This window comes from Candoia aspera, chromosome 2 (genome assembly GCF_035149785.1).
Source record: "Candoia aspera isolate rCanAsp1 chromosome 2, rCanAsp1.hap2, whole genome shotgun sequence".
NCBI lineage: Eukaryota > Metazoa > Chordata > Lepidosauria > Squamata > Boidae > Candoia > Candoia aspera.
Genome location: NC_086154.1, coordinates 195,629,527 through 195,701,615, shown reverse-complemented (window position 1 = coordinate 195,701,615; position 72,089 = coordinate 195,629,527). Strand labels below are relative to the sequence as shown.

The 72,089-nt window shown below is 40.5% G+C and overlaps 1 protein-coding gene across 1 annotated transcript; it reads left to right on the top strand.

Annotated features, from left to right (window-relative positions):
* The first annotated feature begins 41,764 nt into the window (after positions 1–41,764).
* KLF9 (KLF transcription factor 9) lies at positions 41,765–71,146 on the top strand. The gene is made up of 2 exons (XM_063295145.1): positions 41,765–43,535; positions 66,381–71,146. Exons 1-2 carry the CDS (start codon positions 43,022–43,024, stop codon positions 66,608–66,610), a joined length of 744 nt encoding a protein of 247 aa, XP_063151215.1. The 5' UTR covers positions 41,765–43,021; the 3' UTR covers positions 66,611–71,146.
* Positions 71,147–72,089: the final 943 nt, after the last annotated feature.

The window sequence follows — 72,089 nt, the reverse complement described above, 5'->3', positions numbered from 1 at the left end:
GCTTCTTTAAGGAGATGCTGACAGGTACAATGTACTCACCTAGTCTTACTCAGAAGCACCTTTTTGGCTCTGTATCTGAAGTACAGCACATGACTATTGGAAAGGTTGTTAAAGTCTGGTGAACAGATTTCCAGGAAAAAATTGTGTAACTAGAAAAATAAATAGCAGATTATGGATCAGTGTTCAATCATTTTGGAATGGGACAATACCGAGTACGGCAGTAGTAAGTTAGGCCAGATATACACATATACGTTGTCTCTCTTTCACGCATGCACACACAAGTTAGTATTTATTCTTATCATTGCAAAGTGGTTTTATTGTTTACCTCATGGGTGTCCAAACTTTTGGTGTCCCTGGGCCACACTGAGTGAAGAAGAATTGTCTTGGGCAACACATAAAATATATATAATACAGTTAATGTATATAACTAATAAAACTTGATTTATTTTTTTATTTTTTTATTATAAAATTTTAAAAAAGAGGGCAATATAAAACTAGTGGGATATTTGACCTTGTTTTTGTGAAACTAATGCATCAGTGTCTGGTTCGATGAAAGTGGTTGCAATTCTCAGTGAGTTCTCAAGGTGGTCGTCAGAAATTTTAATTCTAATTTTATTCTTCATGTGCTTCATCCTTGAAAAATCGTTGCTCACAAATGTATATGCTGCCAAAAACCGATGTCATGAATAAGGCATGATTGTGAAGCAAGGGCTATTTTTCTCTGGGAAGATAGGTCTTATAAAAGTCCAGTAGAGAAACATGGGAAGATGAGACCCCCAGGTCGGAAGATGGTCAAAATGCTACTGGGGAGGAACAGAGGATGAGTTCAACGAGCCCCAGACGTGATGACGCAGCTAGCTCAAAGCCGAAAGGACGGCTAGCGGCCAACGGTGCTGGTGGTGAACGGCGAATCCGATGTTCTAAGGATCAACATGCCATTGGAACCTGGAATGTAAGATCTATGAGCCAGGGCAAATTGGATGTGGTTATTGGTGAGATGTCAAGATTAAAGATAGACATTTTGGGCATCAGTGAACTGAAATGGACTGGAATGGGCCACTTCACATCAAAGGACCACCAGATCTACTACTGTGGACAAGAGGACCACAGAAGAAATGGAGTAGCCTTCATAATTACTATTAATTATGAAGGCTGCTTGGATACAATCCAAAAAACTATAGAATGATCTCAATTCAAATTCAGGGCAAGCCATCTAGCATCACAGTGATCCAAATATATGCCCCAACCACAGATGCTGAAGAAGCTGAAGTAGAGCAGTTCTATGAGGATCTGCAGCACCTACTGGACAACATACCTAAAAGAGATGTTATTTTCATCACGGGAGACTGGAATGCTAAGGTGGGCAGTCAAATGACACCTGGAATTACAGGTAAACATGGCCTGGGAGAACAAAACGAAGCAGGACATAGGTTGATAGAATTTTGCCAAGACAACTCACTCTGCATAACAAACACTCTCTTCCAACAACCTAAGAGACGGCTTTATACATGGACTTCACCAGATGGACAACACAGAAATCAGATTGACTACATCCTTTGCAGCCAAAGGTGGCGGACATCTATACAGTCGGTAAAAACAAGACCTGGAGCTGACTGTAGTTCAGATCACCAACTTCTTATTGCACAATTTAGGATCAGACTAAAGAGATTAGGGAAGACCCACAGATCCTCTAGATATGAGCTCACTAATATTCCTAAGGAATTTGCAGTGGAGGTGAAGAATAGATTTAAGGGACTGGACTTAGTAGATAGGGTCCCGGAAGAACTATGGACAGAAGTTCGCAACATTGTTCAGGAGGCGGCAACAAAATACATCCCAAAGGAAGAGAAAACCAAGAAGGCAAAATGGCTGTCTGCTGAGACACTAGAAGTAGCCCAAGAAAGAAGGAAAGCAAAAGGCAACAGTGATAGGGGGAGATATGCCCAATTAAATGCAAAATTCCAGAGGTTAGCCAGAAGAGATAAGGAATTATTTTTGAACAAGCAATGAGCGGAAGTGGAAGAAGACAATAGAATAGGAAGGACAAGAGACCTCTTCCAGAAAATTAGAACCATTGGAGGTAAATTCCAGGCAAAAATGGGTATGATAAAGAACAAAGATGGCAAGGACCTAACAGAAGAAGAAGAGATCAAGAAAAGGTGGCAAGTCTGCATAGTTAAAGCAATGGTATTCCCAGTTGTAACATGGCTTTGAGAGCTGGACCATAAGGAAGGCTGAGCATTAGGAAGATAGATGCTTTGGAACTGTGGTGTTGGAGGAAAATTCTGAGTGCCTTGGACTGCAAGAAGATCAAACCAGTCCATACTCCAGGAAATAAAGCCAGACTGCTCACTTGAGGGAATGATATTAAAGGCAGAACTGAAATACTTTGGCCACATAATGAGAAGACAGGACACCCTGGAGAAGATGTTGATGCTAGGGAAAGTGGAAGGCAAAAGGAAAAGGGGCCAACCAAGGGCAAGGTGGATGGATGATATTCTAGAGGTGACGGACTCGTCCCTGGGGGAGCTCAGGTTGTTGACGACCGACAGGAAGCTCTGGCGTGGGCTGGTCCATGAAGTCACGAAGAGTCGGAAGCAACTGAACAAATAAACAACAACAAAAAGAGAAACATAATCAAATTTTTCTTTGAGTTGAATGTCTGATTACAACTCTATGCATTCCATTTTAAAAAAATTGGGGGCCACATTACTAGCTGGTCCGGGCAGCATTGGGCCCATGGGCCATAGGTTAGACATGCCTGGTTTACCTGCTTGCAGTAATGCTTTGCTACGGGATACCCAGGAACAACTGAGTAGAGCAATGATAATCCAAGACTTCAGTTGGAGTCTTGAATCTTCCAAGCAGTCGGTGTCAACACTACTGATCAAAATCGTTGTGCAATTATTCCATTTTTTTCTCCTTAATAGATTTTTTTCTGGTTAAATTTTTTTAAAAAACAATTGTGGGGATAGTAAAGCGCACAAGAGAGATCAAAATGAAAGATCATAATGACCTCTGGACTCCCTCTCGCTTGATTAAATTCTGTCAAGTCTGTGTCAACCCTTAGTGACCACATAGACTTCTCCAATATGATTTGTTGTCAATCTGGCCTTTTAGGTTTCCAATGGTGCATTCATTGCTGTTGTAATTGAGTCTGTACACCTTGCTACTGGTTGTCATTTCTCTCTCTTTCTTTCCACTTTCCTCAGCATTATGGATTTCTCAAGGGATCTGGATCTTCATGTAATGTGTTCAAATTAAGATAGTTTGAGCTTGTTCATTTCTGCTTGGGGTAAGGACTCTGGATTGATTTGTTCCATGATGCATTTGTTGTTTCCCAGTCTATCCTTGGTATTCTGAAAAGTCTTTTTCCAACACCATTGTTCAAATGTGCCAATCCTCTTTCTATCCTGCTTCTTCGAAGTCCATTTTTTGCATTCATAGAATATCACAGGGAAAATAATTGTCTGCATGATTCTATACTCTTTATAGGTAAAGACACATCACAGCATCTGAATATCTTTTTCAAGGCCCTCATTGCTACCCTATTAAGTGCTAGTTTATGGTGTATTTCTGGATTGCTGGCCCCTTTACTGTTGATAATTGAACCCAATAGCAGAAGCTGTCCATCCCTTCAGTATCTTCAGTGTCAATTCTAAGACTCATTGCTGTACTATAGTCATTAGTTTGATCTTTATTTTTAATCACAGTCCTGTTTTTTTCACTATGCTCCTTGACTTTCCTTTCTAGAACTTGCAGATTATCTGCATTCTCAGCCATCAGAGTAGTATCATCAGCATAGCACAAATTATTGTTATTTATTCCTCTAGTTTAAAACCACACTCATCTTTTTTCAATCCAGCTTCCCTCAATACATATTCCACATAAATAAGGGGAAAGTTTATAGTCTTGTCTCACTTCTTTGCCAACCTTGACGCGACCTTTTTCATTTGAACTGTGGCTACCTGCCCTCTTTATAGTTTTTGCATGAGATATTCTGGGATTCCCATTTTCCTAAGGTCATTCTAAGTTTGATATGCTTGACACAATCAAAGGCCTTTTTATAGTCAATGAAATACATATTGACCTATTTTTGGTATTCTTTGGCTTTCTAAGTTATCCAACATGCATCAGCAAAAATGTTTTGTATTCCTTGGCCTTTTATAAAAGCAATTTCAACATCTGGCATTCCCCTTTCCATGTAGGGAAATACAATAATCTGTACTGGATTATTCTGAGCATTAGTTTGCTAGCTTGTGAAATTAAGGATATTGTATAATAGTCTGCACAATCTGTTAAGTCTTCTTTCTTTGATATTGGTATATAAACAGACCTCTTCCAAACTGTTAGTTACTGATTCTTATTCTGTTGCTTGCCATATTTCTGTAGATTCTGTAGATATTCCACCAGTTCCTGTAACCTTCCAACTTGATGATGAAGTTCTGACCTAACTGTATGCTAGTATTAGAGGTTCATATAAATAAGGAACATTCCTCCTGAACAGAATTTCATTATATTCATTTCATCTTTGTTAGATTTTCTTTGGATCTGCTACTATGTAACTGGCAACCTTTAGCATACTAATTTGAGTTTGGAGCCTCCTTTTGTTTGCAGACTTTTTGGAAGACTTTTCTTCTTTCTCTGTGTCTGCGTCCACCTTAAGAGTCTTTACAGAAGTTTCTTAATACTGCTCCTTGTCTCTTCTATCAAATCCCTGAAATTCTTTGTTAAATTCCTTCTTTCAATCTTTGTCTTTCTTAGCTTTGGCTTCTCTTCTCTTCCTGGCAATTACATCTTACATCCAGCTTGGTTTCTTAGTCTTTGGCAGTTTGTTTTCACATTCATCTTAACAACTTTTTTTATTTAATTCCACAATTCCTCTAATTCCCTGTGAATGAGATTCAGGACTTCATAGCAATTCCTGATGTTCTTGAAAATTGTTGGTATATGTTCAAGCTCATGTTGTGGAAAATGTTTGGCTTTGTTCTTCCACTTTAGCTTGACTTGGAATTTGTACATGAGCTGTTCATGATATATCCCACAACCAGCCTTTGGCTATGTCTTTGCCATTATAACTGAGCAGACCCACCTTCTCATATCAATATATAGTCAATTTGATTTCTTTGTGCTTCATCTTGTAATATCCATATACTGTATATAGGTATTGTTTCAGTTGTTTGAATGATGTCTCAGTAGTGAAGAAATAATTGTATTGGCAAAAACTGGTAATTTACTCTTCTGCTTCATTACTGTGTTGAGCTTTCCTATATTCATGCTTCTTACATTCCATGGTCGCACTATAATTTTGTCTTTGCAGCTCTGGATTCTCTTTTCCTGCATGGTAACATCAGCAACTAGATGTCCTGAAGGCTTTAAACTAGCTGTACCATAAACACCATATCTAAGTCATTGTAAAAAAAATGCAATATTGAGAGGTCTAGATGTACTCCCTAACATATGAACTGGCTGAACTGGTCAAACATCTCATCCTAGAGGACTCTCAAGATGCAATCATGTTAATTTGGGGGGATTATCTTTGTTGGTATCTTAGGTAATAAATTTTATTTACAGCTTATATTATATCACTTCCTAAGATGTATGATTGGTTGTTCTCTGATAGATATACACATATAAAGGTCAGTGAGAAATGAAATGCAAAAAATGTATGGGGAAAAATGCAGAAACAATAAAATGGTACTGATAATAGAAATATTTCTGGTAAGTTAACGATGATCCCAAGGCATGGCAAATGCTTCTCATGCAGTTTATATGTCTTAAGAACATCTTCCCTAGACATTGTAGAATTCTAGGTCAGCCTTCCCAGTCAATGGTTGTGCTAGCTGTGGGCAATGGAGATTGTAGTCCATACATCTTTATGCACCTTGGGGATAGATCATGTCCTAAAATAATCATGTCCTTTGTACCTGCTCAAATAATCTGCAAAGACATATTTTGCATGTGTCAGTAGATGCCAATATATGAGACAACACAGAAGTCAACAAACAGCAAAAGGAACAGACATATGGCAAAAAAGGGATGACAAAAAATGTGGGTGTCACATAAAAGTAAGTCGTTCTCAAAATCATAAGACTTTGATGGCTAATCGTCCATCATCTGTTTTTTTTTTTAAGCATAAAACATGCTTTGCTATTCCTTTCAGATTGTTGTGACCTAGTCTCAACCTAGCCCTTTCAGATGTGTTATAGCTGTTTGTTTGTCCATCTGGGATTTTATATTTTATATTTTATGTTTGTATTTATATTTTTATGAGGCACTTGTTTTTAAGATTTTAATCTCTTGTTATTTTAATTGAATTGTAAACCGCCCAGAGTCACTTGGTGAGATGGGCAGTGAAGAAATGTGAGAAATAAATAAATAAAACTTCCAGGAAGCTGAAAGCCAAAGAGAACACCAGGTTGGCAAAAACCTAGACAGATCCAAAGATGGATAGTTAGATAGATCTTTACAGAGACCAGGATTTTCCATGCAACTCTAACTTCAGTATAACAGTAAGGAAAATCAATAATGAAAAAACATGGTATCAACACATTACAGAGAAGTACAATCAGAAATATTAGACTAGGAAGCCAAGTCATTTACATTAGTGCTCTCATTAAACCACATTCATATACATTTTCACACACTTGAAGGTCACCAAGTTGGGAAAAGTGACTCTAATGCACAAATTTGGTAACCATGGAAATAAATGGCTGAAAGGCTTAATATCCAAGTGTGTTGCAGAACTGATTATTTGAGAATCACAGCCTATGTGTTAAATTAAAAAGGATAAATCACTGCTAAAAGGATATACTAAAGATGTAGACGCTATATACCTTATATACCTACAAGGTATATACCTATCTATATTCATGCGGTGAATATGGCACCTTAACTTTGATGCGGTTGCTGAACCTTGAAATAGCGAAAAGGTGGCCCAATGGACAGGTAATCCATAGAATAACATTGCCTATGATTCTTTTAAAAAAAACATGAAATGGCATCCAAGGGGGAGGGGCAATTCAGAGCAGGAATATGGGCTTCATTCTTCCCATTCAAATTTCATCAGTCAGATGGCATAGTGCTGATACTTGTTCCATGAGCAAAATCATATACTCAGTTTTAATGAAGGAGAAGAGCACGGGAGGGAAAGGGTTATGATGCCTTGCCATAGGCCTGATCTCACTCTGGCCTCTCTAGCATTCAACTATTTTTGAAAGATGGGAGCTGCTGCATCACCACCAAAGCTGGTCCTACCTTCAGGCAAGTACCACACCCATAAATGACTCTAGGTGGCTTACAAATATTTTAGAATTCTTTTTGCTGTTTTTGCAGATCAAGATGCCTCAAGAGGTTAATGTCCCCTCTCTCCCCATGTATGACTCATGAATGAGAGTTCATGTTGCAATCCCAGTTTTGACAAGAAGGTAAACAATGTGGGAGGAGAATGTGGCAGAGTAAAAGAAGTAACTATGTGATACCAGGAAAGGAGTAAGGAGAGCCACTTCTGGGCAGCCAGTAGGCTATATTCACCATTTGCCCCTTAAAGCATGATTGCTTAGATTTCAAATGTGTGTTTTTGTTGTAATGTAAATTAGAAAGGGATGGAATACTAAAAGGTTTGAATGAAACCAATCCCTTTAAAAAAAAATCCATCTCTTTCTCTTTTCCCTGTAACTGTGATTTCTGAGACCAAGTGGGCTGGAGAAATTCAACCTCAGTTCACTGAAGAGAACATTCTGTTCCCTGAACAACAAGCAAAGCTGCTGTAAAACAAGATCAACAACGTGAGCTCAGTGGCAGCAGCCACAACAGCTCCACAATAGAGAAACTCTCAGTCTGAATGAGTCAAAAGTTTGCTCCATCTACATCAGAAAAATACACACATGGGTGTGCATAGATGTAAGATCAAGGTTGGTGAATGAGCTGGCTTTCCACCCTGGGAGCTCGTTTGTTGTTCTCCGTTTGAAAGGGTTTCCCCGTCCACTTCTCCATTAAAGTAATTATAGTTAAGGCAACCCAGGGCAACAACGCCCCTCCAGTCACAACACAGGTCCATTCTGCAGAGGTACTTTGTTATGTTTGTCACTGATCTCTGGTTTTCAAAAATCCATAAGCTATCCTTTCCCATTGATTTGCACCAGGCTGCAGTTCAACCCCATGCTTTACTCAGCTCCTGTTTTGGATTAAAAATTGCAAGGTCCTGCCATCTTTCATAACGGAGATGATCTTATAGACTTAAACCTATGAGCTTCAACATTTAAACTTTCATCATATGGCACGATCAGTGATGAACAGCTCATGCATATTTGACTTTGCCAAAGGTGAGCAGCAGCCTTAACCACCTTAACATGCATCTTTAAATTGGTGGCCTTGGGCATATCACTGCAAGGATTGGGGAAAGGCTTGAAGATGCTACAGATCTCAGGGCACCACAAACCAGTTACCTCTAAGTCAGGTCTATGCAAGGGGCACCTTCAGGGGCAGTGAATGATGTCAAAATGGTGGGCCCCGTCTCATCACATGGATTAAAATCTGGATGACAAAAAGGAGTGGGGTTTGATTGCTCAGTAGCACCAGTCATTTTGACATCATTGACACACATGCATACACACACACACCCGCAGATGCCCCTGGATCCAAGATAGGAAGTTTTTGCTATGCTTCTATAATGCTTTGCTGCAACTGGGCATGCTTTTAACAATGGGTATATCATGCATTCAGACAGCAAAAAGCACGAGTATGTGATCACTTTTCTATATATAGCAGTGTTTCTCAACTTTGGCAACTTGAAGAGGTATGGACTTCAACTCCCAGAATTCACCAGCCAGCAAAGCTGGCTGGAGAATTCTGGGAGTTGAAGTCCACACCTCTTTAAGTTGTCAAAGTTAAGAAACACTGATGTATAGAGATGAAGCTCCCTTTAATTATGTCTGGTAGTTGCTGGGGGCAGCAGGAGATTGGATTGGACTGGAGCTTCCATGACTGGATGGGACCTTTCTTGGAGGGGGCACCAAAAAGGAAAAAGATGTGGCAATGGAGGTATATGTTTACAAAAAGGAGCAGAAAAAAGAACTGTCAGCTTGGATTGAAACCTGCCAGTGTAAGAACTAATGTATGTAAAATGCCCTATGTTCTGAGGAAGAATGGGTTCATGAAAAATGGAGCCCTGTGTTCAGTGACCTGTTATTACAAGAAAAAAGGATTTCTTTAAATCAATTAAAAAAAAACATATCCGGGCTTTAATTTACAACTTGGCATCCCAAACAGGATAAAATGGAAGAACTGTAAAAGAAGGTTGAGGAGCCTAGAAGAACATTGTTAGAACAAGAAGACAAATATGGAGAACCTAATGCAATCTTGGACAATCTAGAGACAAATACAAGAATCAACACAAATGGCTTAGGAAGCCACTGAGGCCCAAACTTCCCCACCAGCTGCAATGACATACATAATGAGAGAAGAAACATTCAGCCAGTTTTCAGGGCACCCATTTAAGGAAGGGGAACCAGCAGTGGAAGGCTGATAGTATCAGCCAAGACAATGCTGTAAATATTGAAATTCCCTCAGGGTCAGGTGGGCAAACCAAAAGGAAGTATCACTGGGAAAGTCAAAACAAAATTCACTTACCTGAGCAGACAAAGACACCCACAGGCATCTACAACATTTTATTGAAATCCCGTGGCACAGAGGGCCAAGAGGGATCCAGTTACAGGAATTGTAGATGTGAAGGAAAGAGACTGGGGAATCCTTGTAAAGTTTTGCCTGTGATCTTAACAAGAAGATTCACCACAAAGAATTCTGTACATGGAAGAACCACTTAAAGGACACCTACTAGTGTGGAAAACTTGGCCACTCACTGCAGGAAGGCCCAAAGATAAGAGAGGGTTGCTGGGAAACTGCACGCAATTGGAACCCTCAGTGACTGATGGCCCCAGATGGGTCTCAGAGGAGCTGGCAGCTGTGCCTGCTGCTCTGCTGCATGGTCCATCTGAGGCCTTGGTTGCTGCCTGGAATAGGAGGGCTGCTAAAGCCTTGGATCAGATTGCACCTATGCAACCTCTATCCTCTTGTGGATCCCATCATTCTCCATGGTTCACAGAAGAACTGAGGGAGACTGAGCATTGCTGGTGCTCAGTGAGGACAAACTTGACCGAACATGGGTTACAGCTGCTATTAAGGCCTACCTCATGGCAGTAAGGGTGGTAAAACAACAATACTTCTCCACCTTTATTCTGTCTGCAGATAGCTATCCTATGGTCCTGTTTTGGGTGGCACATGTCCTCTTGGGTAGAGGGGGTGCGAAGACCCCCCTGCAGGGCAATATGGAAGAATTTGCTCAACACCTTGCAGATAAAGTCACTTGAATTTGTTCTCAGCTGGACACCAGCCTTCTTGTAGGCCCTGGAGAGGTGCCCGGGGCAGAGTCTTCCCTTGTTATCTGGAACAGTTCGAACTGTTAGGCCTGAGGAAGTGGACAGGGTCCTTATGGCTATGAGCAAGGCCACCTGCTCCTTCGATCCATGCCCCTCCTGGCTAATTAAAGATGCCTGGGGGGTATCGTGCGAGTGGGTTCTGCTGGTGATGAATTCCTCCTTGGATGAGGGGGTTGTTCCTCCACCTTTAAGGAGGTGCTAGTTTGCCCCCTCCTCAAGAAACCATTGCTGGACCCCACTGTACTGGACAATTTTCATCCAGTATCTAACCTCCCCTTTTGGGGGAAGGTGATGGAGAAGGTGGTCACACAGCAGCTTCAGAGAACCCTGGATGAAGTGGATTATCTGGATTCCTTTCAGTCAGGATTCAGATCTGGGTATGGGACAGAAATGGCATTGGTCACATTTTTGGATGATCTCTGGCGAGAGCAAGATGAAGGTTGTACATCCATCCTTGCTCTGCTTGACCTCTCAGTGGCCTTCGATACCATTGGCCATGATATCCTTGTGGACCGGTCTGGGGAGTGAGGTGGGTGGCACTGTAATGTGCTGGTTCTCCTCCTTTCTCCAGGGTCAATACCATTTGATGGTTATTCGGAAGGAGAGATCCCACCCTTGACCCCTACTGTGTGAGGTGCCGCAGTGTTTAGTGCTCTCTCTATGCCCATTTAACATCTACATGAAGACTCTGGGTGAGCTCATTCATTGCCATGGGGTGAGGTATCATCAGTATGCTTATGATACCCAATTACACATTTCTGCTCCTGGCGAATTAAGCAATGCTGTTGATGTCCTATCCAGGTGCCTGGAGGCTGTGGAGATCTGGATAGAGAACAACAGGCTTCAACTGAACCCTTGTAAGACTGAGTGGCTCTGGGTTCTGGGGCCTTCCTGTTCTGGGACTATACCATCTCTGGTACTAAATGGAGTTGCACTGCTCCAGACAGACCCAGTGTGCAACCTGGGGGTTCTCCTGAACTCACAACTCCTGCTTGAAGAGGTGGCATTTGTGGCTAGGAGGGCCTTTGCACATTCTTTGGAAGAATAGTAAAACTATAGTGTATTTTTTTCTACCAGTTCTCTGGTATAAGTATTGGGGGACAGGAGTCTGGGGGAGGGGGGAAGGCTCATACAAATGGTCCATCAATGTAGCTATATGTCCTCAAAGACCCACTCTTGGAAAGAAAGTGACTGGCACATGCTGTCCCAGAATAGATGGGGGGAATAAAAAAACAAGGGAATCCATCAATCAGGGCCCATGGTAACCACTGTCCAGACAGAACAGCTGTCCAGCATTGTTGCCAAAGCTGAAGAATGGATTGAAATATGGACAGCAATTTCTTAAACTGGCTTCATTTCCAGCCAATTTCACCTAAAAGCACCTAAAAGCTACCATGTGGATGAACCCAATATCACCAGGAAAGACTGAAAGGTTTAGCAAATTCTCTTCTGCTTATGCCCACCTATCCATGACAGGCACAGAACACATGTCATCACTGCATGACGTGACAGGACATTTTCTTGAACACCTTCATTAACTTCTCAGGGATTTCTCAGCAATATTTAATACTTCCCCACCCCATATCCCCCCTCCCTTTCAGGCTCTTTCCTTAAATCATACAGGCATTCTTCTTTCCTTCACTGACTTTATGGCACTTCCTAGTAACTCATCTCCTGCCCCATTATTTTCTTTTTTAGACATACCTCTCTACTTCAAGAGACATTGCAATGACTAGACCTCAGGAAGTAAGAAGCAGGCTAGATTAATAAAAGTATTCTTGCCATCTCACTTAGCTTTAAGCAGGATCCCTTTAGCTTTCTGCTTATTCTTGATTCTTATATGTTAAATGTGATGAAAACTTGACCAAACATAAAATAAGAACTACTCTGGTGGATCAGATGAAGATCCACCTTAGTCCACTATTTTGTTTCTCACAGTGCCCAACCAGATGCCTCTGGAGTGCTCCAAGCAGGAGATTTAATTGATTAATTGATTAATAAATTCAATTTAGACTTCACCCAAGCCAACTCCTAACAGATTGCTGCTTCAATCCTACAGAAGGAAGTCTTCTATCACCACCACCCCTCATTTCCTCCTCTTTGGGGTGGAGGCAGGAATCCTTGCCTTTGCCAAGCCTATACAGTCTTTTCCCTCCAACACTAAGGCTTCATCCAGTGGTCTAGAACCAACAGCAGTAGGGAAGCTCTGGAATCTCTTCTGAAACTCCAGAATATAAGAGCTCTTCTTGGCAAGCATAGGCCTTTCTGTGACGTTCCTCCATGTAGCTGTACCCTTGGCTTTTCTTCTATCTTCTCTTTTTTCCAATGAGAGAGGTATGGGGGACATAGCCATGAGGAAGCTCTGCTTCAAGGTCTTCCAGCATTTGAAAGAAGCAACTCCAACAGGCATAGAAAAAGGAAAAAGAAGACATTGGTTGGCAGTGCCCTGAGAGGGACTGCTGGTCAGAAGATCCATTGTCCACAAAGGGAAAGTTGAGAAGTGGGCAATCCCCTCACACATCATTTTGCCTGAGGAAAAGGGCAATGGGAAAATTACAGGGTGAAGCTGCAGTGAGGCAGGGCTTCGAGGAAGGGCTGGGCCACCCCTTAAACTTCTACAGACAGGAAGGGGAGGCTTGAGGATGACATTTGGCCATGAAGCACAAATCCTTCCTTCCCAAAATAAAGAAGATTTTAAGGACACATGTCAAAGGCAAGGGGACATGTGGCTTTCATTACTTTAGCTGTGTGTGGTCATTTACATGGGGGCTATGTGGATCTTCTACCTAATAAAGGACCAAGGGAAGTACCTCGTTGAAGATGCTTTCTGAAGAAATGGGGTGTCTTAGCTCCTAATAGCACAGTGAAGTGCTTTGCATCTCCATAAAGGCCTCCATATTTCCAATATTCAGAAGTTCCAATATTGCACGTATGGGCGGGTGGGTTTAGCAATTGTAGCTGTTCTCAAGACTTGGAGGCAATGTGAACTGCCTAGTGAAAGAGAATCATGTTGTTGCTTTGCCTCAACAATAATAACTGTGTTGCTGCCGCAGCATGAAACCTCATCACAGTAAAGGCAAATCAGCTTGTACATCTTAAATGGGTATTTTTGCCAAATTTGTCAGCTACTGCTGTTGCTGCTACTGTCACTTAGGAGAAAGACATTTTGTAATTTAAAAAGAGGGATAATACACACCGAAGTAACAAATACTTAAACCTTCCCCACCTCTCCTCCCTCAACAAGAATTAGAATTACTGAAGAAGGAGAACAGACATACCAAAAATAGACCAACAGTGCTGTAGAAAAAAAAGACAAGCCATTTCCCCCAAAATTGGACTTTTTTGAGGCTGTTTAAGAATGGGATAAAATGGGTACATGTTGCTGTGAAAGCTGTTATGACTACATAGAGAAACTGAATCGCACCAAAATAAAAAAAAACAGGAGGTTTCCAATTGCTGGGGATGATTGTTTAAAAATATATGCATTGGATTGCCTTAAATTTGACCTCATAAAGCTGTGACAATTCAAAAGAAAAAGGCTCTGGAGTGGGAAGACAGTAATAAGTATCTATGGCTAAAAAAACCTGAGAAATCACAGAAGGCAGAAAATCAGGATGTGTTAAGTTAAACATAAAAGCTAAATTTCTTTAAATTAGTTTAAAATACATTTCTTATAGCAGTGTTTCTCACCCTCAACAACTTTAAGCTGTGGGGACTTCAACTCCCAGAATTCCCCAACCAGCATGGAGAATTACAGTTTTACAAACACACCTCTTTTCATAGTTAAATCTGCCCTTTTAAACTCAGCCCCTGCCCAATGAACCTTCTTTTAAAAAGCACCAGAACATGAAATTAGGCTAACCAGTGGCCTCCAACTCCAGTTTTCCACATGGGTACACATAATGACATTTATACCTGCTGGAGAATTTGTGACTTCCAACATCAGCCAAAGTTTGAGAAAATAGTGAACAAGAACTTTAGGAAATCCTATTGTTGAAATAACAGCACCTGATGTAATTAAGGAGGCTGAAACATATAGCAATTTATTTGTTCTGTCACTGGCTCATCCATACAATCCCCATAGCAGTGGCTTACACAAGCAGCCAGTTTTATATATGACATGGCCTCATGACATAGCTTTCACATCATCTCTAGCCCATAGCTAAAGCATTTTGACATTTTTATCTATTACTCTTCTGGTTTTAGAATATTGTTTTCCCTCTTCTCCCAGCAATGTTGCCATGCACATGTTCTAGCACCCCTAATCAATGATATAATTGATTATGCATTTGGGCTGGGATGCCCAGCTCCCAAGGCCACCTTGGGGTCTGTGGGCATGCCTTTTCCCTCCAGTCACTAGGCACTGACCTTCATGGCACCGTTTCCTTGGCTGCAGGAGAAACTGGGCGTGCGGCTTCACCAAAGGCATCTGCTTTGCAAAGCACTGGCAAAGTCTTAGGCAGTCTTCTTATATACGTGGGTTTAGCACTCTTTTGAAAGAACACTAGCTTGTTTTTCTGCTGTACAGAAAGTTTGTTTAAATTGGGTTCCGCCAGCTCTGTTGTTGGTTCTGTCACAGATGAATACATTGCATTATTTTCTTCTATCGATAAGGGGTTTCATGTAGCCATACCTTTCACTGCTTTTATTACTTTGGTGAGTCGGGGCAGTACCATCTGCCTATTCCAGCCAGGCTACTTCTGGCTGCTGCTGGCCATGGCTACTCACTGCTAGCGCTGCTGTTCCCTCCCAGCCCTAGTCAAGAATCAAGCTTGCTCATTACCAAGTGCTCCCTCCTGTTTCACCCTGTCTCCACACTGGCCAGCCTGGTACCTATCCCTGTTAATAGTCGGGCTATTTTCTTTCAAAAGAACATTCACTCCTGGCTCCAGAATAGTCCGACAGACAGATCGCAGGTCCAGAACACCTCCGTACCTTCTCCCTGTTAGTGAGGCAACTAGCCAGATGGCTAAACCAGCCATTCACATTACCCAGGTACCCTGACCACTAGGAGGACAGCTGCTGGCTATTTTTCCCATTGGCAGGTAGTGCTTAGTGGGAGGGAAAATGATTTAACTTCTCCCCACATTCAAACCATAAGCACAGCATGTCCCACTGAGGCAGGATAGGGCTCAGCCATCCAGGCAGCAAAGTTGTATGCCACCATGCTCTTCTCTGGCCCAAGAGTGGTGGAGTGTACTCCAAGGCAGCCTTCTAGCTCTCCTCTCTGTGCTATAGCCAGGAGGATACCATGGACAAAAGCAAGACTTGCTTAAATCATAGGAATAGAGCTGCATCTAAAGTTGCTAACACAGAGCTTTCTCAGACTAAAATTATTGTCTGAGAAGTGGATAATAACTGCTTGGTGAATTACACAATTGCAACCATCCCTACCCTTTTCCAGAACATAGCAGTTCCCAACTGTTTCCCCCATATAGCCCAACCACCACGATGCCATCATATTGGCATTTGCTTCCCACTAATCTTTCCACATACCCAAATGCTACTGTTCCCAAGAAACGTTAAAAATGGCTAAAAATGCCAGCAAGAGGAGTTGCTATTCCCAACAGAAACCAGCCAGCGCCTCACAATCTCCTAATCAAAACTTTCAGAAATAAGAAGCTGCTCCTGAGTCACTTATGATGAAGCAGGAGACAGAGCTCAACTCCATTTGTTAGTTTAAGAGAAGCACCCAGCAGAGGCAGACTTTTCTATATAACTGTTTGGCCTCACCATAACCAGTCCTCTTGCATTTTAGTGCTTTGATGTATTTTGTTGCTAGCACAGCTAAATACAACAAAACATTAGCTCTTAATGTTGGAATCCTAGCAAATCCACCATGCCTCATTAGCATATGGATGGTTGCTCTAGGATGCAAACTCTCCGTGCTATTGAGGAAGCTGTTTGTTGCCACTCCCACTTCCTCCGTCTCTCTCTTCCTCCTTCTTCCATAGGGAGCTAAGCACATGGCTGTGTGCTGCTCCATTTTTCTGGGAGCCATGCGGTGGGCCTGGAATTCTCACTTTCTTCCATGCAGCTCTTGGCAGCAATTAGGGCTGAGAGTTTAGGGTGAATTAAGTTTAGAAAGAACAAATGAAGAAAAAAACTTCATCTTTCCACCAAAGATGGATGTAACTGAACCAAGAATAAGAAGTCAGTAAGATTTTTCACTTTACTTTAAACCTACTATGTCTAAGCGTGTAATTCTTTATGCTTGGGATGGCTACGTGTGTAAGATCAATAACCTGTGTTTCTCTGATGCTATCTAAGATGATATTCTTTTTCTGTGCACAGCTCCTCCACTGTGTTAAGCTCTACTCCAATTTAGTTGGTCCTAGCTGTCCACTAATTGGCTTCATCCAACAGAGGCAGACTTTTCTATACACCTTTTTGCCCTCACCATGACCAGTCCTCTTGCATTTTAGTGCTCTGATGTATTTTGTTGCTAGCACAGCTAAATACAACAAAACATTAGCTCTTAACACCCTGGTTTCTTATTGGAAAATAGAGGTTTAACAACTGACTTTTCAAGGAACCATTTCCATAATATTTCATTTTCTGGTGGGCAACACATCCAGGGGGAATTGTCAAGAAGGCTTGCTGTTTTCCCTCCTTCCTTCCTTCCTCCTTATATATCACTCCAATCTAAAAGGACCCTGACCAGGTTACATTCTCCTTTCAATTACAAGATTAAAAGAAAAAGAAAAAATAGTGTAACAATATGATTTGGTGTTTGAATAACATTCCAACATCAAAACATAATCCATAAAGGGTGGGGGGGTGGAGCTTGCTGCTCAAATCACTCCCACTCCCATGATTTTCTTCAAAAGACATGTCTGAATAGCTTTCCTGAAACTCAAGAGGATGAAGCTAGTCCAATAACAAGAAGTAAGCTATTCCAAAATGGGTGTGGGGGTTGCTGTTGAGAAGCTTAACTCCATGACTCTTGAAAATGACACTCCTTATGAAAAAAGAGTGAGCCTATCCTTCCTGATTTTACTGGGCAGGCGGAAGCACCAGGAAAAGATGGTCCCATAGATAACCAGGACCTGAGCCATGTAGGACTTTAAAAGTGGCAGTCTCTCTTGAAATGCACCCAAAAGCAAACTGGTAGCCTCTCAAAGTGGAGTTGTTATATGGGAGAACGTCTTCACGGCCACTCATCAGGTACCTTTTCTATTAAGTACTGGGAGATCACAGATCCCACTGGAAGGGTGTCTAAATAAAAAAGGACTCCTCACGTTTTTAAGACATGTCTAGCACAGATGAGTCACAGGAACCAGCAATGGTACATTCCACCCGTTGTGAATACTTCTAACCACAAACTTAACCCCCAAAATGTCATTAAAATAATTTAGTTATCTACCCATAAAGCTACTTCAAATCTTTGTAGCTTATTTTGTATAAATTCTTCTTATTTTTATTTATTCATTATAATTTTCATTTCTACTCACTACATTTTATAAAAAATGTCATCCTGAAGGTCATCTGTCTTCATCAGTTTCTTGTACCTTGATCACTGGAAGATTGGAGGAGGAATTCTTCTCAGTCACATTCTATGCTCCCTTCTTCAGGTGAATTCTTCAGGTGAATTCAGTTCTGTAAGCATTCATAGCCAACTATCCATAATTAATCTCTTTAAACACCCATACTTAAATACTTCAAAGAAAATTACTCAGAAGGATATGCCTCTCCAATTTTTATTATATACTCATAATATATAGCCCTTCTCCCAGTTTTAAAAATGCTTTTCGGAAGCACAGGTTTTTCTCCTATTGTTGGTATGCTAGCAACAAACACAACGTGATCCAGCCAACCTTAAGCCTTAAATCCCACTTGTTTTGATAGGAGATGCTTAATCAATGGTAGTTATAACTGCTTAACTTGACTGGGCTATTTCCCACAATGAATACACAAAGATAATATTCTTTCTAAGACCACCCTGGATTGTCTAATTTTTTTCCACACATACACTTAAACAGGCCAATATTTACCCAGGCTTAGTATAGATTTCTTTGTACCCTTTGTGAGTGTGAAGCAAAAGGAATTTGTCAGGAGCTTGACAAGGTTTCAGAATTAACAGACACAGCCGAGACTGCAAGTTTCCAAAGACTGGCAAGTTATGTGGTAGGGGAAAATCAATTTGTATTTCCTCTGTTTTCCACGCTCTTAATTCCAGCAATACTGCAACAATTTTTTCTGGTTACAAAAGGTAACATATTCTAAATATTATTATGCCATTACTTAAAACTTAGACAGCAATATTGTTCCATTAGAAACTGAAAGCTTTGAGGTGAGTCACAAAAGGGAAAACATACAGTGTTGGGGGGGGGAGGGAAAAAAAGAAGTTTCAAAACAGTCTTCAGTAACTAGGAAAAGGTTAAAGATGCAACTGTATACCGTGAAAGACCTGAATATGCACAAATATGCAAGTGCTTGGAGCTGGTTTATACAACAAACTAGATAAATAGATGATGATGATGATGATGATGATGATGATGATGATGATGATGATGATGATGATGATAGAGAGATGGAGAGAGAAAGAGAGAGATGATAGAGGTGATAGATGTGTTTTTTTTAATCCGTTCAATCATGTCCAATTCTTGGAGACTGCCTGGACAAGTCCCTGCAGTTTTCTTGGCCAGGGTTTTTAGAAGTGGTTTGCCATTGCCTCCTTCCTAGGGCTGAGAGAGAGTGACAGGCCCAAGGTCACCCAGCTGGCTTTTTGCCCAAGGCAGGATTAGAACTCACTGTCTCCCGGTTTCTAGACTGATGCCTTAACCACTACACCAAACTGGCTCTTTAGATAGATGATAGAGGATAAAATATCACATACATCACTTAAATTCTGGTGATAAAGCATGCCCTCTTAATGGCTTACCTGCAATGTAACATTCACAATATCACATTCCAGCAGGTGTCTGCACACACAGTATAAATATCTTTAGTGAAGAGGCCTTCATGGCATCTACACACAGAGATATCTTGCACTGTCAGGGTTCTCCCATTGTGCAATTCAATGTGTTTATGCACAAAGGCCTCCTCAAGAAAGACATTGCACTGCAGTTGCTGTAGCAGCATCAGCAGCGTCAGAAATGCCTAATTCTGCCCAACTACATTCTGAGTTATTTGATATATGGAAGTGATTTTTGATTAAAAGGGGGAAAATCCATGAGCTAATATTAAAAGTTTGCTTGCTTTGGCACAGGAGCACTTGCCTTCTTTCTTGATCCTGTACATAGATGTACCCCATGAAGAAACATAGTCAGGAATATCGAATCACAGATGCAGAGAAAAAGATTACCCAAGCCCTGAACCTTCCAACTTCCTGAGCATTGTTCCTAGCTGTTGACATACAGTAGGAACAGTCTTTGTGGGTGATGGATTATTCCAGATAATCTAAAGAACAAGGACAATAATTTTAGCATATTTGCTGCAGGGACTAGATGGAGTTTTTCACATATAAGTTGAATTTGAGCAAGTAATATTTTTGCTATTTTTCCCATGCAGGAAATTTTATTGTTTATGGAGCCCAAAAATAGAATGATGTCACATGACCACTGCACAGTGTTGGAAAATGGATTAATAATGGAAAATGGAATTCCTGGTATGTAAAACTATCTCTGCTGTACCTCCCTCCCTTAAAGCTACAAATCCCAACAGACAGCACTAAAAGGATCAAATCACAGTCCAAACTTACCATAGGCTGCACAATTCATAGTTAAAATGCTCTTGAAAGAATTGTTTTGAGTTTATTTTTATCCTGAGGGCTTTAGCAGAGTTATTGTTTTGAATGTTCTGCAAAGACAAAAGGAGTTTGGAGGGGATTTTTTGCAGTAATAACACAGTCAAATGTTTCTAAAATTATTATTGCCTTAACCTATTTTCCCACCCCCACCCTGACCTAGAAACCGTTTTTCAAACATGACAGAATTTTAAAAGTATTCCCATATTCCTACTTCATGCCAGTTGCTCATTTGACTTAGAGGTTATTGGGTAAAACGCGTTGTGGCTCTTATTCATCTCTCGCTATTAAGAACCAGCAGGACTTGAACTGTGTTGGTAAAAGGGTCAGAACAAGAGACATGCTAGGTAAAACCTCTGTGATGAATTAAGAAATTCCAATACTCTGACATGGCAGGAGTAGAAAAGAAATATTAGGGCCAAGCTAGATTTAAGATCATGATGTCATAAATAACTATTTCCAAACCACAAGCATGTTATCTGGCAATTTTTTTATTAGAGGGTTTAAGTTAATTGTTCTTACTTGTTCCATGGATACTGGAGACCAATCTGTTGGTTTGGAAATTGGATTGTTATTTTGTTATGGTTATTTTAATATACTAGTTGCAAGCTGCTTAGTCTTAGACTGAAGTAACACATAAATTTTATAAATAGATATATATAAAAAATAGGGGATCCAACTTTTTTTTTTTTGCAACTCAAATGAAGAAGTATTTGGATTATGGCCATGGTGCACAACTGAGCTTAACTCCTTCCCAAAGGAACACATGACCATCAGTCCTAAATCCTCCAAACTTGTTTCACTAGCCAGAAATCTCTTGGGGCATATGCACAGAGGTGTTTGTGCTACTCCTGGGTCAATTCCACACCCTTACGAATTCACTTCCAATGTGTCATGCGCTGCCTGCCTCTGAATAATACTCAGACACTGGTTCGATGGATCAGGCTCTGGTTTATTCACAGCGCAGTTACAGCGTCGGAAGAAAAAAGCTGAGAGTGACAGGAGCGCGCCGGTGCGGGGTTTAAATACCCCGCGCCGGTCAGCGCCCCCTCACTCGCGGTCACGTCACCCCCCTTTGTCCAATACGTTGCCCTGCCGGTGGGTGAGGGGTTGTGAGGCCCCGCTGGCATTCCGGGATCGCCCATCATCGGGTTTTCTATTCATCCGGTGATTGCTGTCAGCTGGGCGATCCCCGTTGTATTGGCGCTGATGGCTCGGGTGTGCTCCGTGATCCGTTTAGTTATTGTTTGTTGGCCGTTAGTCGTTGTGAGTTGATGGCTACTTATCTTGAGCCCCTTCTCCTGTTTCCTTGCTATTGTCATGTGTGCCATTGCGCTGATGACTTCAGCTCAACGGCACTCATGACACAATGTAGCTATAGTGTGGAGGAGCTGCTCTGAACCTGGTTTTTAGCTGGAAATGGTAGCCCTCTTTCCTTGCTTTGAACTTTCGCTGTCCTAGGAGCTCTTGCTAGTTTGACAGCTTGCATCCCCATCTTTAGCTGTACAGCAGTCCCTTAAGGTGGATTATTATAGTATCAATATTAATTGGGGGGAAAAATTGAACAATATTGAATTTTTCTTCAGACAAAAGTAAAAAGAACTTTGGTGTTGGAGAAAACTTCTGAAAACATCATGGACAGCCAAAGAAACAAACAAATGGATCATCAAACAAATCAATCCAGAGTTCTCAGTCAAGGCACAAATAACCAGACTTAAATTATCCTACTTTAGACACATTATGTGAAAACCTAGCTCTCTGGAGAAGTCTCTAATGCTAGGAGAGGTGGAGAGAAAGAGAAGAAGAGAACAACCAGCAGGAAGGTGGATGGACTCAATTATAGTGACGATGGGTAAACCAACGGAAGACCTCAAAGATCACGTTAGGGACAGATTTTCCTGGAGAAAATCTATATGTGTGGTTACCAAGAGTCAGCAGTGACTTGATGTCACATAATCAAGCAAGGAAGCAGCAAGGAAACACACTTCTCCAAACCAGTCTCCAGAGCAGGGTTTCTCAACTAGGGTTCACGCTCTAGTTGAGCACGCTCGGGTTCCGCAAGAGGTCACTAGGGGTTCCCTGGGAGATTATGATTTATTTAAAAAATTATTTCAAATTCAGGCAACTTCACATTAAAGAGGTAAGTTTCATTCTTATTTTTAGTTAAGAACACTTAGTGCATATATACAGGCCTACACATAAAACAAATATAATTTTGTAACTGGTGGCCTATATTTGAGCCTGAATGTGCAGGGGTTCCCTGAGGCCTGAAAAATATTTCAAGGGTTCCTCCAGTGTCAGAAAGTTGAGAAAGGCTCCTCCAGAGAGATCCAGATGAAACAAAAATCCCTGCAGCAAAATCCAACTGGAGAGCTCACAATTTAAGGTCAGCCCTATGCCAGCAGTTGCTAACCCACACTTCCTACAACTTGCACAACACTTTCCTTGAAGGTCCTATCCTGCTTCAGCAGCTGGTAAGCTCATATTTCTACAAGACAGACAGAGTAGCTGTCAAAATGGTGACTGCCAGACTAAAGCCACCTGAAATGCTGTTGCCAGGGACTAACCAGCCCTCTGGGGCCCAGGATGAAGTGCCTAGGTCTCAGCAAGATCTATAATGGTGCCACATTCCTTCCCCACTAAACAGGTCAACATATTAGATTTTACCTGTGTTTCACATACATCTGACTTAAATCCTTTGTCAATATCACAACTCTGGTCCAAAGATGGTTATGTTGTTTACAGTGTATTTATAACTAGTGTTATATCCATCGGGATTTGTGCATTAGAGAGACATCATGACAAGTTCCTCAAAGTCTTTAGCAACTCTTTTTGTGGGGATAGATAGGCTTTCTCCTTCCCCACTCCCAGTCATATTTCCTTGCATTGCTTCTGAAGATTTCCCAAGCCAAAACTGGAGGTAGCCTGTAGAGTTCAGAGATTATTAGGCTGTGAAATACAATCCACTGGGTACATTAGTAGCTTCCTGTATGGTTCTAATTGTAATCTGTATCCAAATAAATCTGGTTCTTCAGAGCCTTTTTGGCTGTGTATATGCATTGCATCCCATTCATCTTATGGCTGGCCAGCTCATATTATGCTGTAATAAGCTTTTTATGTGAGAATTGTGCAAGTTCATCATTCTTGGCTATTCCATATACATCAGTAACATCTATGAAGGACCAATTCTTGCAATGAAACCTAGCTGGCCAATGTGCAAGTTTGCATTTTGCTATGGTTTTTTAATAAGTGTATGTGTGTGTATATGTATATATGTATGTATGTGTTGCACATATGTATGTATGTGTATGCACACACAAACACACACCTTCCTACCTACCTAACCTTCAAAATAGCAACATTCTATGAACATTCTATGAAAAGCAGCTATGTAGGAAGTACATGTAGTCCTCATGTAACAACTGCAACTGGACTGGCAACTCTGTTGCTAAGCAATGTGGTTGTTAAGTGAAACATCACATGACCTTGCCAGACTTACATAAGTTCTGACTAATGCTGTAGTCATTAAGTGAATCACCAACAGTCGTTAAGCACAACATCATGTGACCACAACTTGCGAATTACTGCCAGCTTCTCCACTGACTTTGTTTGCCAGATACTGGCTGCTTGCAAATGGCAATCACATGATTGCAGAACACTGCGACACTAAATTCAAGGATTGGTCATAAAGCTACTTTTTCAGTGCCATCATAAGTTTGAATGGTCACTAAACAGGGCAATCGTTAACCAAGGACTACCGGTAACCAAAAAGCAACAAACTCCACCCAGAAGCCACAACCACAAGGTTTAAGTTTCCTGCCCATGTTTTCCTTATTTCAAAATTATTTATAAGAAAACTTGTCACTCTTCAAACTGATAACATATTTTTTCCTGTGGCAGCACTTATCCACTCCCAAGTGTTTGCCCTGATGCAGATGGCACATCACTAATGTGCATTGGTCTCCCAGCTGTAAAATCTAAATCAATTTAAGTGAAGCTGAGTATTTTGTTCTGTAACAAACAGGAACCCTGATTTCTTTTGCTGGACAATTATTTATTTAACATAAACATTCAAAGATCTTGAAAGTAAAGACTATGAGTAGTATGCAACTAGCCAATCTTTGGATCTAATTCAGAATATTTATGGAACAAAGCTCATGATGCAAAATCGAAATGCGGGTTCCAAACTTAGCTAAATGCCCTGTGGCTTTCTCAGCAGAAACACATCCCTAAATAGTCAGGGTTTGCCAGCTTGAAGAAGGCCTAGGACAGTACCCATTCTGAAATACAGCTTTCCATAATTCCACAGTTATTATCTTGAAACATATTGTTCATACTTGGCAGAACTTTTATTTTTAAAAGTTAGTCCAAGTTTTTTCAAATGATAAGGCAAATGAAAGATCAAATCAAATGTTAACTCTAAAAGTGTAGAAACCGTATCATTCTTGAATGCTGTATAAAGGACATATGAGAGGAGCTTAGCCTTCAAGGCTCCATTTATGGTCTTCCTAAGGCTCACCCGATCCACCCAGCTGTTTTGCTATACTTTCTTCCCATCCCAGATCTGGGAAGAAATTGTGTTGGCACAAATTGCACTGCTCCCACAGTCAGTACTTAAAGTGCACTTGGGGACATCCTGTGCTGCTGTCCATGCAGCTCCACCGTATGACAATGTAAGAACAGCCATTGATGTCCAATCATTTTTCCCCCATAATATTTTACCACAGGACTATTGACTTAATATATGAGTTCATGAATGTAGATGAATGAATACATGTGCAATAGACCTATGAAACATTTATAGAGATGCTGCTACCTAGTGGTCATCCAGATTATTGCAGGGTGGAATCAGAAATCAGAATGCTGAATGGTGATAATCTGAGTAACCTCTAAATGGCAGCATCTATTAAATTTTTTCATAGGAGAATCAGAATAGTCCTGTCAGAGAAAGATAAGATCAATCTATGACAAATAACATCCCCCCCCATGCAAAAAAGAAGAGCCTGAGTGACCAGGTTGGCCACTAGTAGAAGCAAAGATGAGTTGGACTATTCCATCAAGACTTTAATGTTCTTATCACAGGCTTTACATTTTTGCTGTGGAATATTCAGGACAGCGAAATGTAAGAGCTATTGCCATTGTCATTAACAATAGCTAATGCAAAATTTACAGAGGGGAAAAGTCACTGTGTAAGCCACTAACAATAGCTGTACAAAGGGGAATTCTAGAACATAGACCTGTTTATCTGCAATTATCTGCCAAATTCATTATGGCTTTTCTCAAATACTGAGAATTTTTAGTTCAATTTTACTTACTGTATTTTTTGTCAATTCTTCATTATATTTGCTACCAAAAAAAGCCAATGCTAAAGATTTGGCTGTATTTTTTAATTTTTAAAAAGGATGCACAATGTTGAATTAATTAAGATTGTTCCACTATAGTGAGGTTCTAAATTCCAAGTAAACATAGGATGGTAAATGACGCTGTGCCATTTCACTGCTGATTGCTTAAGAGGATGCAGTAGACTGCATGTTTCAGTGGATTTTGTGCCAGGTCTCCACAAAGTAGAGCAAATGAACAACAATGTTCTAAGACAGGAAGATGCTACAAAATTGTCAAGTGAACAGTATAGTATAAAATCTAGATGTGTCAAGTGCAATACTTTGCCTCATTTTATGAGCTTATCTTCCTGATGGCTGGCTGTAACACAGGTATGAATGGCATGTAGCTCCTTCACTTTCTTGTGTGAACTGTGGTTAAAGCAAAAAATCTCTAATTAACCATAGTTCCCTATTTTGTCCAAATGGGGAAATTTTGGTTGCAAGATGTTGAAGACAGGATCTTCAGCTATGAATGAAGGAATAAGAGATCTATGTATACAGGCAAAATGTCAGTTCATAGCTTTGTTAAGGCAAGATGTTCACTTGCCAGTTTTTTTTACCCTTAACTTCTCAATCCTTTCTGATATTGAACATTTTAGTGAGCTACATAGAATACTGACTGAAGGGCCTTGCAGCAATAAAAGGTACTACTTTTAATTTGGCATCACTAGTCAGAAGTTCTGCTTTCCATTTCAGTGCAAGGAATTTAGGCTGTATATTTGCACTGAAGCAACTTCATGAATGCACTCAGAGATATCCACAATGGGGAAGGGGACCAAGATGGTTGAACTGACCATGGATCAAAGCCCCACTCATTTCTACATGTGTATATTGATGTATGTTCAGTGGGGAGATTTGATCATGCAGTTATACCCATCATCTCAGTTGCCCTGAGCCTCTCCCCACCCCAACTTCCCATTGTGGATCCAATGAAATTCCTTTTATCATTCTTCCCCAACCTAGTAATCCTCTAGATTTGGGGACTTCAATTCCCAGAATTCTCAGCAAAGGTCACACTAGCTGGGGAACTCAGACAGATGCCCACATACCTGGAGGGCATCTAAGGAAAATACAGGATAAGACAGGATGAATAATGGATTTGTGTATGTGACCCCATTTAGCAAAATCATTCCTAAAATTAATGAGGGCAATATGGTTCCTAAATGAATCTTCCTAGTGCCCTCCAGGTATACTGGGAGTGGAACTCCCAGTATTGTCAGGTAGTTTCTGCTGGGAATTCTGGGAATTGCAGCCCCAACACATCTGGAGGGCACTGGTTTGGTGAATTCTATTCTAGACTATTCTCTAAGTGACACTGTTTATTTTTGGCATGTGTGTATCTTTTCTTTCTTCAAAAGGGCCATACACAGGCAAGCCCTATTTCTCACTTTAACTACTACAATGGAACTTATAACATTTTTTTAACATTCCCCTTCTCTGATATTATACAGAGCTTGTCCTCACGTCCCCAATATTGGGCCAATGAGGGCTGCATGACTTTAGAAGATATATCGCTAGTGTGGATTGGGCCTACATATGAATAGAATTACATTAAATAATAGTAATTTCCCAAAACAACTCAATGAGCTTCAAAGGAGAGCTGGGACTTGAATCTGAGTTTTCTGCACCTAAGCCAAACAATGATATCTCACCATTTATAATATTGTTTATCAACAGCTATTGGCATCAGAATGAGCATGTCCAAAATGTATTTCTTTGTGAAGCAATTACAGCTAGTCCTGTTTATAGACCACAATTGGGAGCAGCAACTCAGTCATTAAGCAAAGCAGTCACTAAGTGAAAATCACATGACCACGACTGTGTTTATGATTTTACTTCAGTTTTCCTTTGCTTCTTGCTTCTTCCTTCAGCTGAACTTGGGTTCTTTCTCTTTCTCTTTGAGGACATCTTGGTATGGGGTAAATAAGCAAGTTAAAATAAGAGCAGAGAGATGCTGCAAAGGTCATGAATGTGAGGACTGGTTGCTAACTTTTTTTCCAGCACCATCGTAATTTCAAATGGTCACTAAATGAGGCAGTTGCTAAGCAAGGATTACCCATAAAGCCATTGTGGTGTTGTGGTTAGGGGTTGGACTAGAAGCTGGGATAGCCCAGCTCAAGACCACCCTCAGCCATGGGAGCTCAACCCCTGGGTAACTATGGGCAAATCACTTTCAGTCCAGTCTATGTCCCAGGATTCTTGTTATGGTAGAGACTGAAAATGGGAGTGCTCTGTACATCATCTTGAACTCCTAAAGGAAAGACAGGAAATCAATCAATTAATCAAACAAAGAAATAAAGATAGCCCTTCAGAAACAATGGAGGGGTGAAATAATGCAAACCTGATGCTAGAAAATTTGAACGAATTATGAAAATGTAGCAAACCTTCTTTCAATTAGCATCTAAAGCTGACTACAATTAAGAAATATTAGAGTATTTTGTTTGCAATGTTCTCCTTTTTTACGAAAAAGTTGTTTTAGGTCTGAAGTAATCCTTTTTTATGAAAAAGTTGTTTTAGGTCTGAAGTAATCCTATCTCTCTGATCTCTCAGACTGTGGCTGATCAAACTAAAAGGAAACAAACAAGACCGCTCAGAATGAAGAGGGATCCTTGCATACCTCATCAACACGCCCTTTAAAAAAAATAGAGCAAAAATAACAGCGACAAAATAATAGCTTCGCTTAAGCTTGAATTCCCGCCAGTCCTTGAGTTGGTAAACAACCAAGATAACCGAGGTATTCTTACTGGAAGGTTATCTTGGCCAACGGCTCAGGATCGCCCCCTAGAAGCCAAGCCGCTGTTGATGCACCAGCGGGGCGACTGGCGGTAGCCGAGCGCTCGGCTGAATCTTTGTCGGAAATGTCAAAGATAAGGGACACTGGCGCTGAACAGCCTGTTCTGCGGAATGCTCGCTACGTGGCCGAGGTAGATTCCTTATGTTCTATGCAGCTTTGATGTGCTGGAACGAGGGACATTCCTTCCAGAAAAGGGGCGTCTGGCAACCGCAAAGTGATGCCCACAGCCCATCCCTTCTGGGGAGGCTCCCCAGCCGATTAGCTCGGGGGGGTTGTTTTCACTGGGCGCCTTCGCTGCCTCGCGCGCGAGGAGCTGAGCAAAACAGCAGGAGCTGTGCGTGCGACTGAAGAAATTCCCACAAAAGCGGGCCCGTGTAATCTGACACACCCCCCCGCCCGGATTTCACCCAGCTCTGGCGTAACCGTTCCCACGTAAACAGTCCAACCGCGGCGACACCCTTTCCAGGGAAATCTCATGACTGCCGGCTGCGCATGTTTGGCGCTCGGGGCTGCCCGGCGAGGGAAGAGCGAAAGTAAACAGCAGAGTGACTGCAATGCCAGCCCCAGCTTCAAAGAGGGAGGCAACAGCTGCTGCTCCTGCTCCCCTCCCTCTTGTCACTCTGCTTTCGGAACAGGGTTGCTCCCAGTTGTATGGCGAGGGACAGAAAAACACGAACGCGGAGGCTGCCCGCGAACTGCCCTTGCGGCTGAGGACTGAACGTGGCGCCCCCGCCAGTGTCAAGTGCACGATTCCTTCGGCGGGGCGGCGGCCGGGGAAAAACGCCGTGCAAAGTGGGCTGAAAAACGGGGAGCGGGCGGAGGAAGAGGAGGAGGAGGTCCTGGCTTCAATTAAGCCCTCGGCGTTCTCTCTCCTGACAACCCCATCGTGGGGGCCGTCGATTTTGAGGGGTGCGGCAGGCTGCGGGCAAAGCCGAGGCGGCGAGCGCGCTCTTTCCGTGTGTACAACATGGAGGCAGGCGGGAGTCTGCGAGGCGGAGGGAGGGAGGACGGCGAAGAGGGAACGGGGGGTTATTTGAGGTGAAAGGGGGAGGAGACGGAGAGAGGCAGCGGGAGGGGCGAGGGCTGAGGAGAGGAAGGAGGTGACTGCCGCCGCCGCCGCGGCTGCTAGCTGGAGTGGAGGGAACGGAGTGGGGGTGTGACAGGCGGCAAAGGATGTGGTGGGCGGCCGAGGAGGAAGCGAAACGACGGGGAGGAAGCGCGGGCAAGAGAGGGAGAGGAATGGAGGGGACAAGTAGAACAAGTCGAGGAATGGGGCTGGGGGAAGAGAGCGTTGATGTCACGCTGTGCAGGGGGAGATCTAAAATAATGTGAGGAGGGGGTGTGCCTCAAGTATTGAGACGAAAATTAGCGTTTGCCAGAACAGCCTGTTTCCTTCCAGAATTCGGTTTTCTCTACAGAAGCTTTCATTCTTGTCTCTACTCAACAGTTCTCCTTTCATCGAAGTCACCCCACCCACCGAGCCACCAAACGCTCTCGCTCGAGCAAGGATCCCCGGGCGCGCCCGGACTCAGATCCTGAAGGTTCCCTTTGGAAAGGGGCCAGTGGGCGTGGGTTGGTGTGTGCGCGAGCAGGTTTGATCTGACACGTTTTCAGTCACCTCCAGAAATAAAAAGGGGCGACTAACAGGAGGCAACCATCCAGGTTATTGCCGGACGGGGAAATGGACGGAGAGGCTTTTATATATTTGAATGAGAAGAGGAGGAGGAAAGGCGAGAAAAGAGGAGAGGGATCGGGGCGGGGGAGGAGGGTGAAACACACTGTTAAAACACGCACGCGCGCGCGCGCGACTTCAGGAAACGCATCAATCTGAGTCACGGAAAAGCTACAGGCGTGGGGTGGGGGAAGCTCCACAGTACACAGATAATTGCAAATGTGTCACTTGCGTACATGCATGCCACAACGGAAGGCGATGCAGGGGGCGGGTTTAAAAAAAAAAACAGAAGAACCCCTGGGGTTCGATAGTTCTGTGTCTAATCATTCTATTTATAAATATGCACCAGTTTAGATTGATTTACTTATTTTATTGAGTCCGCGAGCTTGGTGTGACAAAAAGTCTTCCACCACCACAAGGGTGTGCATGGTGTGCGTACGTGTAAAAGGGTGGAGTTCGCGACCTCAAAATACCTTGTTGCACCAGCGGCTTTCCAAACATTTGCGTTTCGTAGGGGCTGCATTATACCGGGAGCGGGAAGGGCGCGGTGTAGGTGGCACTCTATTTACCTCGCGCGAATATCACAGGCTGCCAGCTCAGGTCTGCCACTGAAAAGTACGAGCACCGGCGCCAGTATCTATGAAGGGTCGGAAAGGAGGTCTCAAAGGAGCCTCATTCAGCGGGAAAGGGGAGAATATAACCCAGCATTTACATTGGATGACACTAGCGTGGCCCCAGGCCAGAAGTCACGCAACTACCTCCGCTGTCACTTAGTTCTTTCCTCCCCATCCAAACCTCTCTTCTTTCTGTTTCTGTCTGTCTCGGAGGTGGAGGTGCTAATTTCAGTGCAGCTCACGTGGGTCTGGACGCCCTGAGCTTCATGCACAAGCTGGGGGCGGGCTCACCAGCCCCCAATCTAGGGCAGTTTGTTCAACTGCAGTAAAGGGAGCTCGATGTTCCAGCAGCGAAGGGATTTCTGAGAACTGGGACTGTGTCCTCAGATGAACTCAACTCCTTCTCCTTCTCCTCCTCCCTTCTGCCGCCTGCAGAACAGCTTTAAAAGGGCGATGTCTGTACTTTTGCCTGAACAGCATGTGGCTCGGATGCACGTACATCTGCAGCCTGCAGTGCAGTCTGTTGGTGCGGCCCCACCAGTGTTCGCTCTGCATTGAATAGTCGGAATTTGCTACTGAACTTCTGTAAACAAAGTTACGTTGGGGGACACACTAGGAACTTCTGTGTGTTAGCTAGGAAGGTTATAAACGCAGCCATTTTCCTGTCTTGCTTCCTTGTTTCTCTTCCAAAGAAGAATTGTTCTAAATGCAGGGCAGAGGACAACTTCAGCTCTGCCCCATTATTACAGGATGTTCTCTTGTTTTGCAAATTTCTTGGGTAGGGTTCTTAAAACCTTTCTTAAAACATTTGCATTTACAGGAACCCTACTAAATCCTGAAGAAATAGCTTTCTTATCTGCTTTGCCTCATCACTGACATAAGTATCAGTTCCCCCTTTGTCTCCGTCTCAGGGTATTCTTTTCTTTTCTTCCCCACCTGCCCAATTATTTTGGAACGTTCTTCTGATAATTATGCACCAGACCTTACCCATTTTTTCCCCTCATAACCTTTGCACATGAGGCCCTCCTTCATATAGGAAGCAGTAATTAGGCAAACAAAAAGTAGAGAAGGGTTTGTTCTGCATTTCCAGATGTAGCTTTTGTTCCTGTAAATAGATCAGATTAGTCTCTTTTTAAAGAAATATTCTATCCTAGGGATGTTTTGGGATGCTAGCTTAGGACATTCTGGGTGAACATACTATTAAACAGCAGAAACAAATAGCCAGTATATGCACTTTATATCAGTGTTTCTCAGCTTTGGCAACTTTAAGATGTGTGGACTTCAACTCCCAGAATTCCCCAGCAAGGCTGGCTGGATAATTCTGGGAGTTGAAGTCCACACACCTTAAAGTTGCCAAGGGTGAGAAACATTGCTTTAGATAATTGTTAAAAACATAGTTACAACTTTTGGCATCCTAGTTTTATCTTGTAACAAACTTAGATAATGATGCATGCAAATGATGCATCTAGCTCAGCCTTCCCCAACCCCTAAACTTTCCAGTTTTGCCATAGTATAGTCAAACATCAGCCTGCATCTGGAGGGAAGAATGAACAGACTTACATAGGTAACAGGAAAATGAAATTAAAATTGGAACAGGGGTAACAAGGATACTTTTGTTGTTGTTGTTTACTTCATCTGAGCTATTTCCTCCCCTGTGCTTTATAGTATCTTGTAATATGACTCAGCCATCACTCAGGTGTTTTAAAGCTATTCTTATTTTTGTTATATAGGCACAGCAACAGTTGGATAATGCCATAAACTGCAAGGCAGGAAATGGGCTTGGTTAAGAGCTATGCCAGAAAACTGCCTGATCATCTGTCTAAATCAGGGTTTCTCAACCAGGGTTCCATGGAACCCTAGGGTTCTACAAGAGGTCACCAGGAGTTCCCTGGGAGATCACAATTTATTTAAAAATTATTTCAAATTCAGGCAACTTCACATTAAAGAGGTAAGTTTCATTCTTTATTTTTAGTTTAAGAACACTGTCAGTGCATATATACAGGCCTACACATGAAACGAATATAATAATTTTGTAAGTTCCGGCCTACATTTGAGCCTGAATGTGCAGGGGTTCCCCAAGGCCTGAAAAATATTTCAAGGGTTCCTCCAGGGTCAAAAGGTTGAGAAAGGCTGGTCTAAATACTACTTCATCCACTTACCTAATAGCATCTTGTCTATAAAACAACAGGCCAGCTTCATCAGCTTCACAAAATTACTCTAAGATGACCAAGATAACCACTGCAAAGCATTTTACATAACAACATCATTAAAAATATAATATAGGAACATTTGTAAGGCACATGCAAATGTGTGAAATACATACATAAGCAAATCATAAAACTGCTTATAAATTTGTTTTGGTAAGTCATAATAGATTCTAAAAAAGCTCTGAAAGAAACATAATTAACAGTGCATGTCAACTTGGAAGTAAAGCTTATTGATTTTAATTGAACTTACAGATAAGTGGTTATCAGGCCACAGTCTTCCAGGATAGATTTATCTACTCAGAAAAGTCCCAGAGAATTCAATGGACCTCAGAATTATAATATACACACATAAGGAGGAAGACTTGTTTTAAAATAAACATGCACATATTAATCAATAAAGGCTTCAGTTCTACAGAACTTTTGAAAGGTCTTTGTGCTCTAAAAATGAAAAGATTCATATAGCATTATGTTGCTATATGGTCCAGATTTAATGATAAACTCAGTGACCAATTTATTTATTTATTTATACACACACATGGATCTTCCCTTTTTGTTAATTGGTTTGGGGGAGAAAGGATTATTTATAATTCATTTAACTGCTACTGTATAATATATTGGGGGGAGGGTTCTTCACTGTATTATCACTATTTAATGTAGCATGTCACCATTTTAACAATAAAAACATATTTTTTAAAAACCCTAAGGCTTCAGTCCAATACTTTGAATTATACAGTTAAGGGGGATTAAGTTGAACTTGATTTCTCTGGGATGCATTGGGATTTACTTCTGAAAGAACTATAAGGCAATCTCTATTGCAGTAAATTAAATTATAGGCTGCATTTGTACAAAGGGCTTACCTATAGTTAACTAAACCATGATTTATACAACCCAGTTTCCAGAATCAAACATGCCATAAACAAACCACACATGTTGGGTTTGCACAATCCCCTAGGATAAAATACGGTTAGATAAATTATGATTTATTTTTTCATGTATTATTCATTCATAAGGCAAACAATTATGGTTTAGTGTACTGTTATATTAAGGATATAAATATGCAATTCATTAACATGAGGATATGAAAAATAATAAGAGAGAGATTTAACCTTTCTCTTCCCAGCTGTAATATTAATAAAGATATTTTTTCCAACCTAACTGCTAATTGCAATAGATGGAGAGAGCAGTGTTAATCAGAAACATGGCTGGACACAGAAAGGTTAAACCTTCCATCCCTACACTCACAATAAAAACAGAAACTCAGATCATTATTTTTAACTCTTCTGATATGACTGCAAACATTATTAATGTAATGTGTAGCCAAACTTTAAAACTAAGAGATCCATCTTCAAATTCCCCCTTGGCCATGAAGCTTATTTGATGGCTCAATCATTATCTCAGCCTAATTTGTGGGACTGCAAGGCCAAGTGAAAGAAGAGTTCCCCAGATTAGTTAGAACAGGGATGAGATCGACAAAATGTGTAAGCTGCTACAACAGAGGCAGGTGAACAAAATGCTATTATAAAGTTACATCCAATATTTGATGCAATATTGCCTAGCAGTCTCTGAACCATAAATTTTCTGCCTACCAAGACCTGTAGCTCCTTTTTTGACTTTCATTTAAATTATAATGCAATATTTCTCTCTCTCTCTCTCTCTCTCTCTCTCTCTCTCTCTCTCTCTGTGTGTGTTTGTCTGTGTGTGTCTGTGTGTGTCAGAGAGCATGAAGACAGGCATGGAACTTCCATAAGTTCCTATTAAGGGCACAGAGGCATTTGAAGTTATTGAGGGGACCTCAAGATAAGTCATCAGATTTTGGAATGTTTTGAAGGAAGTACATATTCCCTGTTCAGAATTTTCTTGTCATATAACTAGCAATAACATAGTTTAGCAACCCATGGAGTGCTTGACTGTTCAAACCATAGGTCCATTTTGATGGATTAAGAAATAATACTAAGAAATATTAAGAAATAGATGATTGATTGATTGATTGATTTAGATAGATGATCAATAGAAGTGCATTATTTTATTATTCACATTTTACTGTTTGCACATCAGCTTGTGACAGCTTTAGGACTTGAACTTGAAATCAAGTTTAGGAATTTTCTAATAAATAAATTATACAACTTTACAATTATTTATTTGCCCACATTTATATGCTGCCTACTCATGTAATTCTAAGAGCTATACATATGGGAAGGATTTAAGACATGTCTGTGGGAAGGTAAAACACAAGACAAAACCTTGAATGTGGGACATTCCAGTGGGGTTGTTATGGGAAGATTTCAATTAATTATTAACTCTCATCTTTTTTTAAAAAAAAGGTAGAGAAATAATGGTTATTGAGGAACACAGAATGATACATGAACCTCAACAACAATCTCTTAACTATATTATCTGTGATAAAAGGAACAGGTGCATAAATATCTCAGATACTGTTGATGGATTGGATGTTGTCAAGGGTAACATGTAAATCTTTTGACTGTATGCTTTTGAGATGTTACATAACATGCTGATTTGCAAAACTGATTCTCATATAAGGACCTTTTTGTCACTCATACTACCCTAAAACCATTCTATGAATGTCCAGACAACGGCCCATCCTTTTGTGTACCTTGCTAATCCTACTGTGGCTAGTTTAACAAATATTTGCAGAATGGTTTCATGACTCACACAGAATTCCAAAAGACATCCTTTGGGACCACTGCTAGAAGAAACCTAATTGCTAATCCTGTATTCAGACAGAGGTCTTTACATATGATAAAAACTAAAAAATTTAAACATTATCTAAAGAATAAAAGAATGGGACAGATGAGGAACGATTAGGAAAAAAAAATTGCCAGTAGTCTAGGAAACATTAACAATGAGTAAAAAAGGCTTCCTGAATTCCTGTGCAGTTCTTAAAAGTACGTTATTCTGGTTCCTAGGTTAGCACATTTAATGTAACCCTGCTGGAATCATTACAACATGTTGTAAATTAGAATCACATGTGTCTAAAGTGTTATTTATATCTGAAGCTATCTTTATTTAAAGAAAAACATCCCAAGTTTTTATGGCTATGAAATCACTATTTCAATTCAGGGAAAATCCTTATCTCATAAAAATATAATGAAGTCTAAAGTACAGAAGGAATTGTCCACTGCCCGCTTATATTTATTTTCATGGCTGGACTGAGTTCAAGCAACTAGCAGCCAACGAAGGCCGAGATGCCCTTTCCCTAACAGGCAAAACTTGCACATACAAGTGCACCGCCTTTCACTCATTTGCTTGCTTGGGACACACTGTAATCGGAACTGAACCATGTCTAGTTTTATTCATTTTCCCTTTATACAGTGCAGCTGCAGAGCAGAGGCAGCCCACGTATAGCGTAAGATGCCTTTGGCTGGGTTAGCCAGCCAGGTTGCTTCAGATTTGAGCTGAAGAATCTTGGATAGTTCAAAGCAGAGAACTTTAGTTTGGTTTATTACGGGTCAAACTATAACTTGGAGATTCTATCCCTTCTTATTTATTTATAATTTAATTTCTTGTCCCGTCCAAGGTGGCTAATAACACTCAAGATTTAAAAACACACACATATAAATAACGCATAAAACAAGCTAGTAAAAACAACACTGTTCCTTTCAAATGGCAAGAGCAGCAGCTGAGAAAACATATCCACTTGGCAGGTGAAAGGGCTCTCTCTCTCTCTCAAAGATTATTTCTGAGGGTGGAACACCAGAGGGGAGGCTGAACAGATCTTTTAGGCTTTTGGAAGCACCTTCAAGGGGTATGCGTTGTCATGAAACCAAACATCCATCACCTCCCAGTCAACTCTGGCTTTTTGCACTGTCTGCACTGGAAAGTCTGAGGCTATTGGAGACATCTGTCTTAGATGTGTAATCTCTGAAGCACCAAAGTTATGGGACTCTGGCTCAGACAGATCATTGGCTGTGCTAACTGGGAACAACGGGTGTAGTAATTCAAACCACCAAGTGTTATCATAGACAGTGTTTACGTCTCTTGGGAGCTATCAATGGGACATGATGCACCTATCCTGTCCAATGACTTTTTAAAACAAATATGTAATAATATAAAATCTTGCATTAGAGTACATGACTACGTTACTCATTTAAATATAGCTGACATGAATTGACTAGAGCTTCAAACTTTTAGCTCCATGAGACAACCCTTCCAAAAAGGTATGATTTCCTGTATTTATTTGGGAGGGGGGGTAACCATAACAATAAGTCCAGTTATAACAGAATTCACAAAAATTAGTTAGTATATAGGCAAGGAATGGACTTATAAAATAAATCAAATCAATTTCTTTTGTATTATACCAGCCAGTTCTTTTCCCTCCCTTTGGCACTAGGTATAAAATAAAATTTTGTCAGAACATCTTACCCATCCCAATACCATCTCGAAGAATTCTCTTATTTATATATTCTATGTCTTTTGCTGTGGACTTTAAGAAAAATGTTGCCCTTCTAGCCAAATTTATCCTTTTTCTAAATATCACCATATTTAATTATTTTAAAGTAATGGAAGAAAACTTTGGGCAAGTTAAGCATCACTGTCTCTTAAGTGGAAAGCAATGTTGCAGAAGCTTTCTCTTGTCTCAAGCAATCTCTTTTTGAATTAAACCACACAATGCCATATTTTCATAATGGTGATTGAAAGAAAGAAAAATACATCCAGACAAACTAGAGAGGTTAGATTACTTTGTTCACCTTACTTTCATTTATTGTTGTTCAGAATGGTTGCTATAAAGTCTACTATTTGATCAAGTGTTAAAATCAAAGTACAGCAGCCTTATATAGTTGTTGTTGTTGTGGTTGCATAACCGTTCAACAGTAGTGAATGTATACCTACTCCTTCCTAAATAAGAATACGTAATAAAAATACACATAAAAAGCATATGTTTGTTGTCCCGTATGCTCATCTACAAACATTATTTCAACCCTGAAGAAGAATTGTGTTATAAGTAAGAATTTGTTCTATTTTAAGAATTGTGTTTTTTTAATGTCTTTGAGTCAGTGTTAACTGCTAGTGACAATGTGGACTAGTCCCTGCAGTTTTCATGGTAAGATTTCATGGTAAGGGGTTTGCCATTGCCTTCTTCCTAGGGCTGAGGGAGAGTGACTGGCCCAAGATCACTCAGCTGGTTTCATGCCTAAGGAAAAGAACTCCGTCTCCCAGTTTCTAGCCTGGTGCCTTAACCACAACACCAAACTGGCTCTCTTATTTTTATTCTTACAAATATTTATATCAGGATGTACATCCAGTGAGGCTCCAGATCCCTTGAAAGCTTTAACCAGACCTCAAAGTTCCTTCAGAACTGGTGCTAAATTATTGTTTTTAATGCGAATGGAGGGAAATGTATTAAATAGTGGGAGTAATCATATAGACACAGAACAGAACTCTCACAAGAAAATTCAGTGTTTATAGCAAAAATTTCCTTCCAACAACCTAAAAGACAAGTTTACAATATTGACATTGCCAGATGTAAAACGTTGAAATCAAATTGACTATACATTCTCTAAGTAAAGATAGAAACATTCTATTCAATAAGCAAAAACAAGAACTGGGGTTGACTGCAGCTCAGACCACAAACCTCTCGCAAAATTACAGTTAAAGGAAACAAATAAAACAAATCGGACCAACAAGACAAATCTCAGCAATATTCTATATGATTATGCAAAAAAGATAAATAACAGATTTAATGGGTTAGATTTTATAAATAGACTACCGGAAGAACTCTGAACTGAAATTTGTGACATAATAAAAATGAAGCAAACAATACCTCAGAATATAAAATGGAAAAGAAGGCTCTCTGGTGACATGTTGAAAATAGCTGAAGAAACATGGAAAGTAGGGAACAATGAAACAGAGAAAAATCGGCCCAACTGTGCACCAGTTCCAGAGAACAGCAAGAAGAGTCAAAGATCTCTAAATAAGCAGTGTAAAGAAACTGAAGATAAGAACTGAATGGAAAGGATAAGAGATTTATTTAAGGAAATAATAAAACCAAAGAGTCCCTTTTATACAAAAATGGCTGTGATAAAAGACAAAGCAAAAGGCAAAGATCTAATGGAGAACAAAGATATAAAGAAGAGATGGTGGAAATACAAAGTGAAACTGCCCCTCCCCTAAGTCAAAAAACTATGATACATACAATCAGGACAGTCATTCTGGAAAGTGAAGTTAAATGGACCCTAAAAATGTTATGAGCAATAAAACTGCAGAAACTGATGATATATCAGTTGAACTGTTTAAAGCATTGCAAGATAATGCAATAAAAGTGCTACTTTGTTTTGTAAGAAAGTGTGGAAAACACCGCAATGGCCAAGGGCCCAGAAGGATCCATTTATATTCTAGTGCCAAAAAGGCTAAAGATTACTAAAGATTACTCAAACTACCGAACAATTGAATTAATCTCACATTTTGATAAGATAGTGGTCCAGATTTTGCAATCCAGACATCAACAATACATGAAACAAAAACCTCCAGATGAACGAGCTGGATATAGAAAAGGTAGGGGCACTCAAGTTCACATTTAATCAGCAGTGGATATTGGAAAAGGAAAGGAAGTTCCAAAAAGATGTTAATTGTACTACATTGATTATACAAAGGCTTTTTGTGTAGGCCACAACAAACAATGGATAGCCCTTAAAAACAGGGGTATATTCTTGGCCACCTCATTTGCAAATTGAAGAATCCATAAGATAACTAGGAAGCAACTGTTAAATTATATAGCGACTGAATGGTCCAGAAGAAAGGAATGTGTCAAGGGTGTATATTGTCATCTTATTTATTAAACTTATATGCAGAACTTATTAGGAGAAATGCTGAAACAGAAATTGGCATTAAAATTGTCAGAAAAGCTTCAATAATCTCATAGATGATGATATCACTTTAATGGCTGGGCACAAGGAAGACTTATGGAATCTGTTGTTTGAGATGAAAGAAAGAGTGCAAAAATTGGTCTGCTGCTCAATGAGAAAACAAAACAAAACTAAGTTTATGTCAACAAGCAATTCCAACCCAGTGGAAACAGGCAGGAAAGAAGATGAGGTCGTAATAGACAGTTTCTTCCTAGGCTCAAAAATTTACCAGGATGATTATAGTCATGAAATAAAGAAACATCTGGTAAACGAGAGAAAACCTTTGACAAGTCATTACAAAATATTGAAGTGCAGAGACATTACACCGCCAAACATGGTGTATATTGTCAAGGCCATGGTTTTTCCAGTTGTAACATATGGCTGTGAAAGTTGGGCTATCAGAAAGAAGAAAAATGCATGCTTCTGAATTGCAGTGCTGGAGAAATTATTGAGAATACCTTGGGCTGTAAAAAGAACAATAACTCAAGTGTTGGGTGTGTGTGCCTTTGAGTCAGTTTTTGACTCCTGGCAACTGCCTGGACTAGTCCCTGCAGTTTTCTTGGCAAGGTTTTTCAGAACTGGTTTGCCATTGCCTCCTTCCTTGGCTGAGAGAGAGGGACTGGCCCAAGGTCACCCAGCTGGTTTTGTGCCTAAAGTGGGACTAGAACTCCCAGTCTCCTGGTTTCTAGCCCGTTGCCTTAACCGCTACACCAAACTGGCTCTCAGTTCAATACTCGATTAAATAAAAACAGTCTGCTCCTGAAAGCACTAATAATGAAGCTAAAGCTTAAAGATTTTAGTCATATAATGCAAGGGCCAGAGTAATTTGAGAAGACTTGGAAGCCTGTAAAAATCAAAGCCAACTGAAACAAGATGGTTAATGCTACCACTGAGTTGATGAGAAATCGAAGAAGCATTTACTGACAGATAATCCCAGAGATGTATGCTGGCTGTTGGGTTGCAAAGAGTCAGAAGTGACTGAATGACTGAAGAATACCAATAATCATATTAACTTAATTGATGGATTTTTTTTAGTGAACTTTGTCCTATATCTTTGGGGGGGTGACTTACTTTTTTTTCCTGACCTCACCCACTTTGGGAAAAATAGTTCCCTATCATGCCACTCAAAGGCCCTGTTTGCATTATTGTTGATTGAAAGGGCGAAGGATAAAATTTCCCTTTTAAACTCTTATGCTCACCGTACTTTTGATGCTGTGGACCGTGACTAGTAGATATTTGCTATAATAGGAGAACATTAAATGAGAGTGACTTTTTATTGCAATCGGATTTATTTCATAAGATTCATAACCAAATTATTCTTCATATTCTTACTTTTGCTCCAATGTGTATGATGATGGGTTTTACCTCCCCTGCTTTTCTTTTTGCAAAAATCCAGATGACCACTAGTTGACAAGAAAGCATTAAGAGTGTTCTGTATTAAATTTTATAGTGCAAATTTCTCTGAGGCCTGAACTGTTCACTTATTCACACTAGCAAGAAAAAGCAGCCGTTATGTTTCTTTCTTTGCTAGCATTTTTCCTCCCAGCTTCTAAATTTTTACCCTATCTGTTGCATTTTTTTTTTTCTTGGCAGCTTTCTCAAGGCAAGGGGTATATATTTATTTCCCACACTGGTCATTCCATAGCACACAAAAGATTCCATCTTGGAATTTTTTTGTTCTGAATCAGTGACTTGAAGATTCGTGCCCTATATTTAATTGTAAAATGTGTGTGTGAACTAATTATAGGGATGTTACTGCGATTATGCAATTCCTTGTCCAACTCCTCCTCCCCATCCCACAGAATACTAAAGTTTATATTTTACTTTCAAAACACTTCTTTCTAACTAATGCTCAGACCTAAGTTTACAAGTCAGGACTGCTTGGAATGTATTTTTCATTGGCGGAGCCAATGTTAGTGACATCAGCCAAAGCACTTTTGATTGGTTAGCTGGTTGCTGGGACTATAAGGACTTTCAGTGAGCCAGTTAACCCGATTTCTGCTGGAAGCGCAAACTTCGAGTCTTTGCTAGCCGAACGAGCGGCAAATATCCCTGGAGGGAAAAGACGCGAGCAGGAGCTGGATCTGGTGGGTCCTCGCACCCCGGGTAGCTGACGCCCTGACTAACGGGCCATTTGGAGACAAAACGCGCTCGGCTCTGTGCTTTCAAATCTCGGTGCCGCTGGAATAAACGCTCCCGCCTTTCCCTCGGTTGCCCTTTTAAGTGGGGGCTGCAGGGCGTCGGGAGTAGCACGAGGCATCGGGAGGAAACCTTAGGATTGGCCGAGGTCCCCGTCTGTAGACACTCCTCTCATGCAAAAAGGGCCCTTCTGAGTGGAAGGAGGAGAAGGTAAACAGAGTTGAATCACTCTCCCGGCTGACCAATTGGGGGTGGAGGGGCGGAGGGGGGCTCGCTGGAAGAACCTTTTGCGTGATGGGCTTCTGCGAAACTGGTCCTGAGCAGGGCTGTGCTGGAACATTGAGGAGCCGTAGGCAAGGGGGGAGTGAGTCAGGCAGTGGGCAGATCCAGCCTCAGCCTGTGCTGCTGCGTAGAGTCCTCACGCTTGGGCTGATGTTTCAGCACCGCGCCTTCTGAGGAGTGTGTGAATGCGCTGGAAAGCCTCGCGGAGCGGGGGCGGAGAAGCAAACGCAGCGGCGGCGGCGGCTTGGGTACGCGGATTGCTGAGCTCTTCCCGAGCTCTTTTCGATTTTCTTCTTTCCGTCCCCTCGCGGGGTGGGGAGGAGGAGGAGGAGGAGAAGAACAGGGAAAACTCCCTGCTGGTGCTATTTGGATTACTTGAAACCACCACTCGTGACCCTGTTTTCGGAAGAAGGGAGCTTTATCATAGTCCAGCCTCAGAAGGGTATCCGGGAGTGCATGACCCACGCGCAAAGCCTGACCGATCTGGAGTTCTCCGGCGTCCGTGGAGAGGGGGCGCGGAAAACGACGGCGACCGAGGTCAAAAGGTAGGCTAGCGTGGTTCTCCTGGCTGGGAATTCCGGATGGTCGTGGTTATGTAAACGCCGAGCCACGGCAGTGGATTCCTCCTGGCTGCAACGGCACCCCACCCCACCCCACCTCCACCCGCGATCCGCAGCCTGAAGGCAAGGCGACAAGCCGCCTGGCGCTCGTAACACCGTCACCCCACCTACCCACCCGGCCCGCGGAGGGGGAGAGGGCGGCGGCGGCGACAGGCAAGCAGCGCGGAAGAAGTTTTGCCCCGGGGCCCTCTTCCTTCTCCCCCGTCCCGCCCCTCCCCCTCTTAAATTATTACCCCGGGCGGAAGGGGGGCTGACGGTCGCCTGCAAGATGTCAGCGGTGGCTTACGTGGACTTCGTGGCTGCCCAATGCTTGGTGTCCATTTCTAACCGCTCCGTGGCACAATCAGACGTGACCCGAGAAGCCGAGGTCCTGAAGATGCCCGAGGAGGAAGCCGCCGCCGTCGTGACCAAGGAAATGAACGACCCCCGGGACGCCTGGAAGGATTATTGCACGTTGGTGACCATCGCCAAAAGCTTGCTGGACTTGAACAAATACAGACCCCTCCCCGCCCCTTCCATCTGCAGTGACAGCGTGGAGAGCCCCGACGAGGACGTCGGGTCCGACAGCGACGTGACCACCGAATCGGGGTCGAGCCCTTCCCACAGCCCGGCAGAGGGCCAGGAGGCTGGCCGCGGGCCCGGCGCCCTCGCGCTCCTGCACGGCGGAGGGCCGGCGAAAGGGAAGCTGGCCGCGGAAAAGAGACACAAGTGCCCCTACAGTGGATGTGGCAAAGTGTACGGCAAGTCATCCCACCTTAAAGCCCATTACCGAGTGCACACAGGTGAGCGGCCCTCTCGCCCGGGGGAGGGGCGCGGGCGGGGCGCGGGCGGGCAAGGGTCGGCCGGGAGCCGAGCCGCCCGCCGCGGTGGGACCTGCTTGCGAAAAGGCCAGGATTGAGTTCTGGAAAGGGAAGCCGAGCTCTTTTCCCGCGGCGGCGGCAACGACAGCCGCTCGCTCTTCCTCCCCCTCCTTCAAGTATGTCGGTTGTCCTCATCTGAACCCTCTTTAAAATGCCGCGGTTGCCTTAGCTCTGCTCTTCTTGCCTGCCCATCTCTGCTTCTGCCTTCTAAGCCTTCTCCAGTGCGGGCTGAATACATGTGGGCACAGGATGTTACTGCCAATGGCACTTGGGTGGATGGAGGAGCTAAGGGTGTTTGAGTGGATGGCACCCCACCTTGTCCTCCCCTGTTCTGTAGATGCTTACACTGAGCTGATCAGGCCAGCAGAGGAGCTCTTCAGTCCAGAAACAGCATTTGAGTCTGTAAAGGATGCTGGGGGGTGGGGTGGGGGCTGCATGGACCAAGTTTATAGGGTTTTCTCCTATTTTATAATTGCATGGTGGTCTTCCCCTTAACATTTCTCTTATCCATCAAGAGCTTCTCAGTGCTGTGTTTGGAGCCCTAGGAAATTCTAGACTGGGAGCTAAGGTCATGTTTGCTTCGGCTGCTTCCTAAAGTAGCCTTTTGAATGCTGTGTCTGGCTCAGCTTCTTTGGCACCTCTTGGTCCCATAAACTCTAACTGGGCGTGGCTGGGTTTGGTGGCTGTCGTGGACTGATGACGTATTTTTCAGATTCTCATGAAGTATCACACGTGGGCACTCTTGGCTTTCAGCGCCCTGGGAGGTAAACACAGGGGGCGGGGAGAAGTAATGGCAGGAAAAGCAGAAGGCCCTGACATCCCAGTTTTTGGGCAGTTTTGTTTAATGATGTCCAAATGCACCTAGTAATATGACCCCATCTATTCTTTAAGGTAAACTTGTTATTTTCATTCAGTTTTCAGTAATATGGCAGCTGTCTTCATTTGAGCCACTTGCATCATATGTTGCCTAATTGCCTTCTTTTGTAGGCTTAGAAAACTTGTTGAGTGCATCATCAGTATGTTTGCTTATTCTTGGTTTAAACCCCAGCCAATTATAATGGGTTATAATTCTCTGTTTCTTAGTACATCTGGTACTGTCTTGCAGGCACAGGAAAGTGCGTTCCTAGCACTTGACGAATATGTTTAAAGATAAAAGCTGATTAGTATATTTAAAGAGAGCTTCTATGAAAGACCAAATGATTGGGGGAAATGAATGCCATCTTTTCCACCAAAGCACGTTGTACCCAGTTGTTGTACGTGGGTGTGTTGGCAGCATCTGTGATCAAACATGAGATGGTTAGTAAGCTCTGAAGATGACACATATGTGTATTTATGGTAACTCATTGGCAAAACACACATCGCAACTTTAGCCTGACTTTTTGCTGGTTGTGTGATCATAAAATGGTAGGCAAGTTCCAAGACAAGGAACTTGGTCTTGAGGTGGTCGTATGTTCTCTGGTGCTTCCTTTGTTGGGGAAGAAAAAGGAGATGGCTGTAGTGTTCTGATGAATGGCCTGTTCAGAGCAGAAGCACTGTGATGAGGAATCTCAGTGCCATCTTGGGAAATGAGCGGCTTTCACTTGCTTTGTGAATATGTTTTTTTCTATTTGTGCTACGTTCCCATTATTTGAAAATCAGACAGACTCAATGTTGCAAGTTATTCCACAGTCCAGATTATCTGTGAAACACGGTATTTCATGGCCTAGTTTTAGGTCATGTGAGTTGGAAGCTGAGGGAGAACGTTTGTCTGATAGTATAAGGATGGGTCTGACTCCTCTCTTGTGATGAATATGTGATGCATATAATCTTAAAGGACCTTGCATGGAGATGGGATAGTTGCTGCAGGAGCAAAACAGAAGCTTATAATCCTTAGTGTTTTTCTTATAGATTACTTTCCCCAACATACATTAAGTTGCCTTGGAGAGGGGTAAATCTTCATTGTAGGAGTCAGGTCATGGTGCTACTGCTGTACACATTGGGTGCATTTAATTTTTGCCCAGGAGAGAGTGGCAAACTGGATTTTGGCTGAACTCTACTGTAGCCTCTTCCTGGATGATGTGTGACTTCTTTGGGAGAGAGTCGCAATGCTGTTTTCCTGTTCATGCAACTGGCATCATAAACTGTGCGGAATGGAAAGTGCACAGGAAAAGGAGTGTTGTGTGTCATTCAGCAGTGATTCCTGTGGATAAAACCCATAACACAGGAAGGAAAGAGAATATGAGCATCAGCCTTTTTCTGCAGCATGGCAGAAATACCAAATACTTTGTAGAGACAGAGAGGTCAATTGTTGAGAATGCCCCACTAGTATCCTGCTTATAGGAAATGCCAGTCCAGCACTAATCATTCTGATAAAGCAAGTCATTAAATTTTGTTCCTTTCTAGCAATAGGACTAACAGTAGGACTTCAGAAAAGGAAAAGAAAGCAACATTGGGTAGTTCCCAGCTAACCTGAAGTACTGCACTATCAGAAATGCATTTAAAGTTCTCTTTTCCTACCACTATAGTCTCCTGATAGCAACACCTATATAGTGTTCTGAGAACTTTGGCTGAAAATGACAGTTTTGCAAATTAGTAGCATTTGTGTTATTTATTGACTTTCCACATTTTGCAATGTTCACTTATATTCTCCTTTAAATGCTTGTGAATTCAAGGCTTTCCACCAAGAAGCTAGTTCAGAGAACAGCGAACAATTACCATCAACTGAGCCTGGGGGTGGGGGGAAGCTTGGGATGGAAATTAATAAGTAGTATTTTGCTTTGAGGATGTGTTGTATCACTGAGTTATTTATTGCAACAAATAGGTTTATAATTTGAATAGAAACTGCAGTGTTTAATAACTGAAATACTAAGTCCCTTGGCTATCAAATTCCAATAGTCACATGTAGGGATCAGAATTAATGTTACTTGTAGGGATAATATAACTCAGTGATATACAGGTAGTTCTCATTTAGCAACCACAATTGGGACCAGCAACTTGGTCATTAAGTGAAACCGTGCCTGTGCTTATGATCTTACTTCAGCTTTCCTTTGCTTTACAGACCTGCAAAGGTCGTAAATGTGAGGACTGGTTGCAAAGTTACTTTTTCATCACCATCATAACTGAACGGTCACTAAATGAGGCAATCGCTAAACTAGGACTACCTGTAAATAGATAGTTCAAGGTGGTGAATCTCAACTAGTTGCTAACTTAAAATTCCCAGCATCCCTTATCATTGGTCCTGCTGACTGGGACTATAATAACCACATCTGAAGTGCCAGAGATTTCTCACTGCTCTTTTAGATTAAGATTAGGATGACTATGGCTTAAGCAAATAAAACACTTGAATAAGGCAAGCAGACTGAGAACCCATGTCTCACCTGTGCATTCCACATCTCCCTGGAGGCATTTCTTGACCATTCTCTTCTCTCTTGGACTTTATAACTGCTTTTAGTGTTTTCTTCATTTATATTATTAAAACCATATTTTTCCAGTAAGGCTATAGGAGTATGTTGTGCACTTTGATCCTGGGCATGGAAACACATCAACAAAATGGCCTTCACCAACCTGGCATGCTTCAGAGAAAGAAGGTGCCGGGTTGGGGGTGGCTAAATTAAGTAATATGGGGATTATCATGAAGGTTTTGGCACTATCCATATAGACTCCAGAAGTGTGGAGGCTCTAAAACCATATTGTACCACTAATGCACGTGAATTGTGCTGAATTTTTCCATGTAGGTTGTGGAAGATTTGAGTGAGGATGGCATGTGAAACTGAGAACAGACAGATGCTTTGGTTTCTAAGCCTGGTCATGAAGAAGTTGAACACACTCTCAAGCTCTAGTTTTCTTGCAGGGTTTTTACAGGCATATGTAGAAGATACGCTTTTTAGGGACACATGGAGCCGTTATAAGAAATAAAGTATGGTTTATCTTGTGTGTATGGGAGTCTCCATATGGGGATTTGGTATTTAACAGTAATTTATTTAATTGCATCCTAGTCCTGACTCCATGACATTGTGTTGCCCATATCATTGGTCCCAACTTTTTTACTTACACGGAGATATACACAATATGAATTGATCGATTCTCAATATAATCTGGTAAACACAATAACTACATGAGTAGTCAGTAAGCATTTTCTTTTGGGAAAAAAAACTTTTTATTTCTATTGTTAATGCAGGTATTATTAATCTGGGTACCCTATTTGATTCTAGTGTTAATAGTGTATCTATAAGTCCTGATTACAATTTACTATTTATGTAATCATTTTTTGTATTGCTTACTGCATTCAAAGGTTCCATAAAATGGACAAAAAATTATTCACAGCTAAAGTTTTGAAGAAACAAATGTTTCTTCCCATGAAATAGAGAATGAACATAGTCCAGCCTAAGAAGGAAAATGCACATTGCGAAAGGAAGCAGTGAATGATAAGAGCCATGCTTACCCATCAGCTTCATCCTTTGACACCAAGGCTGGCAACTTTAATTGCTAGTCATGGACATTCTCCAAATGCCAGAACTGTTGACATCCAGCACACATGAGGAAAATTCTGCCTCTGCCCTTGGGGGCTTCCCCAGCTATGACAGCACATTGCAGACAGTCAAATAATCAGCTACTGAGAAATCTCCTGGATCACAACTTTAACATTCTTATCTGTTGTTTCCATCTTGCCACCTACTTGAAAATAGATGCTTTTATCATCTTTGGAAATATTTGGCTGCAAGAATGTTTGGACCCAACCAATGTTTTTTCGTGATTCAGGACATCAGCCTTCAGCACACGTATTCTGTCCATTAAAAAAAAAATTCTACTCCTGTTTCCTTCCTAGTCTGAAGAAGAAATGAACTGGGTCCAATTTCTCAATTCTAAAATCAGGAAAGCGAACAAAAGCAATATTCAGAATTTGAATAAATATTTCCTGGATGGACAGATAAATATCTAGACGTTATCCAAACTGAGATAAACTTCAGATCTTGTCTTCTATTCTTGCTGCTTAAATAGCCAACTTGTCCACAGAGAACTATGAAAAATTGAAAGTAACTTTATTCTAAGTGAGGTCTTTCCAATTTGTTGCCTATGCCGACTATGTTTGCAAAAACCTATATATATTTGATATCTTCTGTCACAGTGCTGTCCAAAAGAATATCAGCCATTGCCATTGCAGTGGTCATACTCTGGTAGATAGCAAATATTTTTCATATGGAAATGTAAATTCACACATCTTGGCTCTGAATGCATTTTTTTTTCCTTGACAGCATTGGTTCCTTTATGCTTTCCAGATTGTATGTGTTTGTAGCAGACTGATTTTTTAAAATCACTTACATCGAGGAAAAGGATGCTTTGCAGGCTGCTGCCAGCTGAGCATGGAGTATCCAGATGTTTGTGAATAGTGGCATTCATAATTCTAAGATTGGGTCTTTGGAGTTAAGCATTTGGGACAATTGATGCCAGAAGACAAATGAAAAAGTAGAAGAATTGCTGTGAAAAACACAAATATAACAGTGGTTTCTCTGGAACCTTAAAAAAAGATTGACAGGAGAATATTGCTGATATTTTGCTCTAGTCCATGGAGACTTAATAGCTTCTGGATGATTTTGGGACATCTGTGGCTTGAGAGGGGATGATGAGAACTAAACAGCCAAATGCTAATACAAGGCAATGAATGAATGCCTGGACAATGCAGGATTTGAGGGAAAAGTCATGAGTGACACCAGTTCGTTGGGAGATAAAGAAGATTGCAGTACATTTAGATAGTAGTTAAAGTAGGTTATGAGGGGTGAATTGTTAAGATTGTGGGGACAATCTTTATTACCCCACCCCCAGTATCTATTTATGGGGTCAATACTAGCTTCATTAAAGTCCACCTTCACAGTCTTTTTTTTTTTCAACTAGTTCCCACACTATCTTTTGAAAAAAGCTGCTACAAATTATACTCCCAAAGTAAACAGCAACATAAAATAACTCTGCAGAGTCACACCACAGGTCCATTTAATTTACAATTCTGTTCACAACTAGGAAGATGCCCCAAGGGAATCCCTAATAAGAGAATGCCCCCCTCACTTAAGGTTTAGATGGCCTCAGAATGTGGATCCCTATTTTGAATAATTGTTAAAGACACAGATTTATCTTCTTTGAGTGTGTCTCATCTTTTCTGAGCCTTCCAACTTAGTTTTTAGTAGTATTCGCTGCTTCCTGTTATCTAGTGGTGCCATAGGCTGAGTGTATGTTTTCTTTTTTTGTGTGCTGTGAGAGATTGTGGGTAGGCTGAGAAAGGAATGGAAGGCAGAGTAGACACAATCAATCAACAGACAAAGGGTGTTGGCAGTTTATCTCATAAGTGGCAACTCAGCCCAGGTAGTAAGAAAGCTGGGAAGGAGCTTTTCAAATCTTTCAAAGAGATCCTGCCTTAATGAAGTCAGTATAAATGAGGGTGGGAAATTCCTCTTAAAGTTTCCTAGATTCTGTGTTCATTCCAAGATTAGCATTAAAGATACCTTTCTAAAATACTGTATATGTAGTTCTTGCTTCCTTGACTGTGCCAGCAGCGTGGAGCCTGGCAAGAACGTACGGCCAGTTATTGCCAGATGGTAAGTTTGACTTCCAGTTCTATGAAAAAGCAAGAGGGGTGGAATCTATATTTTCTTCATATCACTGACCAGGTCACCCTGATTAATTTTACATAACTTTTTACTGGCAGATAGAGTCTCTAAAGAGACGTATAGAATTGCAAATTTCTGCCATTCAACAATGAAACATTGTGTTTCCTTAGGACCAGATGACCCATACATATCAATGGGCTTAAGTCTTAACCATGACTGTTCTATTGTCTGTATCTCTGGTTGTGTTTTGGCCTAAGGCCAAATAAAGTATATTTGAGTGTATCTGATTACCTTTAATATTTAAAATCGCATACTCTCATTTTTATTTTTTTAACTAAAAATATTCAAGGCTTTAGCCTTTGTTTGTTGAACAACCAGATACAACCTAGATTCCAAACATAATTGTACTGTAAGTTAGGGCTGTGCAAATCTTCGAAGGTAGCCTTTGATCTGACCAAGCTTCAATCAGATCACTCTATCAAAGCAGATTTGCTAAGCGAAACAGAGACCCATTTTGATGCAGCAAAACAAATTAGGTGGTTGCAAAGCAGTTTGCAGCCTTGTGAACATTTTGCAGATTCACCAGCTTTTTGCTGCTTCTGGGGTTGTCACAGACAATATTCAATGCTGCAATTTCATCGCCATACATGGAAAATGTTGAGGAGGGGTTGAGTGGCATGATGGGCTTTCTCACATTGACATGATGGGCTTTCTGACCAATGAGATTCAGCCTTTCATTGAATTCTCTACCAATCAGAGTACTTTTGGAATGGAAAGCTAATATTGCTCTGGCTGTCATTCACTTTCTTAGCTCTCAACCTTTTGAATGTGGCCAGCCTTAAACCTTAACTTTGCTCTTCTTTGCAGTAGTGGAATGTCACACTTTGGTGCTGATCTTGCCAACCCAGTTTAACTCAGCTCTCAGCTATCTGAAGATTGGCTCAAGGCCTGGCATACATTCTTAGGTCAAACCTTCCTTTTAAATTCTGTGTGATTGGAGCAGGTTTAAGTCTGCTCAGGGATGCATTACTTTTAGAAAAGGGGATCAAACTCTGAGTGATACTTTCACTGTGCCCTTTCCCTTCTCTGTGATTTGCCTATTTCTGTGGCATTGTATGTTACCGTAGCAGCCTGCTGTAGCTCTGCTGAGTAATTGATGCCAGTGCAAGCCACAATGACACAAGTAAGTCAGTGAGCATTTTTCCAAGATCTTCCCAGAAGAGGCTGGACTTTACCAGGATGCTCTGCCCAGTCTGATACCCTCTGAAGCTGGTGGTGAGGGGTCCTTCTCAAGAGAAGCCAAATGTGCCAGTCAGCTGTGCCACACCTCCTGGCATAAAACTCAGTGGAAAAAGCCAAGTAAGTCAGTGTTCTTCAGCGTCATGCAAAGTAAAATTTTTTGTTCTGTTGTAGTTTATGCTATTTCCAATTCTTTTTCTTAACAATTCCTAACATGTATTCCATATCACTATTCTTTCCCTGAGTGAGGGAAGAGCCATCGTGAGCCCTTGCGCCATAAGTCCAGACTTCAAAAAAGGAAATTGTATGTGTGTATGTCTCCTTTTACTTGGGAAAGTATAAAAGAATTTAGAGATTTGAAAGAGAAACTCTAGACCAGGGTTTTTCAAATTTTTTCAGGCTGCACAACCTGTTTGTTAAAAAAGAATAGTTCCTGGAACTCCTCATAAGGGAGGCGGGGCTTGTGACAAACCCTGCTTGCAAAAGCTGGTGACATTGCAAGTCTGAGGGCAGAGCAGTATTGAAGCAGGATTGGATGGCTGAGTTCAGTCAAGCCCCCCCCCCATTAGTCCCTTACAAAGTGTTTTCCCCTCTTAATTCTGTGGAACCCCGATTAGAAAAAAACACTCCAAAATTTCTGAACTTGGTAGCTTTCAAATATGTTGGGAACAAAGCTCACAGAATTCCTAGCCATCATGGCTAATACTGTAGTTTCCTTTTCCAAGTTTATGTCTTGTGAGAAGTTCTCTTAGAGTTTTTCAAAAACAAAGCTTGCCAGCAATCTGAGAACTGTAGTCTCAATACATTTGTTGGATATTTGAGGAAGATTGCTCTAGTTAGAGAACTATAAGAACTCTCCAGAACCAAAACAAAGGTCTTCTGAATCCAGCACTCTCTTTTTCCAGAGTGGGCAATCAGGGGAGATCAGGGCAAGGCCCTTTATTAGTATTGTTTCCCAGCAATTGGTGTCTGTGCTTCTAATTACTAGTGAGAGTAATATGTAGTGAAATCTAAGAGCCTTTGAATAAGCAAGGATGTTTCTTCATGCTTCAGGCCAGCCAGTGCCCAAATCCCACCCATTGCTACAGCCCTAATCACCTCCAATACTTTTCTGTCAATTAAGTGGGACTGAGAGGAGCAGCGCTAGGCCATTTTTAGTAGTTGCTCTGGATCTACAGAATATTTTATCCTGCAGAAAACCAACTGCTAAGAGTTAAGGTTAGGAAATTGACTTACAATTAAAATTTCAGTGGTAGGTAAATAGGTTATTTCATTTATTTAGGTGTTTTAAAACGAGTTGATATTCCCTGTAATGGGTGAGGGAAGGGAAAACCAATCAGGCCACTGAGAAACAAAGGAAATTCCAGCATGGTTTTGAATTCTGAGGAATGCTACTTGTTCTATGTTAAAAAAAAAAACTAATCAAAACTAATCAACACCCATACAAAAGGAACCCCCTCCCCATTGTGGAGTTCTGTTTTTAAAAAGTACATGGAAGTGTGGAACGATTCATGGTTTATACATGTTAGCAATTACATGTTCTTCATTTGTACACAATTCTATTTCAAACTCCGTCTTAGAATGTTCAAAACCATAAATTCTTTTGTCTATTTTAAATCTTTCTAATAATTGTAAATAAGAGAACCATTGACAATTATATCCCTCTGCCACCAGTTCTTCTCTTGATTTAATTTAACATTCCCCTTGACAAAATTCTAGTATCTCACTACAAGTTAGCCACTTGTGTTTGCTTATTATTTTTTGTCTATAATAATGTGTCTTGTGCTGAGAGCCACAGAGATATTTTTGGGCACAACCTTTGGGTTTGTATCTATTCCATATTCTCAATATGACACATCTAACATAATGGTTTTTAAAATTCACATTGACCTTGACTTTGTTGTACCGCAAATATCCATGCCACCGAAATCTCAGGTCATGTCCTTCTAACTCCAAAAGCCTTCTGTTTCTCAGCAGCACCCACTCTTTCATCCAACTCAAACAGCAAGCTGCAAAATACAATTTCAAATCAGGTAAACCCAGTCCTCTTCTTTCTTGTGCATCTTGTAGCATCTTATATTTAGCTCGTCATTTTTTCCCCTGCCTCACAAATTTAGATATATCCTTCTACCAATGTTTAAAAGGTGCATCAGTTGTCAAAACAGGTATTGTCTGAAATAAAATTCTAGGTAAGACATTCATTTTTATCATAGAAATTCTCTCCAACGCTGACAGTTGTAATTTCTCCCATCTTAACATATCCTTTGTAACTTCATTCCATACTTTAACATAATTATTTTGAAATAACATACAGCTCATATTTGTCATAATGATACCCAAATATTTTATTTATTCATTTATTTATTATCCTGCCTTTATTATTTTTATAAATAACTCAAGGCGGCAAACATACCTAATACTCCTTCCTCCTCCTATTTTCCTCACAACAACAACAACCCTGTGAGGTGAGTTGGCTGAGAGAAAGTGACTGACCCAAGATCACCCAGCCGGCTTTCAGGCCTAAGGCGGTACTAGAACTCTCACTCTCCTGGTTTTTAGCCCGTTGCCTTAACCACTAGACCAAACTGGCTCTCCTTTTTCTCAACCTTAAAACCTGTTTTATTAATCAGTTATGTTTGATCTTCTATTTTCATATTTATGTTAACATCTTCATCTTCTGTTTATTAATCTTAAAACCTGCTAATGCACCAAATTCTTTTAATTTGCCCATTAATATTTCAGTTCCCTTTAAAGGATCTTCCAGAACCAACACCAAGTCATCTGCAGAAAGACCTTAACTTATAAGTTTCTTTTCTAAACTTTACTCCCACAATCCTCTCATGTTGTCTTATATCTCTATTCAATATTTCCAGAACTAAAAAAAACATGAGAAGGGACAGTGGGCATCCCTGTCTTGTTCCATTTGGATCTCACAGGGTTTTGTTAAATCTCCATTAACAATTATTTGTGCTTTCTGTGAAGAAAGCACAAATACATCAATCAATAAGATTGATACATCAATCTTATCCATTTTATGAAGTTTTCTCCAAAATTCATAAAAATTGAATTCTTGTTCAATTCTTAAACAAGAAAGCCAAGTTCAAATTGTCAAAGGCCTTTTCTGCATCTAAGAAGATCAATGCAGCTTCTTTTTCGTTACGTTGCTCCAAGTATTCCAAAATGTCCAACACATTTCTGACATTGTCCTTTAACTGTCTTTTAGGTAAAAACCCACAATGATCCTCATGAATAAATTCTTGCAAAATTATTTTCAGTCTATCAGCTAGGATTGTTGTGAACAGCTTACAGTCTTTATTCAATAATGACATGGGACTATAATTTCTTGTTAAAATCAAATCTTGTCCCTCTGAGTATTAATGCTATATTAGCCTATTTCCAACTCCACTGCACCTTTCTTCCCTGTCGGGCAGAGTTCATCATGTTTTGTAAGGGTTGTAAAGGTTTATCCTCAAAACATTTATAATAAGAAACTGATAATCCATCTGGTCCAGGAACCTTTCCTAGTTTAATCTTTTTTATAGCTTCAGAAACCCTCCTTATTGTTATAGGTTGGTTCAAAATCTGTCTCTGTTCCTCTGTAATCTTTGGTAAATTTTGTTTCTTTAGATATTCATCTATTTTTTCTAGAGAGATGTCACTTCCTTTATAGAAATTAGAATAATATTGATGAAATGGTTTTTATATGGCCACATTGTTCATTAATATAGTATCTCCCTCTTGTAATTTCAATCTCATTTTCTTTTCTTTTTCTTTTCATAATTTATATGCTAGCCACTTCCCTGGTTTATTTGCCAACTCAATATTTTTTTGTTTTGCATGACCCATCTTTCTTTCCATTTATCTTACTGTTTACATAGAAAATTGCCATTTTAGAAGCTTAATTTGTTGAGAAATACTTACCTTTTCTGGAGAATTCTTTAATTCTTCTTTTCCCTTTATTTCATCTAAGATAGCTTGGGTTTTCTCTTGACTCTTCTGTTTTAAGTTCACATTTATGTTGTATAAAATGATCTCTAATAATAGCTTTACTTGCATCTCAAACCATTCTTAAATCAGTGCCTTTAACCTAAATTATTTTCAAAAAATTATTTTCATTTCTTTTTCAATCTGACACTATTGCTTCTTTCTGTAGCAACATTTTGTTCAGTCACCAACTAAGAGAATTAGGTTTTCAAATCAAACCCACAGGATTATGATCGGAAAAAGCCTTTGGTAATATCTCTACTTTAGAAAACTTAATGGCCAAACCTATTGAGATCCAAATAATGTCTATTCTTGAAAAAGATCTTCGTCTTTCAGAAAAGTAAATAAACTCTTCTGAATTGCCATTTTTCTGTCTCCATATATCAACCATATATCAACCAGCCCTAAATTGTCCATCAGATCAAAAAAACCTTTTGGCTATTTGCCTTGAGTAATTCTAATTTTTTTTTTCAGAAGTTCTTTCCAGTTGTGGGGAGATCACTCCATTCCCCATCAACCACCACTTTTCATAGGAAAAACCTGTTACTCTCTCCTTAAGTCATTTATAAAACAATGCTTTGTCCTCATTTGGAGCATCAGTTCCCAATCTCAAAGTCTTAGTCCCATGCAGATTAACTTCCACCCCAACAAATCTGCCATGCTCATCAGTCAATACAAGTTCTGGTTTTAGTTGGGGATTTGTGTACAAAACAACTCCATTTCTTTTTTGTTGTTGTTGCTGCACAAATAAATTCTTCACCCAAAATTTTGTGAATCAAATATTTTATGTCTTTTTTTCTAATACGTGTCTCTTGTAAACAAATTATATCTTGTTCTAGTTTTTTCAAATAATGATTTTTTCCCTCTTTTAAAGAGCATTTGCTCCATTTATATTCCACATTAAGCATTTATAATCCATCATCAAGCCAAAAGTTTAGAAAAATCTATGCCTGTAGCATGTAGTTCAGTATCATTTCTTTCAGTTTCTTGTTGCACCTGTTGGAGTTTTTGTGTAGTCCTCTCTGAGACCTCCATTTGGCTCTCCTCCAATTCCTCTTTGAATTTTTCTAAAAATTCCTTTGCCTTCTGAACAGAATTCAGTTGAAACCTCTGTTGTTTAAAAGCAAAAATCACACCTTCCAATGTTTTCTGTCAGAATGGGATCTTTTTCCACTTTAATCTCTCAGTTAAAAAAAACACCTCTTTTCTCTTATGCAAAATTCTAATGAAATTTCTTTAAGAACAATTATATCTGTATTATCAGTCTTCAATCTTGTATTAAAATGCTGCTGCAAAATTTATCTCTTGTCTTCTTCCTGACAAAGTGCACCAAAACATCCCTTGGAACATTTTTTGTTCTCGCAAATCTGGAACTTATTCTATATATTCTATCTATTTCTGCCTCAGTGTCCTCCTCTTCTCAATCCAGAAAATTTGCCAAGGCTTTAATAATCTTTTTTCCAACATTTTCACCAGAATCCTCTGGGATTGCTCTAAATCTCAAACAAAATTCCTTCTCTCTCAGTTCCAACAGAACTAGATTATCTAGTTCTCTTTCCAACTGTCCGTAACTTCTGTCTTACTCCCTAAAGTTTCCACTTGGTCATTAACTTGCTTGACCTCTCCAGACACTTGTTTTCCAGAGCTTTCCATCTTCTCCTTTCATCTCCTCTTTCATCTTTACAAGTCTTTCATCCATTCTTTTTTCAAAAGCTGTCAATTTGGTATCAAGTGATTTAGTTAGTTTAGTATCAAGTGATTCTGCTAATTTATTTCCCAATTCCGCAAACATTTGCTGAAGCAAATCTGGTGTAATTCCTTTCTCTGCAGGTTGCTCTAGTGATCCTCTCCTCCCCTCCATTCTCACTGCTTTTCTGGTTGTCATAATATTGTAATCCAAAAAGGAAAGTGTCTCAAACAAGAGGGGGAAAAAAAGCAAGCTTTTCCCCCCTTTTTTCTGTTCTTGTGCCTTTAATACTTTCTTCTCTAATGGCACTCTGTAGTTCCAGTCAACATCACAATCCACATCTCCATAGCTACATTTCCGTAGCTACAGTCAGCATCACAGTCTGGCTCAAATTACCATTATATTTTGTTTTGCAAACTCTGCCAATTGTCTGCACTCTTTAATAGTAAATAGAAAACATTCCCATGAAGGTCTGGTTCATTTGTCTAATTTAATTCCAATTTATTCAAAAGCACTTTCACTAAAAAATAATATTTCAAAATACTGTAACTGTCCCCTTTATACATTTTGAATTTGAACTTTCTTAGATCAGCTCATTATTAAGCTTTTTACCAAAATTTTAAACTCTTTAAAACCCTTTTCTTTCTTTATTCCTTTGTAATCCAAAAAGAATTATAACTCACCAAGTGGAGTCTTATCCTGATGCTTAGAAAATCTTTCTTTAGCTGTAAATTAATTACATTCAAAAGTGATTAAGAAATGAGGCAGCTGAACTTTGTGTCCATATAATAGGTTTCAGTTATGGTTGTGAGCTTGACTGAATTCCCTCGACTCCCAGCTGCTCAACTCATGAGCCAACCCCAAGAGCCTCAGTTCCTGCAGTCTACTCATGAGGAGCAAATGGGCAATCCCTATCTCTCCTTTATCCAGAAAGATTTCTGCTGGCCAATCTGTGCCATATTGCTGTCTCCTCTCCTTTGGGGACATCTAGTTCATCATGATCCTCACTGGAAGCTCTTGGGAATACCCTGTAAGTTTCTGTGATAGGTCTGCCTGTCTACCTAGTACAGCTCCTCTCAGTCAAGGCACAAATTGAAGCCAGTTAGTGGCCTGCTAGGACCACAGAATTGGAGCAGAGTTTAACACAGGAGAGGAGCTGTGCACAGAAAAAGAATATTATCTTAAATAGCTTAAATGAGCATGTCAGAGAAACACAGGTTATCGATCTTACACACTTAGCCCTCCCAGGTATAAAGAATTACATGCTTAGACATAGTAGGTTCAAAGGTAAAGTAAAAAGAATCCTAATGACTTATATTCTTGGTTCTGTTACATCCATCTCTGGTGGAAAAATGATGTTCCTTGTTTCTTCTGTTCTTTAACTATACTTAGTGATCTCTTAGCCCTATAGCTGTTAAGAGCTGCATGGAAGAAAGGGCTAGGCACATGGCTTTAGGCCCAAGATGGAGGCAGAGGAGAGCAGCATGCTTGCTGCCTCCTCAGTAGGTGGAAGAAGGAAGAGGAGAGAGGAAGTGGAAGTGGCAACAAACAGCTTCCTCAGTAGCATGGAGAGTTTGCATCCTAGAGCAACCATCCATATGCTAATAAGGCATGCTGGATTTGCCAGGACTTCCAACACAAATGACCAGGCTCAAATTACCCTGTTTCGGACACATTACACAAAGACTTAGCTCTCTGGAAAAGGCTGTAATCCTGAGAAAGGGGGAAGGAAAGAGAAGAAGAGGACAGCCAGCACTCAGGTGAATGGACTCAGTTACCGTGGCGATGTGTGCACTCTTGGAAGACTTGAAAGACCAGGTTAGAGACAGATTGTCATGGAGAAAATCTGTGCAATTACTAGGAGTCGAAAATGACTTGATGGCACATAATCATTTCCCACCTTGGTTTGGTATTACAGTAGTACAAATGGATACCCAATATGTTTGTAAAAAGACCACTGTGTGGAAAGAGTAAAAGCTTAAAATCTCCTTTCTAGTGTGGTCTTCTCTGGAACCCTCTCACTAAGCTTGTGTAAGGATAGGATGTTCCTGCTGTCTGTTCACAGCTACATTTCATTCCAACTCTCTACTTCATTTTAGAGGCCTCCAGGATAAGCGTCACCAGTCTTCGAAGATCATTGCCAAGAGGATAAAGGCCAGACAGCAAGTGCCAGATAGTCAGGTTTAAAGATGCAATTGCTTTCTTTGGTCAGTGATTTTCCCTACCCCCCCCCCCGCCCCAGAAGTAAATAGTAATGGCAGCACTCAGCTATCACATTTTGACTAATGCCCATTTTTGCCTTGATCCTGAGAAATGGGTTTGGGGCTGGGCTTGGATGTGTTACATTCCTATTCAGAATCAGAATTCTGTACAGTAGCTTTATTTTTTATTTCCTCTGCCTTTTCTAGAGCCCTTAGTCAGAAGTTTCGATTTCCAAGGAAACACAGTATGTTTTTTCTACTCATTTTTTTTCCTTTCCTCATTAGGCTTATTTTCTCTCAGTAGAAGCTGAACTACCAGTGCAACTGGAACCTTGTCCGTCAGTCTGTTTGGGACATAAAGTAAAATAAAAACAAACTTGGGTTGATACATTTTATTAAATTCCCTGATGCATCAGAAGTGTTACTGATAATCCCATTATCTGCATCTTGGGCATCTCTGGGGAATTGGAGGTGGGCATGGCTTCCATCTTACGATTTTTACATACACACCCTGGGGGATGCCCCTAATATCTATTTCTCCTGGGTTATCTGAGATAACAGTGATATTAGCAACGGTATCACCACAATGCAAAGTAGAAGTTGGATTTTAATGGAGGTATACTTGAGAAGCTCAGGAGGAGGACATTTTTTTTAATCTTCAGAGAATGTTACAAAGAACATTTTGACATGTTACATTCATGAACTTATCTAGGTAAGTTTCATTTTTAACATTTGCTTGAAGGTAGAGTTAGGCAGTCTAGGCTTTGACTTGCAAGTGCAATTACTATATGGATAGCTGGGGAAGGGTTAGGGATAGGGATAGGGAACCTGGCTATCATAGGTTGTACTTTTCCCTCTACTTCTACTCCCTCTGAATACATATCAAGTCAATATGGGTTAATTAATTCATTACTATGTCCCTTTCTCCCACCACCTTCTGGAAAAGCAGAATGTTCTGTTGTTTCACTGAAAACATAATCCAGCAGAAATCTTACACAAATCTCAAAAAGTAAGCCAATCACTAATTGTCTCCACATTTCATAAATTAATTATACTTAGTTTGAGATGAAGCATCATGGCTGTTTCCTTGCAGCAGCTAATGAAAACTTAGCCTGCAGAAAAGTGAAATGCTGCAGAAGTGTTGATAACACTATCATAATAACACCATTGATAACACATGAAACCTCAGGGAAGGAACTGTTGAAGGATTTGGAATTACAGCCTCTCTCATTTTGGAACAGGTTATCCAAGACTTGGCTGAGCTTGTTCAGGATTTATCCAAAGGTGACCTAGCAGGATTCTCTTCTCTCCCTGTCTCAAACAATGCTGTGGACTTGGTTCCCTTGTTTTTGCTTCTCCTCCCCTCCCACCTTTTTTTTTTTAGTTTAGCTCCCAAGTCCAGAACAAACATGGTCATTTTTCATCTCATTATGTTATTGTGGTTAGATCTGGGAGGCGAGAGGGCTCAACCACTTGACATTTTATGAGACATTCCTCTGTTTTGGAAGACTTCATTATTATGTTATTTGAGGACACACACTCTTTCAGCTATAACACTTCCTTCAGCCACTTTATGGGATACTTTAGTTTTGCCAAATATTGAAGCTTCTCAGTGGTTTATAATAGTTTTGCATTTTAAATGGCACTATTAAATACTGGATGATCGGTGTTTTTTTATAAGGATTTTATTAAGTTTCAAACAAATATAAAAGCTACAGAAAAACAAACAACTACAAAGAAAAAGAAAAAAAACGTGTGAAAGCACAAGAGAGAAAAAAAATTAGAGTTACAAAAAGAGGTGACTTCTGACTTTTAATAGCAAGGATATACAACAATTTTCCATAATCAATCCCTTACTATATATTAAACCAAATCACAGTATTTCTATAAATCATTCCATTGGCACATTATAAAAATCATTAAATATAGTTGTTCCATCCCCTTATATTAAAAGAAAAAAAAGAAACACACATAAACACACCTCCTAATCAACTCCCCCCTCAAGGATAACATTTAATTCCTTTCTACTACTATACTATACATTCCTGTCTACTATAATAAAGATCAAACCAAAAAGCATATAAATTGTCTACCATTATACTTGATAATACAACAATTTTAATATTAAATCCAAAACCAGATATTTTTATAATTTAGTAATCTTAATCCGAATCGTTAAAGATAAATGAAATCAGCCAAACCCTAAAAGCAATCCAAATAGATATTCTTAAACCTTTATCCCACTTCAAAATAAACCAAAACATTTACATGTCCCCACAATGCGCACAGAGCTTTTTTCTTACAGAAATCAAACAGCTCAACTGCCCCCCTCAAAAACTCCGACTTCTCTTCAGGAGACCTCCCATACATAATAACCCCTTCTTTTCCATGGCATTCCATCAAAAGATCAATTTCACTTGTGGCTTGTAACTCAATCTCTCCCTTTAATTTCTTGAACTTGACTATCCAATCTTCATCCAGCATTTCAACAGAGATCAAAGATTTCTGTCGCTGTTAAATTCTTCAATTCCATCCACGACATTCCCATCCAAGACACATTTTAAAGTTTGTATTTTCCACAATGTCCTGAATGCCTTGCATAAAAGCTTGGTAAGAATCAGAAAGAATCTGTTTGAAATCTCAGTGAAAATCAGAGAAAGTTTGTTTAAGATCCTCCAAGCCTCAAGCAGTAGATTATGGCACCCCCTAGGAGCTTAACCAGTGAAAGTCAAGAATATGAAGGAGTTACAGAATATGTTTACATAAGTGAAAGTGAGATATGCAGACAGTGTCCCAGGGAAAGTAGAAGCAGAAAACTGGAAGTTCAAAACAGCCAATTCAACATGTAGGAAAATGCTAATATCTTCAAATTTAGTACAAAAATAGTAACAGGGAGACAATTAAATTATTTATTTGGGTGGAAAACAAACCAAAACTTAAAAGAATTTTTAAAAAATTAATCCCAAAATAATGATAAGCACCAAGAGAACCACTTATCCTTGCTGTAGAAAACCTCTCTTAGGGTAGAAATACTTTAAAAATATATAAATTGGGTGATTTAGAAATGGGGTGGCCAGTCTTAATGTCCCTTTAAGGTTACAGGGCAGCTTGGAAAATGGTGATGTCCCAGCCTCCCGGCTACTCTTACCAGTCGAGCACGAACTCCATTTGCAATCTACTGGCTGAAAGCCACCATCCGGAGGACAAATGGGGTATTCCAAGTGTTTTCCTTTCCTGGAAAAACACCCCTGGGCTTCAGGAAAAACCTGCCTGAGCCTGAAAAAAATGCTGTGTTGTCAGTTCTGCCTGCTAAGCCCACGGGCGCAGCTGTTCGGTCCACCTTGTCCCCACCGGATGTCCAATGCTGGATGATTGGTGATAGCTCTAGATGTATGAAAATCCCACCACCCCTGGAAATAAGCTGCACATCCCACCAAGGTCCTAAAAATAGAGTTACGCATCTCCTTGTTCACTTTTTCAGTTGAGTTAGGTACTTGAAACCAACCTGGTTTTGCATTCTTTATGTGTAAAAGTGCTTGAAATCTTTGGGTTATGCTTTTTTCTCTCTCTCTCTCCAAGCTTACAGTGGTTTATAATAATATACAAATATCGAACAGTTGTTTATCACAAAAGCTTCCTTACAATATAGCAGTTTCAGAAGTTTTAAATTTTCACTTAAGGATTGAGTGAGTTTAAATGAGAAAATTATTGGGATACTAGTGAGTCATTCTCAATGATACTGAATAATTAGTATCTGTATCTCCATTCACTACTTCATTCAAGAGTAAAAGCATCAATAACTATTTATAGTGACATGTTTGGCAACATTCTCCAATCAAGGACTATACTTCCAGCTTGATGACTGGTGCAATACCTGGATTTCTAATAGCCCACTTTCATATAATGGCTTTTTAAAAAGGAAAATGAAGCTTATAGCCCAAAGAATTTGAGAATATGTGATCATCTGGATCCAGTGACATCTTAAGCTGCAGGGACTCTGAGCTGCAAATGAAGCCCGCTCTACATCCCCAGGCTTATTAGAAGCTGCAGCCATATGCAGGATTCCTTTTGAATAGATGCAGACCTGTCTTTCCATTACAGGTAGTCCTCACTTACTGACCGCATTTGGGACCAGCAACTCCATCCCTAGGCATCATGGTCATAAAGTGAAACATCATATGACCACACTGACTTACAATGTCAATTCCAGCTGTGGTCATTAAGCGAATCACTGTGGGTCATTAAATGAGATGTCGCATGACTGCAGCTTGCGGCTTCCTGCCGGCTTCCCCATTTACTCTGCTTGTTGGAAGCTGGCTGTGAAGGTCACAAATGGTGATCGCATGACCATGGGCTGCTGTGACCATCATAAATGTGTGCCAGTTGCCAAGTGCCCCCAGCATCTGACTGCGGGGATGCTGTGATGGCCGTAACTTCAAGAACCAGTCATAAGTCTCCTTTTTCAGCACCGTTGTGACTTCAAATGGTCGCTGAACAAATGGTAATCAAGGACGATACCTGTAATTAAATTAGAACACCCATATATGTTGAGGTTCAGTCAGTTATAGCAGAGGGACTCTGGCAAAGCACAAACAGCTGTAGGCAGGTGCTGCAGTTTCCTTATAATAAACAACCTTGTAAACCCTCTTACGAAAGTTCTATGTATGTCTGAACATTAGTTTCAGAGCACAAATGCATTCATATCACTCATATATGCCTTGCTATAAATAAATCAACACCCTGCCTTGCTATCCAGATCAGACATTCCAGGCACAAAGCATCTTTGTCTCCTATGTGTACGTTCTGTTTGCTGCTCACTTCAGGACTTCCACTGAAATAATGTCCTCACAACTAGATTTGAAAAACTTGGGGGAAAGCACATGTGTATGAATATCTGGGAGGTTATGTCATCTTTACAGATCCCTAACACAGGTATTAGCATCTCGCTCAGAGAATCTCTAGGAGTAGGAGCTCTGGTTGTTTGCTCAAGGTAAATTATTTTCTTGGCACATGTAATCAGCCATGCATTTTGCTTTGAGAATGTTGGGGATGGATTTTCAGTCACACTGTTCTATTTTGGTGTACCAAAGGTGATTGGTGAGGAGGTGGAGTGGTGTGCTTTCTTAATCAAATCAGCTAGAGAAGAGAGGGTAAATTTATTTTTCTCTATTTTGGACCTTGGGCCCTTTTAAGAAAAAAACCTTTCTTCACAGTTACACTTTATTAAGATTGTTAAGCAAGAGATTTAACAGGTGTGTACATGCAAAAGTAATCACATCATAAAAGTGGCTTTTGCACATGGAAGAGGGGAAGAAAATTGGCATACACTTGTAGAGATGATTCATAGAAAACTAAGCTCTCCTTGTTTGCATTCCTGGATTCCTACCCACTTGAAAATGTTCGAATGAAATATTCTGAAAGCTTTACAACAAATAATGTTCTGACCAACTTTCCATTCCTTTTCTAACAACAAAAAACATTCATCTTTGACAGGGATTGGGAAAAATATATATCTGTTTGGATGAGCACTGAAATAATAAAAATCAGTAGGATGTGGAAGGATGTGCATGGTGGATTTTGCTAGTGGCAACCACATCTGTGGGAATCAGATAACAATCACAATGGCCCATGTGCAAGCAGTGTTACAATAGGAGAGTTTCTGTCAGTCACCTGTCAGATGTCTGCTAATATGTTTACTTACAAAAGCAATACTGTCATGCGTACTTTTGAACAGCAAATTACTGTTAAATAAGGCCTGTTTAGCAGAAGGGTGTGCATAGAGTTATATGTCTGCCCTTACATCAGCCACATACCAATGCACAATTATTCACATTTAATTTTTATTCAGTCAGCTTTCCTTTAGGGGGGTGTAAATGGTCCAGACCCTCTGTGCTAGATAGGCCCATATGTTGACTTCAGCAGCATTTCCTGAAACTGTTTATAAAGTTATAGCACACTGCCAACTGTATCATTTGGCTGGTCTTGAAATAAGAATTCTTGAGTTTGCAAGCTGATCTGATTTTAATAGAATGTACAGTTTGTTAGAACATTGAAATATTTCTTACACTGGCAGCATGGAAGATGCAGTTGTTTGGTGGTGCTTATAATCCTATGCAAAATCAGACAGTCCATTTCTTTAGTGAACATTCTAGCAATACTTCATCTCAACGGGAGATATACCTCTTCTCTGGAGAGTCCCTATATGCGGTTTAGTCATACTTCTTCGGAAGAACTGTTCCTGTATTTTGTGCTGCTGTCAGCCTGCCTTCACTTTCTAAAATAAGAATTTGAGGGGAGAAATTGCCTTTAGAACCACCTAAACAATAAAGAAAAACTTAGTAAGGGCAAGTTGTTTTACCGAAAATCATTACAAAATGTTATTTTGTTTCTCATGTCCACTCTGCAGCTCAGAACTGTTATGAAGATGCTATAGCTCACTATGATAATTTTCAGGCTTTCATCTACTGGATAATAAAATTATAAAATACCATAAACAGTATGGTTTAACAGAGTTCTTAATATCTTGTTCTTGTTCCCTTACCAACTTAGTGCTGCGGGGTCTGGTTAAAAGGTGGCACCTGTGTTCAAAGGAATCGCTTTTGGTATCACTTAATATCAGAAATGTATGTCACTTGACCATTGTTAAGGCTAAGGGCATGAATAGTTGTGTTCTGTATCAATTAGAAGCTAGGGTCTAAATATGGATGGGAAAGGCAGTGACTCAGTGGTGTAATTCATCATCCTTTTAATAACCGATAGAAATGCAGCTGCTCAGTATCTGACCAATAGAGTGGACAACTTTTCTGCCTGAAGCTTCTAGATAACTGTGCTTGGAATGTATGGTTAGAATGGGGGCATCAGGTACGTTGGATTCATGTCTCTTAGCTGAGTTTTTATTGATGGTATTGGACTTGATTTTAGCATTGTGCAGACACTGAGGAATAATTTGTGGGACCCCATGTTCTTTCTTTCATAGTACATGTTACCTTCCTTGAAATTCTACCTGTGCTGAACTACTTCCACGTGTTTATTGGCCTTTGAATAAATTACAACTCACTCATCTTACTTTTTGTTCCTTCAGGTGAACGACCATTTCCTTGTACATGGCCAGAGTGCCTTAAAAAGTTTTCCCGCTCTGACGAGTTAACAAGGCACTACCGAACCCACACTGGGGAGAAGCAGTTTCGATGCCCACTTTGTGAGAAGCGGTTCATGAGGAGTGACCATCTGACAAAGCATGCCCGTCGCCATACTGAGTTCCACCCTAGCATGATCAAGCGATCTAAAAAGACCAGCTCTGCCTCCTTTTGAGTGAAAGACTACAACTGGGGTTAGGGTGGGAGATGTCCATCAATGAAAAAGGCAGAATGGATCAGCACAAATATGTCCACCACTGTACAGTAAAATACATGTACATTTCCCCCTACTTGCATTTTTAAAGCACATGTAGCTGGAAATTAAAAAATTAACATTTTGTTCTGTCCACCCTGCTGTGCTACCAACCACAGTCTTAAACCAGTGGCTCCTGGGTGGATGTGGGGAGTGGGGGGCTGTATGGGGATCAGCAGAAATAATGCAACTTTTTATAGTTTAAAGAATCAACACTGGTGTGTGGGTGCATGTGTGTGAACACAAACACACACACACATATGTATATAAATTTATGTGACTGGGTGATTTGACCTGTGACACCACAGTAGTGATTCCAAGCTCTTTGTGATTGCTGTGTCATGGACATGTTTTGTTGACTAATGTAATGCTGCTTGTATTTTAAAACAAAAAAACAGTTTAGTGAAACCACTTTCCAACTCACTTAAGTATTTTTCAAGTAAAGCAAAACAAAAACATCGTAGCACATGATAGATGGAATTTAAATTTTCTCAGTGGTCCACCCTGTTCAAGACTGTTAAGGAAAAACATGCATCATTCACAGTATTGGATTGGTGGAAGAAAACTGTACTTTTTACCAAGTTATCCTTTGTGAGCTGCTCTTTTTTTCCAGTGGAAACATGCACAGAAACCAATTATGAAACCAAAAGGAAAACAAGAAATCATCCGGCATCATACATCAGAGGCTATTCATTGCCATGTAGAAAAGAAAAAGTGCAACCTAAATCATACTAAAGAAATGTGACAGAAGTATGAGACTGAGTATTTTTCCTCCTTTAGCTGTTCCTAGACTTTCATCTGAAAAGCAACCACATACTGTACTGTACTATACAATATAAATACCACTACCAGTGCTTTATTCTGCTGGGTTTTGTTGGAATGAATGCATAACAGCAGCAACCATCTTGATAAGCTACCACTTTTGTAAAAGTTTTGTTCTCTTACAATTCTTTCTCTCTTTCTCAATGGTGCATTTTCTTCACCTTTCACCAGAATTCTGTGTCAGCCAATGGAACTATGCGCATTTAGGGTCGGTAGAGAACCTTTCCTTGTTTTGTTGTCTCCTACAGAATGTTCTCTATGCGGATGAAGACAACGTACACTAATTTTTTTAAACTACTTTTTAATGGTCTTCTTTTTCATAAATTGCAGCTGTTGTACAGAGTCTGGGGAAATCAATAACAACCAAACTAACTGCAAGTAGTAATTCAGACTCCAATGCAGGAGGTGTGTGTCAAAATACTTTTCGTGACATAGCCTCACCACTATGTACCTTGCAATCTTAATCCTCCGTATCAGGCTTGATACAGTTAATGATAATGGCAATATTTCATCTGTTTAAAATGCTATGGTTTGCTCTTCGGAACAGAGGCAACAACGTCATTGGAGAAAAGCTCTTGCATCTAGCCAAGCTGTCATATTTGTTAATGTTGAAAGCATGAACCTGATGAAGGTTGTAATTCATGGACGTTCCCTCCCCCATATCTCGTAATGGTGGAGAATCATGTTTACAGACTTCCCCAGCCCTGTCCTCGTCCTTGACTCTTCTTTCTCATGAAGGAAGGAGTGGTGCAACTGTCCTACGTAGGGCTAAATTTGTTGGTGAGGAAATCACATTGTAGCCAGAGGGATTATACCAGGATCAGTTTGCCCAACTTTGTAAAGAATCTGTACATACAACTCTTGTAAAGTATACCTGCTATGACAGTATCTTGTTCTTGTTTCATCTGATAGAAAGCTAGCTTCCTAGAAAAATAAAATAAAACATCTCAGAGAGTAGAGTATTCTACAATTGTCTGTGGCTTCCAGCACTAGAACTCAGTATGCATCCAGCATTTTTACCTGTGTGGTTCATTATAAAACCTGTCTATGCGAAGAGAACAGCTTTTAAATAAAGGTGTTGGGGCAATGAACAACTTATGGCATTTCAGAAGTAAAAAGGGATGAGTGTTCTTCAGTGAAGACATGTCAGGAAACCAAGCACACTTTCTACCTCCGTTTCAACTTCTTGAAACGTTTGTTTTATGATAAACCAAAATTAATTTCTGGTGTCCAAAATAAATTGTAGGGATGTTTGTTCTTCCTTATAAAAATAGGTAGCCTGGCTCTTTCTATTGCTCTAGTTAAAGAAAAAAAAAGGAAGTATTCTGCTTCATCAGTACTGTTAATGCTGCCTTGTTTAATAAGGGTGAGGACTGTGTGGTAAGTCAGCAGCTCGCAACATGGTAGTATTCCAATCGTCCTCCCTTTCTATATGAAACCAATCCTTCAGAGCCTAAGCCCTAGTCTGAGTCCTACTAAACAGTTTGCCACATCTTTACTGTTGCTTTGGTGTAGGACAAGTGCAGTTTTAGCAAAAGAGAGCTCCAAAGCTGAATGCTGCTGTACCAAGCAGGTCACAGCACTTAAATGGCACCTCCTTATCAGGTCACAAAGGCACATGAGAATAATCAGGTTTGGTGAGATTATGGTTAGGGCACATGCCTGCTTCCTGACAGCTGTGGGCTTGTTCCTTTATCTCACATTACGTGACCACCTCCAGTCCACCTGAAGGTTCTAAGTTGGTCCCTTGGGCTAGAAAGTCCTAGACGGCCAAATGGTGCTAATCACGTTGCTCCCTTGTGGACTTCAGGTCAGGGTATAGAAATGGCTTTGCCTTCACCACACCAGCCAAACAATTTGGCATAATAGTTTGCTGTGACCTAATTGGCAGCATATATTATTTGAAAACGAATCATAGGAACTGTTCCTCTCATTCCTAAAAGGATTCTTATGGGCAAATCCAACCATAGGATGTATAAAATAATGACTAGGTTGCTTTTCTTAACAGCTCTTCCAGCTATAAAAAATAGTGATCCCTAAACACATTTGGGATTCACACTTACGATATTCTCATCATCATAATGAGGTGTGCACAATCCTGCCTTCATAGATAATTGGCAGTGTGTGTTATTTCTAGAATTGGAGTGGCCACCAGTTTGTAGTGAGTAGGTTGTCTGACGTAGGTAAACCCGTTACATGCTGGATGTCTCCACTAATGTGTATTGAGAGATAATAAACCTCCTAGCTTGGTAACCATTAAACATGTCAGATCACCCACTTTCTGCAAACAGCCACAAGGTTCTTCAGCTATGGTGCAGGGAAAGCAGCTGCCATGATAAACTTTTAATTGGGGCCATCTTGCATACCAATAGTTAGGCTACTGATTGACACTGGCCTGCTTCCTATATTAGTTTTAGACAATGTGTGCATAACCAGGTCTTAAAGGGCTGGTCTGGAATTTGACAGCAAACAAAGTTGAGGATCTTGGACATGATTTGTCTGCTGCGTAAGTTGTGTAAGACAATTGATTTGCAGGGAAGAAAGGAAAAACAGGTGCTTAATTCTTACCCACTCACAACTTTCTTCTCAAATAAATCTCCCTCAGGCTGAATCAGTTGGCAATTTGGGGAGAAATTGGGCAGGATTAAGCATGTATAGTACCACTGCTTGTCCCAGTAAACTGTTTTCACTTTGCAGCAGAAGCAAGGATTTCTTCAACCATGCTTGCTGACAAATGCACCCAGGTCCACTATATTTGTTAAAATGTTTTATGTGGGGAATGTAACCACATGCCTGTGCCCCAGAAAAGAGATGTATGGCTCAAGCATCCAGGAGTTCCATGAGGTTACTCTCAGAAGCAGAAGACTGTTTCTTAGATGGTTAATCTCCACATGCTTACTTGAAAGCAACTTCAAATTAATGAAACTCACTTTCAAGTAAATCTGGTAAGCAATGGGATGTAAAATACGCTTCTTAGGAGTCTTCCAAAAGTAACATCTACCCAAGAAACTACCCAAAGTTTATTAACCACTAACAAAACAATAAAATAGGACAAGTTTGTCAGCTTTGGTGTAAGAGTAAGCAGTGAATTTCACTTGCAAATCTGACACTGCAGTGAAATAGGTTGTAGTCTTTTAACAAATAGGAATTCGAGAAGAGGCTACAGCAGGTATTGACAAGAATTAAAAATCAAGTTCTTGGTGAACACATTTGCCACGCCACTCTGGAAATTCTTAAAGAGTGCTGACGTGAAAGCGGCTCCTCTCCTCCGTTCAGAAAGACCTTCCTAGAGAAGCCATGGCTTTAAACTATAGCTATACAACATCTTTTGTGAACAATTTTGATGACTTCTATACAGGTCTCTCCTCTGTCGATGGACTAAGCCCAGTATGCACCAGACATATTTTTCAAATGCTGTTTTATTGCAGGTTAACAAATCTGTAACACTGTAAAATACCAATCTTTACAACTTTAATCCATTTTATTTTTGTACAGTATTCGTATCCTTTCTAAGTTATTTTGCTGTCCTGTTTTGTAAATCATATGAAATTGTAAAAAAAAAAGAAAAAAAGTAAAAGTAAAAGTAGGAGTAGATGTTTTTGTACATATGTATATAAAATGTCCAAATACTTAAAAATAAAATGAAACGAAATGGAAAAGTTGTTTGGGATGATTTGTATCAGAGTGTGATCACTCAAAATTGGATAGAAATTTAGCTACTGTAGAAAACAATGAGAGGAAATATCTGTTATCAATGGAGACAAATCACTTTCCCCATTTTGAGTCTTCCAGATGAGCAAGACAACTCCTTAATCTTCCAGTAACTTAAGGCCTTTGGAGTTGAAAGTCAACATATAGAGAGGTCATTATGTTGGGCAAGGCCGATTTAGATAAAAGTAAAACAAGCAATTAAAATGGCAGAACTGTTAAGTTGGATAACTTTTTTAAAAAAATAAAAAAATGGTGAAGCAGGAGAAAAAAAATCAGAAGCTAGCAGTTAAAGCCACCCCATGTTTTAAAAAGTCAGATTTAATATGTCAGAACAAAAGAAAGTATATATATATTCTAGCCAAGGTTTGGGAAAGCAATGACCCTCTAGATGTTTGGAGTACAATTCTCACCATCCCTAACTACTGACCACACAGAGGAATTTATAGGTTTGGAAATCAACATCTGGAAGGCCCAGGGTTCTCCACTCTTGCCCTTAGTCCCTAGCAGTTGCTAAGAAGCCTGCAAGGGAAGCCTTTGATAAATCTATCCAACGATCTGAGCAGTGCCAGTAAAATGGCTCTTTCAGCAATTGCCCATCTCATCTCAACTGTGGCAGTGTAGGACATTTAGGGAAGAGCCCTTGCTACAGCTCTTAATTCTCGAAGAGATCCCACAGCCCACTGAATGATACTGGGCTTTCAAGATTAGTATTTTAAATCGCACTAAGAAAACAGTGTTGGGAGCCTTGTTTCGACTCTGAAAGGATGTGGTTCTGGTAGTTTCACCCAATAGCCCAAGGAACAGTATTCGCATATTTTGAAAACTTTGCATAAGCTTTAAAGGCCCTCCCACATGCCACACATGTCTT

Excerpts from the sequence above, each read along its gene's own strand:
- KLF9 (XM_063295145.1), top strand. The coding sequence starts at position 43,022 with ATGTCAGCGGTGGCTTACGTGGACTTCGTGGCTGCCCAATGCTTGGTG. Across the intron at positions 43,536-66,380 it reads CCATTACCGAGTGCACACAG|GTGAACGACCATTTCCTTGT; the intron begins GTGAGCGGCCCT and ends TTGTTCCTTCAG.